The sequence below is a fragment of the Mytilus edulis genome, chromosome 5 (genome assembly GCF_963676685.1).
Source record: "Mytilus edulis chromosome 5, xbMytEdul2.2, whole genome shotgun sequence".
Classification (NCBI taxonomy): Eukaryota; Metazoa; Mollusca; class Bivalvia; order Mytilida; family Mytilidae; genus Mytilus; species Mytilus edulis.
The window spans coordinates 74,052,609-74,124,697 of NC_092348.1; the positions used below are offsets into that span (position 1 = coordinate 74,052,609).

The window sequence follows — 72,089 nt, forward strand, 5'->3', positions numbered from 1 at the left end:
TTCTTGAATGATAATTATGTAAAATAATTTCAGAATTTAATGATTTTAAAAAAGACTGACAGAACATAAATCTGCCACACATTTAAGAAAGACTGACAATACTTAACTCTGTCACATTACATTTGCTTGTCTTTATTGAGGAACCTCTACATGTTGCATTTTGTTCAATATCTTGATTATTGTTAATAAAGGAATATGGTTATAGAAATTTGGTAAATGAGGAAGATTAAGAATTTGCTTTGTAATTTGAATAAGGTAATATGTAGACAACAAGACAAGGGTATATTTAAAATTTTGTAGTTCCTGCAAAATTCCAGCAAAATTTCCAAAGCAAGACTAATTTGCAAAAACAAACTTCCGCACCACACACTCATTTGCATTATTTAGAATTATTCGTGGACCTTTCTGCAAGCTTGCTGCACATGTACCTAAAATGGTAACTGTAAATCTTCTGCTACAATATTTGATGGATATTGATTGGGTTTTATTAGCTTCATTCAGACAATGATCCGCATCCAGTGATTATGTAACATACTTAGTTTCTACTGGTGCTGTATTAATGAAGTCAATGTATACCTATGATTTATACGGCATATACAAACTTACAGATCATATAAGTTTACAGATCAAAGAATGAATTGAGGTAACTTGTTAGCAAAAGAAAGATAGATGCAATGTTATTCTAATCCAATTCAGTATAAATTGTTTCATTTGATATATATCCAGTGAAAGTTAATACCTATTTTACGAAATCATGGACGATTAAAATTCTAATACACCAAGTTATCAAGTAAGGAAGATGATGATGTTATAGAGCCAGCCTTTGGTTTCAGTGGTTTGTTTGTTTTTTTCTTATAATTCGTACATAGCCACTGCTAATCGTGAAGAGGTCTTACATGGGACAAGGTACTTGGAGTCCGTATGAATCTCATGCTCTCACGACACGATACATATTACCAGTGTATGTACTTATGTAAAAGTTTTACAGACCGGCTGCCGGCAGGAAACCATAAAATAACTAGGAAAAACACAACAAGAGGGGCGAAAAATACCAGAGGGACAGTCTATTCATAGATCGAGATTACATTGATGTGGAACCTGTCGTGTTGCTCAAACGAACCCCCATAAGACATCCTAGCTAAATATCTGAATATTTATTAACTCTTGAACATAAATATGTGTAGAATTTACTGAAGTTTATCAGTGTAATTTGGTGGCTATGGTATAGCTTAAATAGTCATACCACAGCCCTTAAGACAAGGTCTTGTCATGATTGTATAAAGTACACATATGTTGTAAAATGTTTATTCGTTTGGTATGGCGTTTTTGACTGAGTGACAGTCCTCTCTTTAATTCCAGTCTCATTCATATGATTCGAGTTACAATACTTCCTTTAAGTTCAGTTGCATACATATTAAACTGATAAATAATTTTTACACTATTTTACTTCAAATTTTTACTTAATATCTTATTTCCACACAATCACAACCAAATTTGTTTTGCGATTTTCATATACTCTATAATTTCCATATAGTGACAAACCAGAAACATTGGTAGTTTTCTTTAGGCATTTTTTGCTTATCTTTAAACACTCATAAAGTGTTCTAAAATCTTTTTGTTGCGGTTTTAACGTTTTTTGATAAAGGAAAGATAAATTCTCATGAAAATATTTCTGAGCTTAACTGCAGTGGCGGAAACCCACTTTTTTGACGCTCAATACCGTAGAATGGGGACATCAGCTGGTTTGTCCCCTTTTTGAAAATGGCTGGATCCTTTCCTGGACATTCAAGCTCTGGGTTCCTTCTTAATTTTATCGTCTGGCTTAAGTCTTCACATTAAGGACTCAAAGCTAGCTCCACTCAACAATAGATGGTAGTTATGGGCTCATCAATGGAAGTACCGAGGCCAAGAGGTAGCCTGATCTGGATAAATAACAAATCCACGTCAAACTATAGCGTGAAAAGAGCAGACAACTTGAAATTTGTCTAAGTTAAAAATCAACAATTTAACTAACATCCTGTGACAAAAAAAAAGTGTACTGATTATATGTGACTAGCCATTAGAGTTCAAGGATATTAGTTACCTTGTCTTAAATATTTACATGGTCATAATTATCTGACGAATCGAAACACGCTGTCAGAATATTGTGACATATTACATGTAGCAATGAAACTTATGAATATCCCTTAAGTTCGCTATTTGTGATGATTTTTTTGTATTGCATAATGAGACTGAATTCAATGACGAATTTTTATTGACGAACGCACTAATTTATAAAGTACAATATTATTGTATTTAATTTTTCGAGTTTTACTGGTACCTTTGATAACTATTTACTCCCAAACATCGTATACGAATACAAATTGCAAATGTATTTTACTTACTACAATACACAACGTTTTTATTCCTTTTCAGAAAACGTTATTTTAACTTGACGTTAAGGAGTTCGTCTATCATTTGTCGCAGTGAAAGCCAATAGATTTTTTAATTTGGCTTCTAATTTAGATCCATGTACTACATGTCTTTATACCGCAAAGCTTTAGTTTTGAGTTTGATGCTATTTATGAAAATCTATAAAGCAGACCAATTTTGATTTTTTTTATACATTTACATGGTCATTTTTATAAATTTCCTGTTTACAAAATTATGAAATATTCGAAATACTAATGATTTTCCTATCCAAGACATAGATTACCTTAGCCGTATTTGGCATAATATTTTGGAATTTTGGGTCCTCAATGATCATCAACTTTGTATTTTATACCTATTTTGATGTCAGCGTCACCGTTTCAAAGTAATTCAAGACAAAATAGAGCATGTTTCTTCCCTGGTTTTAATTTGATCTGAGCGTCACTCATGAGTCTTATGTACATGAAACGCGTGTCTGGCGTATTAAATTATGATCCTGGTACCTTTGATAACTGTTTGCACCCCTGGGTTGATGCCACTGCTGGTGGACGTTTTGTCCAAGAGGGTACTATCACCAGCCCAGTAGTATGCATTTCGGTGTTGACATGAATATCAATTATATGGTCATTTTTATAAATTTCCTGTTGACAAAACTATTAATTTTTCGAAAAACTAAGAATTTCTTATCCAAGGAATAGATTACCTTAGCCGTATTTGGCACAACCTTTTGGAATTTTGGGTCCTCAATGGTCTTCAACTTTGTACTTGTTTGGCTTCAAGTTTGAAGTGCGTCGAAATACAGAGGTATACGCTTGGTGAACGCTATAACCAAAGGAAATTTTTATGCAGCATAAAAAAATTCATATAGCTGTAGCGTTTGTCAAGTGTATACCTGTTCGCTACACGCACATACTATATATACGTTACAAGTGCGTTGCAAATGGCTACAGATACGTTTGAGACACGTTAAGGGCACGCTGTATACGCACCAGATCGTTCATGGACGTTTACATGGACGTATGCATGGCGGGTTTGTTCCATACGTCTGACTTAATTTAGCGCTTCGTGAACGTATAAAACGCACCCGTGGCGTATCGAAAACGTATTCTGGTGTATTACCACATTTGATTTCCCCCTAATAGGCCGTGTTCACATTGACCTAAATTCGGTGTTGTGTTTGTGTAACTCACACGTAAACTAAACACAATTGCGTTCCCATTGATAAAACGCAATGTTTACATGTAGTTTAAATCATGTTTTACCTACACACAGTCGATAGTCAATGTAGGCCATGTGTAGGTTAAGTGTACACAAAACTGCATTTAGGACATTAGTTTTATCGTGTAAATATTTAAGGAGGAAACTATTTTTGAGTAAAATTGATATTTTTGATAATTATTAGTTGTCTAAATTTTACAGATTTTTTTTTGGTTAAAAAAAATTAACGTACTTTATTAACCCCTAATCAAGACTCAAAGCAGCATCATTGCCGAACCCATAAGGCAGCAACCAATTGATTTTCGGGGGGGGGGAGCTATTCTAGTCGAGTATAAAACATAAAGGCAAGGGGGTGGGTGTGGTGAGCTATGGATTTTGTTTTGGAAACAAAAAATGTTTCCAGTTTTTGGCCCTGAAAAAAAATGTTTGTTTCACCCTCAGCTGCCACTATATATAATGCTAAAATTGATTTCGACTTGTCACCAAAATTTGTCCTAAAAAAAAATCAAAAGCTCACGCCCCCCTCCCCCTCCACAAAAATTTAAGTAAATAGTTGCTGCCTAATTGATTTGAAAAGGTCTTCCCGAATCGACTTGACGTACACAGAAATATTCGCCACTGGTCTTTACTCAAAAAACAATTCACGCATAAATGCATGACTAAAAAAATGTGAGGTAAATGATCTGTTTGTCTAGTATCTCAGTTCCGTTAAATAACACGTAAAATAAATTTTTCGATGCTGGTGATCAAACACTTTTTTTTTCAATATTTAACACTATAATGTATGGGGAAACTCTTGATTCAGAATAATTTTTTTTATTATCTGTATGACCTTTTTTTTTTTTTTTTTTTTTTATCAAATTGGGGATCGGAATATTTCCATTCCCATCCCCCACCCCTCTTTTGAAGTCAAATAGTTGTTCTCTTACCGCTAGAAAAAATTTTCAAAAATTTTGAATTCAGTTCTACGTAATGAACATTTAAATGACATATAGTTTACAAGTGGGAACAAATCTTATGTACAGGTAGCTAAACAAGGTGTATAGATGTGAACAAATGTAATGTGAAACCAGTGTACACTACACTAAACTAATTGTAAACATGTTTACTCTACACGGCGTTTGGTGTGAACACGGCCTTAGTCTTTGTTAAATTTGCATATTTTAAAAAAAATCGTGCAGAAATTATCTTTGTTTCAAATAAAGAAATACTTAGCATGAGTAAAGTTTTATTCTGTCCAGTACTACAGAAAAATTCACCTAACATTTCATTGCATATAAGAAAATAACCATTACTGGAAGTTAACCAGTCAAATGTTCACCTCTTTTTTTATCTGTGTACAAGCTTTTGTAACCATGTTACCTCGAGTTTCAAAAATATTCTATAGAAACCACATTAAAAAAAAGTAAGGGTGCTTTGAAATACTCAAGATCTATGTTTATGACCAAGAAATGTGTTACTGCAGTGAAATGTAGCATTACTTACCTACAACTATCAAATTCAAGGGAATAATTTTTCGACCTATTTTCGTACCTGTGACGTACTATGATTTGGTGGTATTACACCTGAAGACATTTAACGAAAATTGCTCTGACATTAATTTATAGTTGCATATGTGTGTGAATTTACAAGAATACGTGTATCCAGAAGTCGTTCAAACAACCTATAATTACACGTCCCAAACACGCCGAAAGCATGGATAATCGTCCCTGGTGCGACCGGCATGCTCCTCAAAACTATTCAAGGCACATTATCCCTTGGTGGTGTGCTTTTCATCTGCGTTCGAAAAACACCAGCCATACGCCAATATATGTTACTACAACTCCCGATAAACGCTAATGTGCGCTTATCGTACGCCTTAAACACATTGTGCACACGATACAGATATGATTGACAAGTTGCAATAGCGGCTAACGCGCGTCTTGCGTATTACATTATAATCTTGGTACCTTTGATAACTATTTTAAGTTTATCGGAAGTCACATTCAGCTACAACGACATCACGATCGTTACGTGTGGGCCATGATATAGATCGCAAGCCAAAAGACTTGAAAGGGACAGGCAAACCGTGTCTGATGAAGTTAAAACCCTCAATCTGTTAGAAGATCAAAAAGGTATATATACGTTTCCTACTTTCAGCTCAATATCAATGCTCTACATATAGGACCCTACAGCATTAACATGCGTTGTAAACAGGTACATGTATGCTTGATTATAACTTAACTATTTATAGAAGCCTGATCCTAATAATCACCTATATAATGATAACATATTGACTCCATTTTGTTAGTATTATAGGTATAATCGATTTTTGACTTTCTACTAAACACAAATGTTAATCTGAAAACTACCGAAATTTATCTTTTCAATTTTACAGCTGAATTAGTGATTTTCAGTCACAATCTGTCTTGAAATGGAAAGAGGTCCAAACCAAAAGGTACACGATTTTGAATATCTAAAGAGTACACCCTGAAAATCGGATCGTTTAAGATTATATGATCTTATATCCCTGGGGTAAGAAGGGAAAGAAATTAAGAACTGGAGTGTGAAAGACTGAACGAGGAACTGGACACAGAGCTGAAAAGGGAGATGTCGCACAGATTTGAAATCGTTGAGATTCCACTAAAGTCAAAATATAGGACAGTTCATAAACATCTAAACTTTGCCTGTATCTTTCAACCTGTAATGAATAAAGTCTTAAACTATTGAAACATATTCTCATTTAAACATACTTAACATATACACACTGTGTAAATTGTAAATAAACTTAAAATTGTTATGCTGTGGCCAAACCGGTTCTTGGGGGTGATCACTAAATGTTCAAAAACATCGGGATGCCTGCGACATGTATTCGTTCATACCAATTTTAAACATATTAAGTCGTCTCGCAGGCCTCCAGATTTTTTGGAAAATTTAGTGTTCACCCCAGAAACTTGTTTGGCCACATCAGAATAGTTTCAAGTTTATTTACAATTAACACAGTGTACAATTTTTAATGAAAATGGGGAATGTGTCAAAGAGACAACAGTTCGATCAGACAACAGACAACAGCCGAAGGCCACCAATGTGTTTTATATGTATATGTATATGTTAAGTATGTTTAAATGAACATATGGTCCCATAGTTTAGGACTTTATTTGTAATAGGTTGATAAATGCAGGCAAGGTTTAGATGTTTATGAAGTGTCCTATATTTTGACTTTAGTGCAACCTTAACTATGGTAGGAAGGTATCAATGAAGACTGGGTGTAATTACCATATCTCTGAAGTGTTCGTCTAAGGAATTTCGAATAACCATCTTTTATTTCAAAGATTATAACCATTGAAAAACTGATAGATAGTTTTTGGAGGTGAGGTACTTTGTATTGACAAAATGTTAAAATTTGGTTGTGGGGAATATAAGGCCTTCCCTAAACGTTACTGAAGGTTGTCACAGTTGTTGTTTCTTGTCGTGGTTAAATTTAGGCATTTAACAGCTCCGGGAAATTCTGTCTTGACGATGGCATCATCTTCCAATTCCTTACTGGTTCATCTTAGATGTAACATCTGTAGGAAATACTAAAAGTTAAGTGTACGATATTTTCATGTTTTTCCAATTTTATTCTATATACTAGTATAGCTCCGTTAACACCATACCCAGGTAAAGTAGAGCACAGTCAACGAACTAACAGGTATGCATGCGATTGTACTTATCCCAGTTGCATTTGTGCTGGGTGTACCGGTTGTGCAAATGACGTTAAGAACAAAACAGATTCGTTATGCAATAAAGCACATAGTTTAATCTTTTGTGTGTTTTGGGAGCCCTTGCGTATATATGCATCTCTACCTCTATTTCTCTTTCGGTGGATTTGATATAAGCTTCTCGATATGATTGTCTTACTAACTAGACGATCTTTTATCTAAAAGTATTTAATGTATTAATTTATTAGACTTTGATTGATTAGCGTCTATGATTTACTAAATGTTACAAATGCATCATGCGCCTTTGCTAAAAGAACTATTCTTGTACATATTTATCTGTTCAGTATAATTTATGTCTTTTTTTATGAAGAAACATGACAAAATGTATATTTATTCCTTTAAACCAGCTTTTCTTCTGTTAAGTATATAGTTACATTTCAGATATGATACATAAAGTTTTTTTTATCATTGTTGGAAAATAGATCACAATATATAAGTAGTGTAAAAAAACCACCAGGAAGTCATACTTTCATTGATATGTATCGTATATAGATTAGGCAGTTTCTATTTGTCCGGCTAGCCGGACGAATAGTACCAGGACTATTTGTCCGGCCAATACAATGCGCATGTCACTATAATATTTGTGTGTGCGTGTAATATTATCTTCAGCATCACCAGGGGGTAGCACATGTTTGAAATCTTTAGTGTTAGGGCCTAATCTTGTTACTGGTAATTGAAATTGTTGTTTTCTTCATACTAGTATATAGTCCAATGTGGATAACGAATAATTAGAATAAAATCATATATATCCCATATTTTTTTATATAAGAAGAGAGAAGAATTTACTTGTAAAACAAACTTGGGTAGTGTTTGACTCGAGCAGTTTAAGTTAACGTAAAGGATTTCGTCTAGCTGAAAAAGGTACAAAATTATTATGTCTGTAGCTGTAAAAGAGAATTGACATAAAGTTATCCATATTTTGAGTGAAAGGTGAGAGATTATTCTATATTGCCCCCCCCCCCCCCCCAGAAGAGTAAACAACACTGTTTTTTATTTTATTTACGTGAGGGGATCGGGTGTCACAATGTGCTCCTTTTCCCAAATTTCTCTTTTCTTTTCTTGTCTTGCAAGACTCATTTTTGGATTATAACTAAGCTAAATTTCATTCAGTTAGACCTGCAATTGTAAAGGCCTTTTTCAACTACACTTGCTTTGAACATCTTTTCCACCTGTACACAGCTGTAGCGAATCGAATAATTTTGTAAAACTAATTCTCCGATCAATTATATATAATTATCTTTTATTTCCCATTTTCCATGTGATTTCAATTTTTTAGAGTCCCTTTCATAAGATTATATCATTCTTGGAAGTTCATATAATATCGTGTTCCATTGTCAAATTCCGAAAACTGCAAAATTTATCACAAATATTTCAGCCATGATCTTAAAATTGAAAATCAGATTACACGCGCCCCCTTGGTGCTCCTGAAGATAATGTTACACGCACTTCCGAACGCACATTATATGACATGCGCATTACAATGGCCGGACAAATAGCCCTGGCACTATTCGTCCGGCTAGCCGGACAAATAGCCACTCCGTATAGATTATCGTTGATCATCTCAATGAGATTGATTTTCTCGCTTGAGCTGGTACAGCGAAAGTGAGAAAAGCAATCGAGTTGAGATGACCAATGATAATCTGTTTATCGCTATTTTACCTATGACGACGTTGTCAATTTCTTGTCAATTTCGTTAGCAACGCCACGTGGCCTCCTTAGTTTTTAGCGATAATTTGTCCATCTCAAGCGAGAAGCATGATATGAAAATTATCACAAAAAAAGATCAAAAGAAAAATGCACAAAATAGCGATAAATTTATTTATCGAGTAAAACAACATTTTCAGATTAGAATATATGAAACTTTATTACTTCAGCATGTTTTTAGTAAAATAATAGGGTAAGATTTTGTTCCCCCTCCCAGATCAGATGTTAAAGTAACACTGGATTCACTTTAACTCTAATTACAGGTAAAATCATTTATCCTTGTTACATAATTATCATGTTTCACTTAACAGAAATAATTGACTAGTTATTGAATACAAAAAAATCTCAATTGTTTGAGAAACGTGAACACACCCTACTATACTGTGCAAAATAATAACAGAAAACCATTTCAACAGATATTTTAGTACAGATTTGATATCAAACAACGTGTATAATTATGTTAAGTAGAAAATCATATATCACGTACATCTACGACAAATTTAAATTAAGTCGTAATAAGACTTCTATAGATTGTAAATTTAACTTGCAATAAAATTCATTTATATTTGCAATAAAATTGTTTATATAAAACCATTTTATTGGGAAAAAAACATCTTGTTATAAATTTATACAATTGTTGTCTATTCATAACATTAAAGAGTTTAACAATCTAGGCAAATACCTTTATTTAGCTGATGAGATTCGTTATTTATAATATAATGCTGATATTTCATTATTTATATTATTTGTTGGTCCTGGTACCTTTGATAACGTTTGACATTCTCCGCCTGTGATGCAAACTGTTTGTGATCATAAAACATGTATGTAATTATTCACTGATGCTATTATATTTGCATATGTAAATTCTAAATAAAAAATAAGTTGTACTGTTTCTGAATAAAAGACTATTATCATGGTCTTGTACATGCACCTGTACTTCATAAATTTTCTTTAAATAGAATGCACAAGGTCGTCCACTTGAAAATATTGGTGAAAATTTAAGTAAACAAAATTCAAGTAAAAGTTTATAAATATAGCGGTTATGGTTACAGTTGGGAATGATTTTAACTTCCGCGATGCATGATATAGATATTTAAAGGAATTTAATCGGATTTCTTTCTATACGGAACAGAAATCATAATTGGATAATTATATTTGGATGAAAATGAATCAGCTAAGACGAATGTTCCTTTTATTTATCATGTTAACAATAGTAAACGGGAACCATGCAATGCCGTGTACGTACAGTAGGAATAGAAAACATGAGCTGATTGCTCATTGTGAAAATCAAGGATTTACTTCTGTGCCAATGAATCTTAGTCGATATATCAGTGAGTTGATACTTTCAAATAACTCGATACGCATGCTCCCAAACGATTCATTCGTCCATTATACGAAATTGGAAATTTTGATTTTGAACAAGAATCGTATATCTGAAATCAAGGAGGATGCCTTTGTTGGATTACATTTGCTTAAAGTTTTGAAGGTAAATGATAATTTGATTAACATTAGAACCCTTCCAAGGGGAGTTTTCAGACATCTTAGTGATCTAATTGATCTAGATATAAGTCTCAATAAGAAGTCATTGGATGAAAACACTGCGTTTGTTTACCCTGATGGTGCATTTTCTGCATTGAGATCCTTGCAAAATCTTTCAATAGATTTATTCATGTTCCCTGAATTTGGAGCAGGATTTAGTTCCCTTAAAAACCTTACTGCTTTGAAATTTTCCCAATGTTATTTGAGAAATAGTAGTCAATTTCGGTTATCTAATTCAACATTCGAACATTTTTCGTCAAACCTAAAAGAACTCTATATCAGCGGCTGTCGTAATTTTTTTCTACTGGAATATGGACTATTGGAATACTTTCCTCACTTAAAGATTTTAGATCTTTCCGAATCATACGTGCACCTATATCAAGCATTGCGTATTCTACATCCGTTTCAGAATAAGAACATGTCTGTTATAAACTTTCACCACATAAGCGATAATTCAATCAATGAAGACGATTTTCCATACTCTGTTGTATTAACGGCAGAATTAATGACATATTTAAGAACTATCTGCATTGAAGCATTAGACCTGTCAAAAACAGGAATCGTAGATTACCAGCATAATTCTTTGTTATCGTTTGAACATCCAGAATGTTTCAAAACTTTCATCATATCGGCTAACAGATTACCTGCAACAACTGCAAAGCATTCATTACAACTTTATTCTTTTTTAATGAAAGCAATTAACATTAAAGTTTATGATTTGTCATACCTGACTATAGATTATGCTCATCCTGTCTTTATCAATGTATACAACACCGAATCTTTTTATCATTTACCAAAAAGTTCGAAATATTTTCAAATGTCTCCGCATTGGAACATAAACTACTCGCTTCCATCATCTATAGAGTTTCTTAGATTCACTCATATACAAAGCACCCCTTCTTCAGCATCTATAACTTGCAAAAACACATCTCTTAAATATCTAGATGTATCATATGGTGTTTACAAACGTTATCCAAAATTTTCAGAAGACTGTTTAAAGCAACTGGAATATTTGGACATTTCCGGAATTTCAGTAGCAATCATCACTTTTCCATCAATGCTCTTACCTAAACTCGTTGTGCTGAAATTGACAAATGCACGAATAGACCAAATTGTACGTAAAGGTAGAGAATGGATGTCTTTTAGAGCCCCTGCGTTGAGAGAAGTAGACATCTCATTTAATTATATTTGGACTTTGGAGGAAACAACTTTCTTCAAACAGCCACATATAACGCATTTAAATATGTCAAATAATTTATTCAGGACCATTCCTAATTTTGTAACCAAGCTTCAAAAGTTGCAATCGTTGGATCTTTCCAATAATTTGATTACATCTATTGACGACGACATAAGGATTTGGTTGAATAGAATGACCCGTTCACATCCTATCTTATATTTGGATAACAATGCTTTTATGTGCTCGTGTGATACTCTGGATTTTCTTCTGTGGTTTGAAAAAACAGACGTAACATTTTATAACGGAGATAATTATACCTGCACTATGCCAAACAATAAGCAAATCCTATTAAAGGAGGTAGCAAAGAATACCAACAAATACTTCTCAGACTGCAAAGCAACTTTATGGCTTCATGTTGGTATAATATTAGTTGCTAGTGCCTTCGGTGTTTTTGTACCTCTTTCTCTTCTCTATAACTATAGATGGAATATTATTCTCTACATGTATAGGAAAGTCCGACGAGTTGTTGAGAAAAATTTGCATGAAAATTATTTATATGACGCATATGTTTCTTATGAAGAAAGAAGCGTATTGTGGATACAGAAGTGTCTCCTTCCTAAAATTGAAGAAGAATGGGGACTTAAAGTGTGCTTACATGATCGAGATCTTCTTCCTGGAGATATTACGGCAGATGCAAAAGCAGAATCAATTCAGCAGAGTAGACATGTCGTGTTCATCATTACTGAACATTTTACCGAGGGAAAGTGGGGAAGATTCGAAATAGATAGAGCAAAATATGAAAAATATACTACAAACCTTAGAAAAATAATTATCATTTTACAAAATATTCGAATCGAAGATATTCCAGACGAAATTGTGAATATTTCAAATGACGTATGCTTCATTGAAATGGCTTTGGACGAAAACGAAATTATCAACAGTACAGATAATCAACGGGATTGGCTTAAGTTAAAGGCTTTGCTGTATCTAAATTAGAAAACATGAATGTTTGGAGAAGAAACATTTTAAAATCATAAATTGTATAAAAAAATAATAAAAGATATATTTCGGTAATGAAAGTCACATTTTGATAAAACGTCTTACTCAAAACGACAAAACAACAACGAAGATAAAACTCATTAAAACGGATAAGTAAATTTGAACAACACGAATCCAAAAAACACTGGAAGTGATGACAGGTGATTCGAAAGTTTAAGTAGTGTCTGCTATACGTTGCACTTGGATGGAGAGTTGTCTCATTGGTATTCATACCACATCTTCTTATATCTAAAGGTACATTATTTGAATGTGGTCATTAAATAACATCGTAGTGAAATTTTGTTTTTTTTATAGACGGACCAACGTATATTATATTTGATAACGAGGACTATCAAATGACTTTTTATTGTAATGACGTGTTCTGTATTTTTCGTAATATCTATGTTTCAAGTATATTTTACGAGCCGAATCGGTTTTGGTTCATTTTGTTATTATAGTTTTGTTTTGTGGCATAGAGTTAAAAAATTAAATTTATAGTTGAACAAGAAAGTAAACTGCTGCATATTTTCAACTCAAAACACATTTTAACCTATACACCTTTCTTTTTAAGTATATTTTTAGGAGTCAAGTGTGTGTGATTTTGTCATGGTAAGTAGAGTCCTCATATGTCAAATGAAAAGACAAGACGTAAATAACACTTAAGATACGACATAAATTTATTACGCCATAAAAATGATAACTAGAAATGTCATACATGTTACTTTGATCAATAACCTTATAGAAAAATTCCGGGTTGCGGAGAGTCTATTTTTCAATATAAATGTACTAATGTGGTACCAAGATGTCACATATCCCATGTAAATAAACTCATCATAGATACCAGGACTAAATTCGATGTAGGGTCGAGATTAACGATTTAAGATATGTCTTCCATGGGATTGAATGTTTCAAAACTTCGTCATTCAAAACTTGTACATAAAGTGATTAGCAGAGACCAACGAAGTTTACCGATATTCAGATCTCGTTAATTGATATTGAATGTTCAAACAAATTACAACAAAACAATTTAAAATAGCATGCACTTAAAAGTGAGGGAAAACTGGTTCGTTGTTTGCGTATGCATACCTTGCTATGCATGGATAAAACCGTCAGTTTTAGAATTTTGGATTCTCACTGCTCTTCAACTTTGTTCTTGTTTGGCTTGATAAATATTTTGATATGAGCGTCACTGATGAGTCCTATGTAGACGAAACGTGTGTCAGGCGTACTAAATTATAATTCTTGTACCTTTGATAACTATTTGTATGTCGTTGAAAAGGTTTTGAATCAATTCTGTTTAATTTGGATACAAAACAAGTCTGCAATAAAGTGAACATCAGTTGTACCATGTAATATCGCCGGTTGGTAAATATATCATGGAAAATTTCCGTTATTCGAAAACACATCTTAATAGGTGCATTTAAAAAAAATATCGAATGGTCAACAATAATACATCGCTCAAGGTGAATAATTATCTATTTTAACATAACAACTAATTTCAACAATAAAAACAAATAACAAAACATTGACCTTGAAACAGAAGTGTACGAGTAGTCCTACGCTTCAGACTCGACATTCACTAAACATGCATGCTAAAATTGACATGGTTGTTTTTGTTACACAATTATACACATGCAAGTTTTGAAATCGATAGTTTTCATCGTAGAAATAGTTATCAAAGGTACCAGGATTATAATTTAGTTCGCCAGACGTACGTTTCGTCTACATAAGTCTCATCAGTGACGCTCATATCAAAATATTTATAAAGCCAAACAAGAACAATGTTGAAGAGCATTGGGGATCCAAAATTCCAAATAGTTGTACCAAATACGGCTAAGGTAATCTATGCCTGGGATTCGAAAATCCTTAGTTTTACGAAAAATTCAAAGTTTTGTAAACCTGAAATCTATAAAAATGACCACATTATTGATATTAATGTCAACACCGAAGTGTTGACTACTGGTCTGGTCAATAGTTGTTCCAAATACGGCTAAGGTTATCTATGCCTGGGATAAAAAAATCCTTAGTTGTTCGAAAAATTCAAAGTATTGTAAACATGAAATTTATAAAAATGACCACATTATTGATATTCATGTCACTACCGAAGTGTTGGCTACTGGGCTGGTGATACCCTCGGGGACGAAACGTCCACCAGCAGTTGCATCGACCCAATGGTGTAAATAGTTATTAAAGGTACTAGGATTATAAGTTAGTACGCCAGACGCGCGTTTCGTTTACATAAGACTCATCAGAGACGTTCATATAAAAATATAAATAAAGCCAAACAAGAACAAAGTTGAAGAGTATTGATCTGTGAGGATCCAAAATTCCAAATAGTTGTGCCAAATAAGGCTACAGTAATCTATGCCTGGGATAAGAAAATCCTTAGTTTTCGAAAAATGCAAAGTTTTGTAAACATGAAATTTATACAAATGACCACATTATTGATATTCATGTCAACACCGAAGTGTTGACTACTTGGCTGGTGATACCCTCGGGACGAAACGTCCACAAGCAGTGGCATCGACCCAGTGGTGTAAATAGTTATCACAGGTACCAGGATTATAATTTAGTACGCCAGACGCGCGTTTCATCTACATAAGACTCATCAGTGACGCTCATATCAAAGTATTTATAAAGCCAAACAAGAACAAAGTTGAAGAGTATTGAGGATCCAAAATTCCAAATAGTTGTGCCAAATACGGCAAAGGTAATATATGCCTGGGATAAGAAAATCCTTAGTTTTTCGAAAAATTCAAAGTTTTGTAAATATGAAATTTATACAAATGACCACATTATTGATATTCATGTCAACACCGAAGTGTTGACTACTGGACTGGTGATACCCTCGGGGACGAATCGTCCCCCAGCAGTGACATCGGCCCAGTGGTTTAAATAGTTATCAAAGGTACCAGGATTATAATTTAGTACGCCAGACGCGGGTTTCGTCTACATAAGACTCATCAGTGACGCTCATATCAATATATTTATAAAGCCATGCAAACAAGAACAAAGATGAAGAGTATTGAGGATCCAAAATTCCAAAGTTGTGCCAAATACGGCTACGGTAATCTATGCCTGGGATTAGAAAATCCTTAGTTTTTCGAAAAACGCAAAGTTTTGTAAACATGAAAGGAGTAGGTTCAGTAAGACCCCTTTTTGGCCCCAAAATATAGCAGTTTAAAAAAATTGGGAAAATGTAATCTTTTAGCTATTTATCGAAAAGAAGAATGCCTCTGCTACATAAATATGGGCTGTTTGTGACAATACAATGCACATATATCGGGTACTAGCATCATTAAGTCATGCTAAATTACCGTAATCTTGATTATTTTAGCATTTATGTTAAATTTTAGACGGTTTCCGTCTTAAATGAAAGTGGCCGCATTCGTGTTCATTCATAATATTAAAATGTAAGTTGTATTTGATGATAATACATAACATATATAAAGGTTGAGGATGAACACGGATGCGGCCACTTTCATTTTTGACAAAAACTATTGGAAAAGTGACTTTTTTTGGCATATTTGTTAGATTTATCATATTTAAGCTTACATCGGGACGTTTTCAATTACTAAATCAGTTGAAATCATTCCCATAAATTAATCGAATCAATTGTAATAGACACTTAAGTGTTTAAAGTGTCAAAAATCTTTCGTTAGATGAACCTGAAAGGAGTATGTTCAGTAAGGTCCTAAAATGGCCCCCTTTTTAAGCGTAAATTTCAAATTCGGATGCATTGACCAATATCACAATAAATTAAAGCTAATATAGTGACTAGATAGGAAATAAGTTACCGGACCTACTCCATAAAAATGACCCAGTATTGATATTTATGTCAACCCTTCGTCGACCAGCAGTGGCCTGCTGTTCATGTGTGTCTGTTATCAGAAAATTGGTGTGATTCTTATTGCTCTGAGGAAATGTTTGAAAACAAACAGAATGGATAAAAGTAATCGTTAATTCGCAATTGATACGTCATTGGAATGCGTCTGCAATGCACATTCTGAGGTCACGCAGGTTCATACAATACTGAGTCCGGTTGTGGCGGAGCTTTAAAGCGATATCTGTATAGTGCACAGATACAGAATAGCGATATCTGTAGGGCTGTATCTGTATAATAGAACACCCAATTGCAGGATAAATAAATATATTCCACAAGTATATGTTTGCATAGCTGTGCTGGTTCTTTATATATATATATATATATACATATATTTGTTATCATATCATCCTGACTAAAAAAATAACCTTGACCAAACACTTAAACCTTAAGCGGGACAGACGGACAAACGAACGAACAGACGATCGGAAGCACGGACCAGAAAACATAATGTCTATAAATGGGGCATACAAATGAGGAGATATATTGTATGATTGCCGATGAGACAACTATCCACAGAAATTCAAATGAAGTGGATGTAAGCGATTATAGTCAACCGAACGGCCTTCAAAAATGAAGTAAACTCGTACAGTATGATCGTATTAGTACTTTGACCTCGTATTATGCTTATATATATATATATAATTTCAAGGACCACATAAGTATTTTAAGTATGCCATATCTTATGTTGTTGTTATTTGACCGAAATACAATATTGATAAGATCTTTTATTTGTTGTTCCTTTTTATAGACTGGTTTACTTTTATAAATTGTGACTTGGACGGAGAGTTGTCTCATTGGCACTCATACCACATCTCCTTAAATTTACTTGTACGATTAAGAGCTTTGCTTATCGTGAAGACACTTGTACATGTCTAAGACTTTTAGTTGATCTCTGGAGGTTTTGTTTTTGTTATTTTTGTCGTTTGGTTGCTGTCTTGTTGACGAACACCATATTACTTATATTATTCATTGCGATTGTTTTAAAAAAAATTAAGAAAGACATTCGTGAGTTGTAACTATGATGGTATATCTTAAATTTACGGTCCTGGTTGTCAATCTAGCAAGATCTTATTTTTTGGTGTTTTAACGCCACTTTTAAGCACCGCATTTAGGCGGCCAGTTTGTATTTGTGGATGAAGCCAGAGTGCCCGGAGAAAACCATCGACCTTCGATAGGAAAACTGACAATCCTAGTCAATTAAGATTGGAGTCGAGTGCACCTGCACGAGCGGTGTGAACTCACAACCTCAGTGTTGACTGGCTAGTGATTACAGTAGTAACTACTTAGACCACTCGGCCACCTTCAATCTAGCAATCTAACAGTTAACTCTTCCTTCAAAAATAAAAAGCTAATTCATAAACAAACATGTATGAATACATGTTCTATCAAATTGATACCTGACAGGATCGGTTTTTAAAAGATATTTGCTGTTTAAGTTTTCGTATATTGATAAATAATCTGAATAACCTTTATACCCTTGATAGTCATATCTAGAAGGAAATAAGACAACACATTAATTTCATGATATGTTTTATGTTTTAATCTCACATGTACATTTGAAAGCACTTTGGTATCCTACTACATATTAAACACAAATAGCACTACACATGAATTATGAGGTATAAGTCCGAGACACTTCCGTAGGAAGTACATATTCTACAGCCTGTTCATGACGTAATGTCTGATTTCCCATGTCCATGTAAATTTCTTCGTTTGGATTATAAATAGTCTTATCTAAGTCTGATGGTTCTGTTACGAAATCCGATTGAATAAAAGAGTTGTCTGTAGATAAACCAAAACTTGAGCTTATTACTCCAATGTGAAATATATCGAATGGATCCGATGCATTAAGTTCCGGTATACAAGGAAGAGTTTCTGAATTTTCATCCTCAGGCGGTATAGCGTTTGTAAAATCTGCTATTCTTGGAAATGGATTCCAAACGTCACCACTTTCAGCAGCATTCATATCTTTTTGATCTTCTGGTACACTGATTTCAGTAGCAAAGTCAATAAAATCCGGCTCCTCAGGCTGCGATATTGAAACGGGAGTCAGTATATCAGAGTGTTTTGGAACTAACTCGTCGTTTAAATCTCCTGTCAAAAGATCGACAGCTCTTTGTGATAAACGACGCCTGTCTTGTACCATTAAATCAATAGAACTATTACTTCTCCTAAAAGAGCGACATTTTGATATTGAATTAGTATCCGTTCCAGATTCGTCTTTATTTACTTGGCTATAAATCGGATCATACACTGAGTTCAAGCCCATATTAGAAGCAGCCGCCATCGGCCAATTCTTTACTGAAACAATACTATCGTTAAAAAGTTCAGGCTTTGTTGTAGGTCTGTCTTCATACGAACGTGCTCTAGGTCTAACGGAAGAGAATACTCCTGTGTCTGGAACAGATGTATACAGTTCATTATTGCCGGAAACAGCGGTGCTTGGTAGCGGCCATTTTGGTCTGTTGCTTATTGAAGTGGTATTCAATTTATCTTCGTCACCTTCTGATGTGTTTGATGACGTAGATGATATGGAACTTGTTCGACCTCGTGTTACAGTTCTGAACATTTCTTGTATTGCTGTTGTTTTCTTATCTTTTGTTTTCGTGCTTTTAGACCGTATTTTTCGCCTCACTGGCAACGTAGAAGGTCTGTCGGGTAGTGATGGGGGTACTTCAGAAGGATTTATTTTTGGATCATAACCGAGATGTTTACTTAGGTTTTTCCTATATTTGTCTAAATCCTCATATAAATTTTCTTTCTTTTCCGGTTCGCTCGAAACATGTATTGTATCAACTTCAGCATCCCAATAAATACTTGCATAATTGCTATTATTACTGATCTTTCGGGTTACAGGTTTTGTATCGTCTTTTACTGATGCTTCTTCGATAACTTTTGAATACGGCACGAAGGTGTTCTTAGACGATTGTGAATTGTTTTCCGTCACTACAAATATACCCCCTATTGATGCTGAAATTTCTGGTTTTATAATCGACGTTGATATTCCACTATCAAATGAATTGTTACTAATATGCGTTCGCCGTTTGTTTTCATCTACGCATGTTGAGTCTGTGACGGACTGAGCAAAACCAGAATCACAAGAGCAGACAGATGTCGATCTGTGAAAGTCGTCGCCATTTTCTACACAACCTGACGCGGATCGGGCTTTGACATCAATGTTTGTTTGCTCGCTTTCATTTTGAATTGTTTCTACATGACTGTATCCTGACTGATCGATTTTCACTTCAATGTTTCTTCCATTTTCTTTACTCACTGTTAGCGTTGATACGATCTTTGTTTCATTTGCACGACTGTTTGTAATATTTAAAGAATTGTATTCACCCGCAGAGGTAGAACTATTTTCGCTACTGCTCCTGCTTCTTGTGGGAATAGTGTCGACTGTTGAGACACTCATAGTGCTGCTATTCTGTGTATCATTACTCCTGATAAGGAGACTTTGGAAACTTTTATCATTTGAAGAGGTGGATGAGTTGCCTTGTACAATAGCATACGATGATTCAGAATTAGAATTAGGATTTCGTTTTCTTTGCGTCCTCAACTGTATCGCTTTTTGAATGTTCTGTTTGATGACAGCTAATATATCGGGTACACAAGTTGATCTAAACCGGAAATTTGCTTCTCCAAATTCAGAAATCCTGAAATAGAATCAAATAAAATTTTGAATGTTACCAAAGGTGAAATTGTTTGAAATTAGTACATGCATACTAACAAGACTTCATGTTTTATATCAATGTGTTCTTGCTTGATATGAACCCTGTTTTTCTGTCAGCAGTCAATGTGCTTGTTTGTGGGGTACCGTTGATTAGGAATACTTTTCCAGACACACTAAATCTTCCTTCTAGCTTATTAGTTAAATGGTAAGTTGAAGAGTTGCAATTACCAATTTTCAAGTTTAAACTGACAAGAACGACAATTGAAGAAAAAAATGTATCTTCTCGCTCGACACCACTGTCCCACTCAAAAGAGGCCATTGTATACATTAAATGAGGCAAATTTCAAATTCACACTAAACCAACTGTTACAAATATATTTTCGCCTTGAAATGTCATCTGCGCATGTAGAAACGGACACAAAACCAGCATCTTAAAATATTTCAGTCATTGGTTAATAGCTGTCCTATTGGCCGCTGTTCATTGTAAACTTTTACTCATATCATAAAATCGTTATAAATTAACGAATAATAAATTAAATATAAAACTTACGATCCTGTTTCTATTATTAGAATATTGACATCAATTTTGTCCATGAAGAATCTTTTTATAAAATTTAAGTTCCACTCGTGTATAGAATTGTCTTCAATAGATTTGATGGTGATAATTTCTGGAGTGACAGTCAACCAGTAATCTCCGGACAGTGACCAAGTCTTTGCATCATCGTTCTGTTCAGCAGTCACATGAAATGTATCTGAAAATAGATCTTATCTGTTAAAACATTGTAAAATTAAAAAAAAAAGCGAGGAAACAAAAATTAACCCAAAAGTCTAGTCGTATTTTTTAAAACAGAAAATGCTTAAAGACTAATTGTGTTGTTAATACGCATGCCAGATATTTCATGTTAGTAAGTATTGGGTGTTTACTGATTATTGACTCTTGCGACTTTCTTCAATCTTTAATCGTTTGTTTATTACAAAATTGTTATAAGTGTCAAATGTTGTTATACTAATAATGGGCGTCTCATTTTTCACTTTAGTTCAAAACAATTAATTTAAAAAGCATTGAAAATGAATCATTTTGTTATATTCAGAACATTTATTTTGTCGCTGAACTTGAAATTGTATGTGTAAAAATATTGAATACTAAAGATTAACGTCAGTGAGATCACAGTGGCGGATCCAGGGATGAGGAGTCCCGAGGGTGAACCCCCTTTTTTTAAAGTTCATAAAATAGACAACCGAAAACCACAATTCAACTTAAAACAAAATAAGCAATGTATGCAAGAAAAAGTTACATACCACCAGGTGGCTTATTTTCATCTGGCCAGAAAAGTTCTTTCAAAGACGTCATCCAGTCGTTTGTTTCTGTTTCCGTCATTGCTGACAACATCAAAGCAGGCGCTTCCTGTACAATTTGGAACGCCAGAGGGCGTGTCTTTGACTTGGCTGTCTCAACTGATGTGACATGGTCAAAGATGTATGCTTGTTTGTCACTTGTTGTTAGTTTTGAATCATCTTCGTCGTTATAGAGCAAGAACTTTGCTGCAAAGGTTCCAGCAGCCAAGTCTGTCATCTTATGAACTACAACAAACTTTTTCTTCCATGTCTGAAATAAAAAAGCGAAGTTATGTTTATAATGAAAAGTGTTATTTCAGGACCTGAGAATTTCGACAAAAAGATTTGAGTCAATTTGCAGAAATACGGATTGTTTCGTTTTTGATTGATTGATTGATTGATTGATTGATTTAACATCAATTTGTTTTTAGTCTATTTAATTGTACTTTATAGTCATTTTTATTGCTATTTATAAATTTATTTTTTTCTTTTACCAATATTTTATGCACTATAATTTTTATCTCGACTTAATGTAAGATAATTATCCAGATGTTTAGACGATTACGGGTTCATAATTACATAAACCGTTATTTTTTCAGAACTATTTCACGTGGTTTTCTATGGAGGGTTACTTTTGAAGTCAAATGGTATTAAGATGGTTTTATTATAATTTAAGTAGTATCACTGGTACCCCACACTGGTGATGATCGTTTCATGTTAATATAGTTTTAACAAGGAACACTCGCGGAGAGCAAAGAGGTTGGAAAATCTCTTTTCTTGTAAGATTAAAAAGTGCAGTTTCTTGTATATTGCATAAAGATTATTAAGTGGTTTGCATGCTCAAAATTTTTACTGTCTTTGGGAGTCGAGTATTTAATTTCCTATGTAATTAGTTATTGTCATTGGTTAAGTCTTCCTGTGAACCACTTAAGACATATGAGTCACATATACTTCACAAGCGAGAAAAAATAACAATATTCCAAGCAGAATTCTCCTAAAACGTTATATGTTTTGATAAAACATCTTATGGTACTTCATGCCATGTACAGCCCTTGTAATAATTTTGATGTTTACTTTAATCTATTATAGAATATCTAATACCTGTACAAGTTCAAAGCTTAAACTGTTTTCTTTTAAACTGATTGATTGATGTATGTTTCCATAACGCATATAATCAAATATTTCATGCATATTCAGGACAAGATCAAATTATACAAAAAAAAAATCAATTCGGTGCACGGCGCCTAGAAAAGTATGTGAACATAAAGGCACATTTGTTTGGTATGTTGAAATACGCCTTGACCATCTCCAGACCAATCTGACGAAAAGCCTGCAAAGTTCATGTACGGGGAATAAGAGTTTTTCCCTTCTAAAGAAACTATTGTATTCAATCTAAAATAAATTTTAGTGTCAGATGCTGCATACATTTTATACTAATTTCAAGTTATGAATTAAATTTACATTTTTAAGTAATAATAAAAAATCTTACCTTTAATTTTCGTCCTTTAATATTTGACGGCTGTTTGACCTCGAGATACCCAGATTTCGATAATCCAACCATAATTAATGAATTTATTCGTGAACTGTCCACAACATTAACCTGTTTCACATATAAATCTGTATTGTATATTTCTGAAAATAAAGATAAAATTGTCATGTGATCTGTATAGGTACGATCTAACCGTGCTGGCCTACTACTGGTAACATCGCCGATTATCTACATTATCAAATAATTATTTTATTTTTATCAACTTAGCAAATATGAAGATGCAGGTTAATTGTTTACGCAAAGAACTGTAATAAGATGTGAATGGACCTTAAAATGAGCGTGTTTACAATTACTAGTGACAAACATTGCTCTCAGAAAGTATTTGTTGTGAAAATTAGTGAAATACACGATCGAAGTCTAAATTAAACCACAAACGAAATAATCGCATTCTTGACCACAAATTTCAATAAATAGTTTAGATTAATGGACTTTAGAAAAGGTGAAGTGGACAAACTACAGAAATGCATAGTCATGTAAACAATTCAGTTTACATTCACATAAACGATAGAACAGAATCCAGAATTATTAAGAGATGTTGGGTATACGTAAATATGACAGCAACCCAACAAAACATAAACAATAATTGAAGATATCATTTTGTTTTACAATTTTCTACTGTGTCGAAATTTTGCGTACTAGAAAAAGATACTTAGCTATATTTTCATTAATCTTCAAGTATATTCCTTTTTTTTTATTTCAGGAGAAATTCATTCTTAAAAGAAATATTAACTTACCTCCCATAATGCAAATACTATATTATCAAATTTATAAATTATTAAGATTTTAAATAATCATACAAAGACGTCAACAACTTATTCTAAAAATAATCGACAATACTAAATCGGAAATATTTTATATACTTTTAAATTGAAATGTTCAACTCATATCCTGTCAGTAGTTCATGTGAACTGTATCCGTTAGTGTCATTGCCTACGTTTAAAAGTATATGTAATATAGACGTCATATATAGATCTGTTCAGTGTGTCAGCGTCCGTGTTCTGTCATGCTGAACTGTACGCGATGCTAGCGCGTGCATTGTTGTCAGTCAGCCGGTGCGCGCGCTTTTTAATGATGTAAGTCAGCTTGGGTATAGTCATATCATGCATAATGGTTTTAACCGATTAAGAGGATTAATTTGTAAATTTATTAATTCTTATTTTTTTCTGCCCACATGTATAAATCGAGTACGCATAATAACTTTTTTGATATAAATAACAATTACAAATGTAATAATCTTTTCTGTGCAGTTTTTATATACTCTGATATGATTTACGCTTGCACTCTATTCGGTGACAGTTTTTAGATAATATAAAAGGTCACAAAATGGCCATGAAGTTAATATTTTAACTATGGTGTTTAGGCAAGGATCGAGATATAATGTATTTGATATAAAAAATGTCTCGTATATGGGTTCCACTTGGACAAAAATGGGCGTCAGGTTGGGTTCCTCACTAATATTGTCTTATTTAACGCGATTTTGAAGATATTTTAGAAAGGGGTTCTTACACTACAAATCTCCCCTTTGCATACACTGACAATATTTATCCAAATTCGAGTATTTACTCTCATACTATTGAAAAACACTTTGTAACCAAAACCTTAGACCTATTTCTATACAGAAGTATTTGTTTGTGAATTTTTGAATTATATTTTTCTAATTACATTTTATTGAGATAAGGAAATTACATTTTAATTTGTCACTTTACATTTGATTTGCTATTTTTTTATGATTGAAAATGTAAAATCAGGACTGTTTTTTTCTGAAGTTTTAACTTCAAAATCTGCATAGTAGATGTATATTTATTTGTTTATTTAGATACTATACACTGTCCAAAGGTAAACAAAAGATAAATATTCACGGCATGGTACAAAATGATAAAAATATAGGTCGTACACCGTACTAAAAGATACAGCCATAGACTGGGTTCATGACCAATGAATTGTGTGTGAAACTCTGAACCCGTGTGAGGTAAGACTTCTTGTTTATGTAAGAGACTTTTGGTTAATCATAATCATTTATGATCGTTTTAAGATTTACAGACACAGAGAAAAAAAACAAGAAAACGAATAGTTTTTTTAGTGAATTGAAAAATATATAATTTAAATTGCTTTAACAGAGATCTCAAGGTTAAAACAAAAATGCGGCCATTTTCAGTTCTTTTCCTTTCAAGCTATTTTGATAGTTTTGATATTTCTTGTCTGAAAACTTAATATGCTCATCTTTAGAAAACTACAATTATTGTTTATATATTCTCATGTATTTGGAATTTTGAACCACATGCATCTCCTTCATTTATGTTCATTTTATCTTCTGTTGCATTTCTAGTTTGTTTCATGTTTAAACAATAGTATAATACTTCTCAATATATAAAAAATGAAATATAAGTGATATTCCCATGATAGATGGGCGTATTCTTTACATAAATTCTAGAGTTATTTCCCTTTACTTCTGTCGGTTAAAAAAAAACTTGACAGAGCTTCGGTTACTTTTAGTAATCGAATTATGTTTACAGACTTTAAATACATGTTTGTTATCTATGTCTTTCAGTTATGACTAAAAATTGTCCCAATAGTTACGAATAGTCAGACAAAAAAAAAACAATGTCACATGCTTCTGAACATACTTATCACAAATGTATATATGTATATTTACCTACGATCTTCTTATATGATATACTTCTGTACATTGTGAAGTTAAATGGAATTGTCAAGTTTTATATGTAAAACAAAAGTAAATAGTGCATAATTATTTCCTGTGCAGTGTATTAGCAAATTCAGCCAAAGGGACATGCAAACACCCTTCAATAATTAATTGATTGTAATTACGCCTGCCTGTAACTATTTTGTTTGTTTATAGACAGTATAGGTAAGTTAATTAAGCAATCATTTACCTTCACGTCCGTTGTATTTACATGTGTTAATTTGTAATTAATTGATTTTTATATAAAGAAAATTTGTTAATACTTGATTCTCACTAATTAATAATGATCTCATTATAATAATATACTTCCTTTCGTTTTGGATTACCTTAATATTAGTAAGATTTTCTGACAACCGATTTTATTAACTTTTCTATATTAAGTAAATGCTGTTAAATTTCAATTCGACCAGGTACATATAGATATACTGTTTCCATATTCGGCACAATATACTACATCATATTAATTTATTTTTATTTCAAATATGAACTTTTCTTATGGCATAAAAAAACTAGACTTATATTATAGTAGACTATCATTGGGAGTCAGTAATGTATCAGTTAAATGATTGATGAGGACAGAAATAGTTTTTTCTAGAACTCTTTAATTGTGTGAAATAGTACACCAAACCATGCAGGATGGATGTTTTTATCAGTTTTGAAAGTGTACCATAAACAAAGTGGGGGAAAAAAGAAAAGGACCCGTCCATATGAGCCCCACAACGATTTTACATATATTTCTTTGGATGGCGTCTGTATAATAAACAAACACTTATCTTAACCCAAGTCAATTAAAGTTTAACATACTAGTATATAAATTATATTTAAAGAATATTTTCTTTATTGTATAAAACCGCATTGATGTTTTAAGTTTGTTTGTGTCATTAGTTGTAGTGGTCACATTAATGTATATACATCCCACATCCTTTAAGTAACATGTATTAATGCAAAAAATACACACAAACACTGTCCCAGTGACAGTTTTAAACTATTTACACGAATACAAGCTGTTTTAGTTTTAATAAATGTTCAGAAATTTAATATAATGTTGTCATAAACATAAAGTTGTGGTACTTTGAACCTATATAAAGACTGTATAAAGATTTATAAACTCGATGAACATGAGACCGCTCGTAAAACAATTAACAAATAAAGCAAAATAATTGTTTAGTTTAATCATTTTCATATTGTAAAACTTCTCTGCATTTGGAAAGAATCAAGGAAATCAAATACATATTGTTTCTACTGTTCCGGACGCGGGAAAATTTAAGAGCTTGACATCTCAGCTTAACATGTGGTATAATATAAACATGTCTTAGGGAGCTACCATTTGATTTTTATGGGGGGCTATGATTTAAATTAGTTTATCCTGACTTTTTTTTACCTAAAATGTCGTCCTGACTTTTTTTTTTGCAAGTGTCTCATCCTGCCTTTTTTTTTTACTCAAAACTCCTGTCCTGCCAATTGGTTTTCAAATTTCATCCTAGCCCCCCCCCCCCCCCTAAAAATCAAATGGTAGCTCCCTTATATTGAAGCTCCTGTGTGTCATTTCTGGTTCATTGCTGTCTCATTGACATGGACTACATCAGTCTACCATACAGACATATACAACAGACATAATCAGTGCTAAAAAAATACATTTTTTTCAGCCATGGAAAATGAACCACCCTCGTATGAGGAAACAACCCAGAATGCTACACAAAACGAAGCAAGTGGAGATGAGAAGATCAAAGTGTGGAAATTTGACCTTAGTTTGACCTTTATAAAGAGTATAGGAGGAATATTTAATGTTGTTTTAATAGTACGTATATACATTGTAAATTGTAAATTACATACGTAGTAGTAAAACAGAGAAAACATATCGCAACAAAACACCGGTCGTGGAAGACAAAAACTTGACTAAGGCGGCCTAGTAAGGATAAAAGTGCAGATTTCTTAATTAGTTGAAGACCAACGGCAAAATAAAAATGTGATCATCTCAACCCTCACTAAAACAACATCTGCTGTTACTACAAAGATTTTCGAATATATTTGTGAAGCAATAATCAGAACTTTTATTATGATTACCAATGATTTTCCTTTATGTATAAAGTTCATGTGCCATTTCTCTGATATTAAAACACACTTTATTCTTCTTTGTATATCAGTATCCCAAATAGGGCTCACTTGTATAAAGAAAGCCATATCTACAACATGTCATTTTCAACGACAATTAACATTTATACAATAAAAATTGTCAAGACCTTTGCAGTGAAAATCTCCAATTTTCAAAAGCATTTCAAAAGGGTATGTAGACCTTTTCAAATGAAAAAATCTCACCATGTCAACATTTCCGTAATTTTTCCTCGCGATTAATAAGCTTTTCGGAATTTATTTATCCATAAAATCGCCTGGGATATAACGTTATGACCTCTCTTATTCTGCCGTAAAACCTATGGTACAGATCAAGAGTGGTAGGTGTCTGGTTGGCTATTAGAGTTGTACATCTATACTATTAAACGAGAAGACCTTATTTTGTGTGTCGCTTCTCTTCCTTCCACAATAAATTAATCATCATGCCTCTGTGTCCTATAGGTACATGTACCATGTATTGTCGCATTTGTCATCCATTCTTATGATTATTCAGTTTGGGTTATTTTGGGAGAAAAACGATAAAAAAAACTGCGTCCGGATTGTTCATAGTATACAGAAAAACAGAAAGAATAAAAATCGGTATTTGGATAAAAGGGGGAGGGCAAAAAAAAATAAAATTGCCCAGTCCCCAAGTACCTTTGACTTTTGATACATCTCCTGGAATTATCCACTTATAATTCATTTTACAGTTTACGTACGCTCTATTTCCCCGCGATTTCGATGGTGTGTTCTAGTATGTATAAATACACAGCTATACATGTACGTCTTGCTGAAATTCGGAAATGGATTGAAATCCGAAGTGTCGTGTATGTTGAGTCACTGGATACCGACCGTTAAAATAACCATTACAACATATGTGAGGCTTTTCACGTATCTGTATGTACATTAATATTTCAAACGAACCATATATATCCTGGCCCCTCTAATTTTCTACCCTTTAATTAATACGACCCATTTAACAAAATGTATCGATTGGATTTTTTATTTGTCTTTGTTGTGAATTCCATGCATTATTTGTCACAAAACGCTAAGCTATCAACACTAAATCAACATTTTGTAAATTTTCAAATTGTCTGGTTTGTATTGATTGGTAGCATCATATCTGGTTTTCATTTATTGTTTTGCACTTAACTCTTGACGTTATATAGTTTTCTCGTTTGAATGGTCTTTCATATGTCATTTTTAAGGGCCTTTTACAGCTTGTTATGATAATGGATTTTGGTCATCGTTGAAGGTAATATGTTGATTTATAGTTGCCAACTTCTTAGTTATTTTTGTTCTGGTGCAGAGTTGTCTATTGGCAACCATAAAACGACTTTTTATTTTTATATTGATTATGCTTTTAGTGTTTGGTTTTCCCCTTTAATGAAGAGCAATCGACTATTATTTACTAGTATATGCAAATATTTCTATTTACAGTTTTTTTCGTTGCTTTGTTGTATAATATTAGGAGCAGCAAAAAGAGTTGACTGTTACGCAGCGTATACATCTGCCTATGGTTTCTACAATTTTGCCTTTGGGTCTTGCATCCTGACATATATACTTCGATACATCATTTATATATTCAGTCTAAATACACGTCTGCTGTGGGTATTCCCGTGGCTTATATGGGTAAGTAATTATCTTCTTTTCCACAACATATGACATGCAGTTTGAATTCCCTTCTCATTTTATCTAATTTTACTCAATTCTTGTCCATTGAAAACTGACTGGTCACTTGGTATTGGTAAATTTTCGATGTTCATGATTGTTTTATGTTTTGACTTCCCAAACTTGTGGTCACTCATGATCTGATTCATGCTGTTCCATAGACACTGTGACGTAAAATAAAAAAAAGAAGATGTGTTATGATCGCCAATTTGACAACTCTCTACCTCTTCACAAGGGACCAAATGACACTTAAATTAACAACTATAGGTCACCATACGGCCTTCAACAATGAGCAAAGCCCATACCGCAAAGTCAATTATAAAAGGTCCCGAAATGACATATGTAAAACATTTTAAACAAGAAAAACTAACGGACTAATTTGTAAGTACATTTTTTAACAAAAAACAAATTATGTAACACAGCGACGACAACCACTGAATTACAGGCTTCTGACTTGGGCACATACATATAGAATGTGGTTGGGGTTAAACATGTTATTGGAATCGTTCGTTATTATAGAAATATAGATGTGCATTTGAAGAATATGAACGAATTATTATTGCATTATTGTCACACAAAAGTTTGTAATAAATTGCATTAGTTATATGTGTTTTTTAAAATTCATTTGATAATCAAACGTATTTTGAATTACAATTGTTTCCCTAATTGATTCTTTAGACTATCAGCAATGTTGTAAAACATACTATACCGTGTTTAAATTTCACTTTTGATTTCAGAACCCAGCAGTAAGCCTCTTTTTCGCAGTTACATTCTTTATCTCATCTATAGCAGTTGTTGCTAATGAGTGTGGTAAATATTACGGAGGATACAAAGCCGCAGCGGTAAGTATACTGAGTATAAAAAGTATTACACGGCAATTTAAGCATGCGACGGGATTGTATCCCTAAGAACATGTGGTAAATACTTAGCCAACCGTAAACGATTGAGTTACAGAAGTACTTCTTTGGATCAGTCTCCTAACGCGCTGCCTTGTAATACAGAGTTACCGGGTTCGAGTCCTGGATGAGACAAAATTATTTTGAAGAAGAATAATGTTCTCCGGTTACAAACAAAATATTATGTCTAAATGAATAAAAAAATTCAATGAACATGGCATTTATGTACATAAAATAAGGCGCTTGGTTTGATTGTCATTGAGACAATTTAGCAAATCCCGTAAGCGTGGAAGTAAGCATCTATCACGACGAGAAGATCCATGTAGGAACATGATATCTTCAGTTTTTAAAATTTATCGTAGCACCGGTGTGCATATAATGGTTTTTTTTTGTTGTTTTTTTTTATTATCGAAATGTAACAATATGAAAATAGGGAGGATGGCAGGATCGCTAATGAAACAAACTATCCAGCAGCGAACAAATAATGCGGATGTTAGCAAGCATCGTTCTACGTACGACTTTCAACAATGAGAAAGACATAATCTGTATGGTCAGTTTTAAAAGTACCCGACGTATTATCATGTGACACAATATTTTTCTTTTGTATTATTTAACTACAATATTGCACGTGCTGTTAACACTACTCCAGTGAGTCCACTGACACAGCTACCTCAATGAAGGTCGCCGTTTTATAAAAACTAGAAGTCCAGGTAATCTTCTTGTAGATAGACTGTATATTGATAATCGTTTACAAAAATAACATGTGTTATGTGTAACAATGTTTCTGAAATTATTCATTGTACTTTATTTCATTTACAGGCTTTTGGATTCATAACATTTTTCATAATGGGAGCTGAGTTAGCGTATAATATATATCTCTTGAGAAGAGACCATCCTCCAACTGAAAACACGGTCTTGCTTTTCGTTGGTGTAGAACGGAAACCCCCTGGAAATGCTCCTGTCTACGACCAAGACAATACCACATCAGACTCTCCTGAAGAATCCAAATACTGAATATAGATAATTAATTATGTATATGTGCAATTCTATGTGTTATGTTGTGAGATTATTGCGATGCTTTACAAAATACTTATAAAAATACAGTTCATTTGTTCTGCAGGCAGAATTATTCGTAGTATTCAATACAGATGCTCTTTTTTTTATACATTTGTCTTGTCTTTTTGTTATTTGAAAGACCAGTTGACACCAGATTTACGAGATAGACGAGCTGAACTAAGCACTTAACAAGTTTTATGGCATATTTAAACCAAAATTATGAGGGAAACCATGTTTTCATATCTCAACTCACGTCAGACATTTTATCTGATTTTGAAGTTTCAAGACGGGAAGTACATACCTAGCAGGAGACTCTTGCTCTATCGTCGTGCCCGGTCTTGTTTCGTTTTAGAGTTACTGTTTTTCGACTAATATATTTTTTAAAATTTTGATTCATATTTTAAACGGATGTACGTAGTTATGAATTTTTAGAGTCTAGTTTACCACCTTTGCAATACATGCAGCTGTTTGATGTATTCATAATTTAATAAAATGAACAATTAAAATTTAAGACGTACTAGACTATAAAGTGAAGCAATACTGCTTCTTCTTCCTTATCAAAACCAACTTAATCGTCTTGAATAATAGAAACAATTACTAATCCAAAAGGTTATTAGATGGGGGAAAATAAAAAGGGAGCAATCAAAATTCATAATTCGAAGAAAAATAGACAACAATATGGCCAAATGAAAACCAGTCGAACTGACAAACAACAGTCCAAACAAATGGAAACATGATCGGACAAAAGTATGGACTCGGAGCACCACACACAAAGCTTTAAACAATAAAACTCTCTCTAAAAAGGAGAGTAATATTAGATGCTCTCCGTACAGTTTGTAGGTAAGCCTATTCAACTTCTCGTAAAACACCTTTCAAATTTGTCACTGTTATATTAAATTTTAAAAATCATTTGAAAAAAGCCAATGATTTGAGAAATACGAATAGAAAAAAAAAATTGTTGGGTATACGTCAATGAGCAACAATCCAATTATGAAACGACCAATAAACATCTAGAAGACAACTGTGGTCTCAAATATGTTGATGAAAATTTCGACACACTCAACTGATTAAAAGCGACCATTTTATCATAGCGTTAAGATAAGTTCAGCCTGGATAAAATTCAGACTCAGTGACAAGTGTTAGCGACTGTACTCCCTCTATTAGAGGCGAGCTGCCGTGGTTCATGTATGCCCATGCCATATACAGGCATAAAGGACAGTTGTTATCAAATTTTATGTCAAAACACACCTTCGTGTTTCGTGTGTTTCGGCCAAAAGCAATTATCTTAGATCCTTTTCTTTTGTAAGAATCCCAATTCCACTACACAAAAAGAGACTGCCGATTGATTTATTGTTGTCTGCCATAAGTCCATTGGCAAATGTATTCATTATGAGACCAAGCTTTTACGGAAGTAATGTTCCTGATATCATTTGTATGAAAGTATGTTAATATACTAGCCACAGTCAATGGCATATCACTGGCAGCAGCAAGGTGTTATAGTTTTCTTTCCATCTGTGCTGTTAGTGTGGTGATTTGCACTGACTGAAACAGATTCATTGGTGTTGCTCTATGTTTCTCAGAATTATTTTTTTTAGACTTTTTCGTTCGGCATGGTAATTATAATAACCGGTTGAATTGTCTCGATTCCGTCAGAGAAAACATATCTGTAAAAATGTACATACGGTTTCATATGCTTTATGATATAAGTAAAGAAGTTTATGTTTCACTTTAGAAACTCAAAACAGATATATCATACGGTCTTTTTTACGAGACATATTTTACAAATAAGCGAACGAATAAATTAAATACACAAAAAACAATATGATATTTCAATCAATACCTACATAGACAATAAGTTGTTGGTACAAAATGCGTTTAAATTAGTATCTCATATTTCAGAATCATCTACTTGGCAAGAACCTTTGCGGCCTAATGTTTAAAGTTATTGTCCAGGTGTTTTAAGTTTTACCCCTTTTTATTGTAATTTCGGGGATAGTACATTTCTCCTGTATACTTTTAATCAAAATATAGATCTCTGATTTCGTTAGACTACGTTATACTATATATGAAATATAATAGAGCACTACGATATACTACATATGAGCTCAGAGATCTATGTTTTAATTAGATTGGTAAACTTGCATGACAATACGAACATAGTGGTATTGAAATTTGTTGTTATAAATCTTAGAAAATCATTTGATATCAATGTATTTTATTTCCTTCACGCATTGCTCAGATTCCTTGTCCTTTACTTTTTGGTTTTTACTTAGGGTCGTATGTACACTGAACATTCGCTTTTTGTACAGGATATTGAATATTCAAATATTTTGATGCCGAGCATCACGAAAAAGGCATTTATTGTCGAAAGGTGTGACAGTGTGCAGTAGATTTGAAACCGTAAAATCTTGTAAAACATACATTTCAATAGCTCAAGTTTATAAAGAATTTTTCTATTATTCAGAGGCCTTTTTATAGCTATTTAGCATGGGTTTTGCTCAATGTTAAAGGCCGTACGAGGATCTGTATTTGTTCACACCCTTAACTGTTCACTGGGGATTAGTTGGACAGTTGTCTTATTGGCAATCATTCCACATTACCTTTTCTGTATACCCGTGTATTTAAATGAACCATGCGTTTTCTTAAAAAAAACCAGACGGAGATGTCAATCATGTTTTTTTAAATTACTGAACTGATCCGCCGAAATAATAACTATGTCAGTGTTGTTTAAGTTGAAATATTGATTGGTTAGTTATTTGTTCTTATTTATTTCACCTTCTAAACGCACTTTTAATGTGATGGTAAGTTAAATGTTAATATAAATGCAATATTATTTCCGTGAAATATTATTATATATTTGCATCCTTTAATTACATACACACGCATTACTATAATATTGCATCTGAAGTGGGTTTTTAAAAAAAATCAAACGGACAACAAAAAAGTAAAATGTTCTTGCTTTTATTCCCAATTCGCATGTCTATAGATATTTAGTATAAATAATATCTAACCTATATTGTAAACAATCCAATCGCTTATTGGTTGAGTATTTCCTTTATCCCGGTGCTCAAAGGTGGTTAAGTATCAAAAATGTATTTTTTTTGGAATTCAATGTCAGGCTGAGAGAATCGTGCAGTGTGCAACATCCGTCTTTATAATTTGCAGGTTACAGTAAATTTGTCATATCCGGTTGGTAATAATGGCAATGCGTTCAATACCTCGTGTTTGAACTTTTTTCACTTTAAAGAATAAGTGATAAAACTAAATGAGAAATAAATAGGCGACCCGTTATAAGGCTGTAATTTCTTTTCTTGCTTAACACTGAGTTATTATTATTATTTTTCTAGTTCTCAAGATGCTTTAAAGACTCTACTTAACTTTTTTTTAGGAACCGACCATTCTAGTGGTGCGTCGTCTATAGTCACAGTGGCAGATATTTCAGATATATACGAAAAAACCAACATTTTGATAAATAATAAAGACCAACCCACAGAAAAAAGGTTTTATGGGTGTCAACATAAAAAATAATTGAATACATAAAAGTCATCTTTCATAAAAGTTATTTGTATCGTTTGTTAAGTTTCGGATTCTGATGTTTTTACGGGCAGTGGTTGTGGCACACATCAACCAATAGCCGCGAGATGTTATAGTCCTCGGTCCATCTATGAATTTGGATTGACTGAATGCGCTTTTGCAATGGTGCTGCGGTAATTTTTTTTCTCTCAGCAATTCTGTTTTGAGACTTTGTTGTTTTATTTGGCAATAACAGTTTGAATTGTCTCGCTTTCATCAGAGAAAACAAAATAGCTGTTAAAATGAACTAACTGTATATGGTATTATATATGTCATATTGATATGAATGAAGAAGTGTTAGGGTGTCACCGACGTTGATTTTTCATGCTTAGAAACTCTAAATTAAAAAAAAAGATGTATTCATAAGTCTTTGTACGATGCACGCCAAAACAAGTCAACTTTAGACAAAACTAGATCAGCTACAAATAAAGACAAAAATAACAAACTTAATTTGTAATTTACATTTTAATAAATGCATAAATGAACTTACAGTCCCTAAATTTCATAGTCTTTAATAAATTACATTTTATTGATTGATTGGTTAATTGTGTCAAACTTCACTTTTGAAACTCACTTCAATTATGCTGGGGAATTAGTTGTTGATATTAACTCGTCATATTTCTGTGAATTACAATTATATAGTTGCATCTTTTAATTAAATGTAAACGCATAACTGTATTACCACCTGTTTTTATGAAATCAAACTGATGAAAACAAACAACTAATTTTTGTCTTATTCCCATGTCGCATGTCTATAAACATTTAGTATTATAAATGATAACTCGTTATGGGTCTAATTAACATTTTTACCTAAATGCAATAATTTAAAAAAAAAATGTTTATTGGTTGAGTATTTCCTTGGTATCCTGGTGCATAAAGGTGAACTCGACTGTCTTGTAATTCCATGTCCGGCTAAGAGAATCGTGCGGTGAAGAACATCCGTTTCTATAATTTGTATGTTATAGTAAGCAATGACATGTCCGTTCGGAAATAATGACAATAAGTTCAACACATCGAGACCTGTTTGCACTGTAGATGATAGTTGATTCAACTCAATGAGAGGTTTCTAGGTGACATTTTTATATTATTTGTTATCCTACTCCATATAGAACTTTTCTAGTCTTTAATGTGCCTTGATTATCACCTATTAAACGTTAGGCTAGCATCAATCAATATATCATTCTAGTTGATTTCAAATATATATACAATATACTCATCATAGATACCAGGATTACATTTTGTTTTTACGCCAGACGCTCGTTTCGTCTACAATAGACTCATCAGTGACGCTCGAATCCAAAAAAAAATGTTTAAAAGGCCAAACAAAGAACTAAGTCGAAGAGCATTGAGGACCAAAATTCCTAAAAGTTTTGCCAAATACAGCCAAGGTAACCTATTCCTGAGGTAGAAAAGCCTAAGTATTTAAAAACCTCAAAAGTTTTGTAAACAGTTTATTTATACATATGACCATATCAGTGATAATTCATGTTAGACAACATTTTGATAAATTGGATGTCACAAGAATATGGATGCATGTATGTCATCATCATGAAAAAGTTCGTATCGTTTGTAAGCACTGATTTTTTTCATACATATAAATACTAGATAAGGATTTAAACATTATTTCACGATCTCAATGTCTTGACATTGAAATGTCGAAGAGAAATCTACGATACCCTTTGTGATTTGTTTACACCGGTTCATTTAAAACTCTAATTTTCTAAGAAACTGATAATTGCATTACACCATCTTGACAGACAGCTTTGTTTTTTTTTCAAAATTTGTCCTGACAAGATTATTTATTAACCGTTTGCGTGTCTTCCCGGTTAGATTTCCCTCAAGGTCACCAGAACATTCTCGATCCTGTCGCAATAAAAGTCTAAAATGTATCAGATGTTCTTTTCAAATTAACTGGGCGCAAATGAAAAATTTATAATTTGCGCAATTGAAAATTTGCGTTTGCACAAATGAAAAAATGTAATTTACAAATATGGCGCAAATGTTATACGCCCATTTGACTTGTATTACGAGCATTTCGCCCGATAAACCGAACGACAGTCGCGATATCGATGCGAGAACCAATTTAAATATATTTTACAATAAGTATTGTTTTTAAAATCAGACAAAAAGTCCAAGTATTTAAGTCACTCATAAATCATGAAAACAATCATGTTCGTTTATATTTTTCTTGTCCTTTAAATGTTGCAGAGCAATTCACAATTCGTGGTAGTTCACTCTAATATTTGTCGAAACTGATCATTATATTAACCCATTTTTACAGACAGCTGGTTTTTTTTTTTAAATTGACATGACAATTTAATAAATTAGATTATCCATTGACCTTGCACTTGTATTGTCGGTAAGCTTTCACGCTCACGTATCAGAACTTTCTTGATCCTGTCGTAATGCTTGACCACCTTTTCTTATCCTTTTACAATCATTTTCTTTGGAAAAGTGAATAACAGTAACGATATCGCGACGAAAAATGTTTCTGATATTTTTTATAATGGTATTGTTTATAAAACTAGACAAAAGGGCCTTCAACATATTAGATAATTAGTATCATAAAAACCGAAATACTCATGTACTAATAATATTCGACACTAAGACTGCGTACATTGTAATATGATAATTAGAAATAACTTTAATCGGAAACATCATGTTTATATCTAGGAAGTTATTCCAATTTCTTTAAAACTTAAATAAACTTTTGATTTTTTTTGTTTCACTTCAATGTTTCTGTTGTTTCGTTATTTTCCTTTATAGTTTAGGTGTCAGACCACCAATTACTCCCTCAGATTTAGAACGTATGTAAAAGTAGTCCTACTTTGACACAAAATAGTGCTTTTGATGTCATTGTTTACTTAAACTAACCAACAAATTTGCAGAAATGAAACTTTTGGTGAAAGGGAAATATATTTAGACCATTTTGAGCCAAAATTCACTTGTCTTTGAGTTTGCATTAAAAATTCAGGATTAATGCGCTACATAGTACACTAATTTAAGATTTCTAGAAAACCGGGAGTTATTTTGGTAGTACCTGTCTTTTCAAAATCAGAAATTTGTTACAAGACTTTAAACATTGGTTGAAAATTGGCATGTAGGAAGGTGATACATGTACAATTCAGGATATACCTGGTTTCCTTGAAGTTAAACTAAAGGTAAAATATTTAGAAAGCTGTGAAAATTGCAAAATTTGGTTGAACAGATAAGGATTTTTAATTGGTGATCTGACACCTTTATGCGTTTCCCTTGGTTTTAGTTTGTAACCCGCATTTGTTTTCTCTAAATCGCTTTATGAATTTTGAACAGCGGTATACTGCTGTTGCCTTTATTTATATCTGAAATGCAATAAATGCTCAATACAAAACCGAGCTTCCTCTATCAGACAATTTTCAAAGTAACAATTAAAAACATATGTGCCTTGACAATACAGAAAATGTGACCACTACCAATGTAGAAGAGAACACTATTACGAGACCACTGACGCAATGTCAATTATAAGGCACCTATTATCCATCTTCTGTGTAAAAACACACGATTTTTCAAATTATTAATAAAAAGATAAATTTTGTATTAATGCATATCTTGGATATATAATGAAAATGAGTAAATATTAATAAAAACATAAGTGACTATACTAAGAATTCCTGTCTCCTGTATATGTTTACTACAAAAAGCGTTTGTGTTACATATCTCAGTTGGAAAACAAATGTCGAACAAACGCCCCCAATAACATGAAAATGAGTGGTTGGCGACTAAAGTAATGCGACAAGGTATATTAAAAAGTTTGTTTAAGAGTCATTAAACATACAATTTACACGAATAAATGAAAGATTTCATGTGACAGTCGATAAAAAATCATTCATAAATTTTGCGATTTATAGCCAAATTAGATGTGACTATTGTATTTTAGGCACAGTACTTTTCGTACAATAATTCTGACAATAAAAACAATTATGATTATTTATGTTCATCGCGAGATATGGGTCTTATCTAATGCCATATATCTCACTTCATATATATGTCGCATCTTAGTGAATTACAAACTATTCATAAAATGTCAAATTTGTATATTTATCGGTTAATAGAACGCAAGGGACAAGACTGACTAAGAAGATAATCCGATTATATTACTTTATTTCTCTTTGATTTTTCTGTAACATTTCCCCGGATAGCGAGATACCTAGAATAAGCCATTTTTCTACAATTTCTTTCAAATGAGCAGTCAAGTTATGTATATGTAATTTGAAAAAAAACTTATATTTATTTACGTTTGATCATTTTTTCATAGCGTTATGTATTATGATAAGGATTGATCTTTTGATGTATAAAGGCAACAATAGTATACCGCTGTTCAAACTCATAAATCCATGGACAAAAAACAAAATCGGGATAACAAACTAAAACTGAGGGAAACGCATTAAATATAAGAGGAGAACAACGACACAACACTACAATGTAACACACACAGAAACGGACCAATCATCAGACAAAATTCACGAGAATAACAAATATAGCATCAAAACCAAATACATGAATTTGGGATAGACAAGTACCGTGACACGTCTTATCAGAATGTGAATTTACACTCTGTATGAATTGTTTTTATGAAGTTTTTATCCACTCAATATTATATTTATGAGACGAGGGTCTCACAGATCTTATGAAACGTTTAGTCCGCTGCAGTTGATGTTATCTATAAACGAGAACAGAAGAATGTTGAGGGATTCTCTCTGTTTCCTTCCTTCACTTTGTATATCGTTGCAATTGCAAGGCATACACATTATAGCGTACAGTAAAAGGTTGAGAGATTTCCTTTTTTTTTCTTTTTCTCACTATCTTATTGCTAATGTTTGGCGTAAACATGGTAGCGTACATATCCTTATTTTAATTTTTATACCTGTGTGTCGAAATGGTATTTTATAAGGTAGGTTATTGATTGGTTCAATTTTGTCAAACGTCACTTCTGAAATGCACTTTAGATATGGTGTTAAATTTATTCTTGGTATTGATGCGTCATATTTCTGTGAATTACAATTATACATTTACATCTTTTAATTACATATAAACTCATAACTGGAATTCATCTGTAGTGTTTCATGAAATCAAACAGACGAACACAGAAATATTAAGTTCTTTTATTTCTGATTCCCATTTCGCATGTCTATGAACATTTAGTGTAAATAATATCTCATTATAAGTTTAATTTTCATTTTTACACGAATTTGTTTATTGGTTGAGTATTTCCTTGATGCCCCAAAAGTGGTTAGGTATCAGAAATATCATTTCTTGGAATTCCAAGTCCGGCTGAAGTTATCGTGCGGTGAGGAACATCCGTTTTTATAATTTGCATATCAACAAAGTCATGTTCTGTCGGAAATACGCTAAACCTCGTGTTTGAACTTAGAACTTTGAATAATAGTTAACGCAACTCAATGAAAAGTTTTTAATTGACATGAAAGTTAATTTCTTATCCTACTATCTTATTGGATTTTTACCTGACTGTCTTTAATGTCCTTTACATATCAACTAATTGACGTTAGGCAAACAATAACCAATCGACCATTCTATTTGGTTTACGTACAATGGCAAATATTTCATAGATATAGGAAGATGTGGTGTGAGTGCCAATGAGACAACTCTCCATACAAATAACAATTTAAAAAGTAAACCATTATAGGTTAAAGTACGGCCTTCAACACGGAGCCTTGGCTCACACCGAACAACAAGCTATAAAGGGCCCCAAAATTACTAGTGTAAAACCATTCAAACGGGAAAACCAACGGTCTAATCTATATAAACAAAACGAGAAACGAGAAACACGTATATATTACATAAACAAACGACAACTACTGTACATCAGATTCCTGACTTAGGACAGGTGCAAACATTTGCAGCGGGATTAAACGTTTTTATGGATCCAAACCTTCTCCCTTTTTCTGAAACAATAGCATAACATCACAACAAAGAAAAACATACGATAAAATATAAATTGGCAGACTTAACTCATTCATGTTTATATACAGGAAAACATTTTGATAAATTTGATAACATTGCGATTGATGTATGGATGTCGTCATATTGAACAACTTTGGATGTAGTTTTTTCTACTCGATATTTTATTTATTTATGAGAAATCGTTTAATCCCGCTGCAGTTGATGTTATCTACCAAAGTGTACCGTATACATTTAGGTGATTGTCTTTTGTTGTCTTTTCTAAGTATCTCATTGCCATTATTTTGCATAAAAATTGTAGCGTACAGTAAAATGTTGTAGAATTGTTTTTGTTTCCTCCCTTGTGTATCTCATTGTCATTGTTGTTGTCATTGTTCGGTGTACACATTGTAGAGTTCAGTAAAAGTTTGAGTTAATGTCTTTTGTTTGCTTCTCTGTATGTTCCAAAATTGCTATTGTTTGGCGTAAACATTATAGCTTACAGTAAAATATTCAGTGATCGTCCTTTGTTTTCTTCTCTGTGTATAAAAAACAAGGCAGTTTTTGGCAATCTCATGTATACAAAATATAGCAAAATTTCTCTGTCTTTAGGTGTCATACCACCAAATCGTAGTACGTCACATGCGGTTGTATACGAAAATAGGCGAACAAAAATATTCCCTGGAATATGACAGTTCTAGGTAATTAATCCTACATTTTATTGCAGTAAAAGATTTCTGTGTCATAAACATATGTCTTGGGTATTTCAAAGCACCATTTTTTTTACTTGGGATTTCTATAGAATATTTTGTAATCTTAAGATTACATGGTGACTAAACCTTATACAAAGATAAAATAAGGGAAGAAATTTGATTGGTTAACTTCCAGTGATGGTTATTTTCTTATATGCAATGAAATGTTATGTGAATTTTTTTCTATAGTACTGGACAGGATAAAACTTTACTCATGCCAAGTGTTTCTGTATTTGAAAGAAAGATAAAAGAAAATTTAACAAAGACTAAGAGGGGAAATCAATGGTGGTATTACACCCAAAGGCACCTAGTCGATTTGAAGGGTATTTGTTCACTAATAGTGCAATATAAGTACAGTAAATAATAAAGAAACAAAATACCATCAATCTATATATTTTGCCAGTGGTCAAAGTTTCTTGTTCATCATTCCTTTACATATAATCTAATATATCATCTACTAATTATTACAGGTCCAAAACTGTATTTAAATTTCTATTGAATTTCATTCAAAGAAAGACAAATACCGCAAATATTTTATATAATTAATAATAATGTAGGGGAGCATTTATCTATAAACCATTGACATAAATCTCAATTTACTTTAAAAACAAATAAAGTATCCACTATTCATTTTATATCAATATCTATAAAAAAAGGGTACAAAAAAGTAGAATCTAATAAGTCTGTGTGCCAGAATAAAATAAAAACTAGGTCAATGGCACATAACATAATATGTATAAGACAACCTATAACAGTCTAGTACACATACAATCCGAATGAACATTTTATGGGTAAATTGTATGTATAACATCTTTAATGACGATAGTCTTTTAAAAGTAAAAGCAGCAATATAATCTGCCGAGTTGATTCTTCATTTTTATGATCCTTGAAGCTGAGCTAAGGAATCGATTTCTTTTTATAGACCGTGGGATTATTTTTCGTCAAATTCCATTTCTTTAGCAGACACTAGATCTTATAGTTCTAGCAGATAGTCTACAATAATTAAAAGACATAATCAAATGATCCCATAAACATACAAAAGTTTGTCATCTTTTCAGTTTAAGTACCATTAAGTTGAATGCTGACATTTCATTAATTTCTTTTCGTACAATTTTCTTACATTATATAACGGCTATGCCGACAGACTACAAAATTGAAATGTAATAATTGATGACACAATTGATTTGATGCTTAATGAATTTGTATTTCTCTTCTATTGAAAACGGAGAATATTAATACTGAACAATTATAATGGTACTTTCTGTCGTACCTTCAAGACTTATATGATAAATATGAATTACAGAAATATATTTGCACTGGTGAGACGAACACATTAGCCTCTGCGCACTGTATGCGTATCGACTTAGATATAAAGATAATATGTTTCAGTAAATAGTCATCGCTTTGATAAAAGGAGCTTCGTTTTGACAATTGTTTCGTTGCCATTCATACATTATCTTCCTTGTTTATCTTAAAATCATTTGGACCTATTCGGAGTTTTTCGTCGGGCTTTGCGTGTCATTGGGTCACCTCAGAAACATGGAGTATGAAAAGATACAAAGAGACAATCAAATATCTTATAGGTACCAGTCTTGTTTTACAACTCCAGTTTCCGGTGCATGTCAAAACATGGAGGGAAACAAAATAGTCTATTTTTTCTGAATTTTTTTCTGGACTTATTTTTTTCTGTTTGATTATAGGTTTATGCTGAATTGAAACATATATATATATAGATTTTAAAAAAATCTTGCATTTGATGTTATCTATAAACGAGAACAGAAGAATGATGAGGGATTCTCTCTGTTTCCTTCCTTCACTTTGTATATCGTTGCAATTGCAAGGCATACACATTATAGCGTACAGTAAAAGGTTGAAAGATTTCCTTTTGTTTCTTTTTCTCACTATCTTATTGCTAATGTTTGGCGTAAACATGGTAGCGTACATATCCTTATTTTAATTTTTATACCTGTATGTCTAAATAGTATTTTATAAGGTAGGTTATTGATTGGTTCAATTTTGTCAAACGTCACTTCTGAAATGCACTTTAGATATGGTGTTAAATTTATTCTTGGTATTGATGCGTCATATTTCTGTGAATTACAATTATACATTTACATCTTTTAATTACATATAAATTCATAACTGGAATTCATCTGTAGTGTTTCATGAAATCAAACAGACGAAAACAGAAATATTAAGTTCTTTTATTTCTGATTCCAATTTCGCATGTCTATGAACATTTAGTGTAAATAATATCTCGTTATAAGTTTAATTTTCATTTTTAAACGAATTTGTTTATTGGTAGAGTATTTCCTAAGTGGTTAGGTATCAGAAATATCATTTCTTGGAATTCCAAGTCCGGCTGTAGTTATCGTGCGGTGAGGAACATCCGTTTTTATAATTTGCATATCAACAAAGTCATGTTCTGTCGGAAATACGCTAAACATCGTGTTTGAACTTAGCACTTTGAATAATAGTTAACCTCATTGGTTGATATCTTTGGCGGAAGAACATGTGATACATCCTCATTCTTTCAATATACAAGCTGTGGGAAGGTCGTGCTCCACGTGTTGTCGGCAAAGTAACTATATTCTTTAACTTTTACTTACATATAGCCTTAGTGGCTTTAAGACCTTGGTGGTCATTTATATATGCCTTGGTGGCAATAGACCTAGGTGGTCATTTATATATGCCTTGGTGGCAATAGACCTAGGTGGTAATTTTTTATATGCCTTGGTGGCAATAGACCTAGGTGGTCATTTTTATGATTTTTAAAAAATACTAGCCTTGGGGCGACAAGACCTTGGTGGTCATTTATATTCGCCTTGGCGGCTTCTTGATAGAACTAGATGGTAATGTTTGACCTAAGTGGCAAAATGTTTTGGGATTTAGACCATGAGTAGTTATTATCAACCCAGGTGGTCAGATATTTGTTATGCCGTGCGCCGGTTAAACGCAGGGCAAAGTGCTATCGCTATACAAAATATATGTGGAAGTGGGGGCTCTGGCCATTTTGGAAAACTAGTTGAAAGGAGAATAATAAATTGTTTATAGGGTAAATACTTTCTTTTGTTACTTTTGAGTGTTGTGGACTCTCCATTTATTATTACATCGTACATACTGATAGAAATGCTCTTTAAGGACTTTGTTAGAAAAGAATAGAACTATTGAGAAAGTGGAATAATTTAGTGTGACATATCACTTGATATTCATGTTTTTTATCGGAGTGATGTGTATTGAATGATAAGGTGTCTTCGTCGAGGTCCGCGTTCAGCGGTCTGTTTGATGGTACATAGAATTGAATAGAATGTTTATGTTTTCAGATGGTGTTACCTACAGCTTTGACAGTCTGACGAATGAAGGAGAAGTAATATGACATTGCACGATGATTCATGTCAATGAGTTCGAACAACATTTTTAATAGGAAAGGATTTTTTCTAATCAGAATACGGTGAGAACAAATTGTAATTGAAGTAATGTTTTGGTTTCTGAAAATAGGAAAATAATGAATGGGGAAAATATTGATACTACACTAAATTATGTATGTCTGTGTTGAGAAAGGCAGAAGATGCCAATATGGCACGGTACTAAAAAAAGAAAAAAATCTGTGTTGGAAGCAGCTTTATGTTCAAATGAACCTATTCAAAAGTAATGCTTATAATTTTCCCGTAATCTCATGATGTTTTCTTTTGGATGTGTATTTAATTTCATTGATGTGTTGAAATATGTCACAAAAATCTTTTTGTCATGGGAGATTAAATAATGGTTGCAATATTTTTGTTTTGTTTTGTTTTATCTAATAAATATAATGTTGAATGATTTTGTATACTAGTACAAATGTATACTTAAATTTTATGTATGGTTAAATTTTTTAATTTAAATTTCTTTGTCTACAGTTCGAGGGACACTGATTCCCTAGTGGTTTTCGACGTGGATGGTAGGCAAAGGGATTTTTCCTTTTCAAACTGTGACTTATGCTGTCTTTAGTACAAATAAACAATTTGTTATTGGTTAATATAATATTTTCAGCAGACATGTGAAGATTCGAGTGGAAATACAATTGTCAATGTTCCTGATTATGAAGTAAAGAGTGTGTTTGATTCAACAACAGTAAAGAAAGAGACAATCCAGCATAGTTTACACTTGGAGGTTAAGTCCCTTTGCTTACAAGCTTTCCACATGCTGAAGATGTTATTAAAATGATGACAATGTTCATTTTGATATGGGTTCATTGCCTTATCTCAACTTTTAAAAGTCCGTATGTGGTCAAATTCATGAGAATTTATTGAATTATGAACTATTTATAAAGAACTGTGTACATGTATCTTTAAATGTTTAGAAGTGTCTTAAAGTAATTTTAAAAGGAATAATATTTAATAAAAGTGTTGAATTTGTTTTGAGTATTGGGAATACTATTCCTTAAGGGAAAGCCTTGCTAGCGGTGTAATTTGAGATTGGCCTGCAAATATGCTGTATAAACTATAGAGTTTTCTATGCCAATAACATAACATGAACTGGATGCAAGATTATATCAATCACTGAGGATATGTGTATAACCTCATTGGTTGATAACTTTGGCGGAAGTACATGTGATACATCCTCATTCTTTCAATATCCAAGTGGTGGTTGGTTTAAGGGCTATGTTTGGTCAGGCAATACATATTGCCTGTTTGGGTTGATGAGGTTCTTGATAAGTTCCCCCCTCTCCCACCCATTAGTACCAAAATGTGGATATGTTTTTATATTTATATTTTAATATTTGTATTACATGTATGCATTTTGGGTTGATGAGCACGAGACAACATTAAAAAAACATAAGCATTACCATGGGATCATGTTGACAAAACAAACCTTCGCTTTGTCGATTTTCAAGGGAAAGGTCAATTAGGGCAAGTGTATTGGTATGTTTGTGTTTGCTTTTTCATTACAATGGTAAAAATAAGATTATATATATCTCGGGTGACAATAATGTTGATTATAATGCTTCATTTTATGAGCTTCAGAGTAGTTTGATAACTGAAAAACAACTTCGCACTATATCCAGTGAGCCCTTCTGCATTGCATTGTGCATAGTAGTCCACATGTTGGTTTCTGAAACGTTAAGATATTATCTTGTATTCGGTTCTTTCATCTAGAGTTTTCTATGCCCATAACTTAACATGAACTGGATGCAAGATTATATCAATCACTGAGGATATGTGTATAACGCAACTCAATGAAAAGTTTTTAATTGACATGAAAGTTAATTTCTTATCCTACTATCTTATTGGATTTTTACCTGACTGTCTTTAATGTCCTTTACATATCAACTAATTGACGTTAGGCAAACAACAACAAATCGACCATTCTATTTGGTTTACGTACAATGGCAAATATTTCATGTATATACAGGACAACATTTTGATAAATTTGATAACATTGCGATTGATGTATGGATGTCGTCATTTTGAACAAGTTTTGGATGTAGTTTTTTCTACTCGATATTTTATTTATTTATGAGAAATCGTTTAATCCCGCTGCAGTTGATGTTATCTACCAAAGTGTACCGTATACATTTGGGTGATTGTCTTTTGTTGTCTTCTCTAAGTATCTCATTGCCATTATTTTGCATAAAAATTGTAGCGTACAGTAAAATGTTGTAGAATTGGTTTTGTTTCCTTCCTTATGTATCCCATTGTCTTTGTTGTTGTCATTGTTCGGTGTACACATTGTAGAGTTCAGTAAAAGTTTGAGTTAATGTCTTTTGTTTGCTTCTCTGTATGTTCCAAATTGCTATTGTTTGGCGTAAACATTATAGCTTACAGTAAAATATTCAGTGATCGTCCTTTGTTTTCTTCTCTGTGTATAAAAAACGAAGCAGTTTTTGGCAATCTCATGTATAAAAAATGTAGCAAAATTTCTCTGTCTTTAGGTGTAATACCACCAAATCATAGTACGTCGCATCCGGTTGTATACGAGAATAGGTCGAAAAAAATATTCCCTGGAATATGACAGTTGTAGGTAATTAATCCTACATTTTATTGCAGTAAAAGATTTCTGTGTCGATCATAAACATATGTCTTGGGTATTTCAAAGCACCATTTTTTTTACTTGGGATTTCTATAGAATATTTTGTAATCTTAAGACATGGTGACTAAACCTTATACACAGATAAAATAAGGGAAGAAATTTGATTGGTTAACTTCCAGTGATGGTTATTTTCTTATATGCAATGAAATGTTATGTGCATTTTTTTCTATAGTACTGGACAGGATAAAACTTTACTCATGCCAAGTGTTTCTGTATTTGAAAGAAAGATAAAAGAAAATTTAACAAAGACTAATAGGGGAAATCAATGGTGGTATTACACCTAAAGGCTCCTAGTCGATTTGAAGGGTATTTGTTCACTAATAGTGCAATATAAGTACAGTAGATAATAAAGAAACAAAATACCATCAATCTATATATTTTGCCAGTGGTCAAAGTTTCTTGTTCATCATTCCTTTACATATAATCTAATATATCATCTACTAATTATTACAGGTCCCAAAATGTATTTAAATGTCTATTGATACATTCAAAGAAAGACAAATCCCGCAAATATTTCATATAATTAATCATAATGTAGGGGAGCATTTATCTATAAACCATTGACATAAATCTCAAGATACTTTAAAAACAAATAAAGTATCCACTATTCATTTTATATCAATCTATAAAAAAAGGGTACAAAAAAGTAGAATCTAATAAGTCTGTGTGCCAGAATAAAATAAAAACTAGGTCAATGGCACATAACATAATATGTATAAGACAACCTATAACAGTCTAATACACATAAAACCCGAATGAACATTTTATGGGTAAATTGTATGTATAACATCTTTAATGACGGTCGTCTTTTAAAAGTAAAAGCAGCAATGTAAGCTGCCGAGTTGATTCATCATTTTTATGATCCTTGAAGCTGAGCTAAGGAATCGATTTCTTTTTATAGACCGTGGGATTATTTTTCATCAAATTCCATTTCTTTAGCAGACACTAGATTTTATAGTTCTAGCAGATAGTCTACAATAATTAAAAAACATAATCAAATGATCCCATAAACATACAAAAGTTTGTCATCTTTTCAGTTTAAGTACCTTTAAGTTGAATGCTGACATTTCATTAATTTCTTTTCGTACAATTTTCTTACATTATATAACGGCTATGCCGACAGACTACAAAATTGAACTGTAATAATTGATGACACAATTGATTTGATGCTTAATGAATTTGTATTTCTCTTCTTTTGAACACGGAGAATAATACTGAACAATTATAATGGTACTTTCTGTCGTACCTTCAAGACTTATATGATAAATATGAATTACAGAAATATATTTGCACTGGTGAGACGAACACATTAGCCTCTGCGCACTGTATGCGTATCGACTCAGATATAAAGATAATATGTTTCAGTAAATAATCATCGCTTTGCAAAAAGGAGCATCGTTTTGACAATTGTTTCGTTGCCATTCATACATTATCTTCCTTGTTTATCTTAAAACCATTTGGACCTATTCGGAGTTTTTCGTCGGGCTTTGCGTGTCATTGGGTCACCTCAGAAACATGGAGTATAACAAGATACAAAGAGACAATCAAATATCTTATAGGTACCAGTCTTGTATCACAACTCCAGTTTCCGGTGCATGTCAAAACATGGAGGGAAACAAAATAGTCTATTTTTTCTGAATTTTTTTCTGGACTTATTTTTTTCTGTTTGATTATAGGTTTATGCTGAATTGAGACATATATATAGATTTAAAAAAAAATCTTGCATCTTTTGGGGAATATTAATCCAGGAAAGTGGGATATATCGTGTTTACTGGAGGTGGTGCGGCCTAGTAAAAGCAGCAAACAGAAAGTAGAAAAAAAATGTTTTGACTTCAGGATTACGTAACTTTTTATTCCTCGTGGATCAGCTGTTTTGCATGTTAGCCTATAGACCAGTCAATTACAAGACTGCAACCTTATGAACACACACTCAAAGAAATAAACGAGAATAACGAAATAACTCAGTTCATCAAACATTTCACAGCAAATTAAACTGAATACCAATCAGTTCTGTTAGTCAAAACATGTAAATAGTTATCAAAAGTACCAGGATTATAATTTAGTACGCCAGACGCGCGTTTCGTCTACATAAGACTCATCAGTGAGGTATACCAGTTCACTAGTACGAGCCGACATGTCTCTCAGAGAAGCAGAGAATACAAATTTTAGAGTCGTTGGTTTGTCCAGTCGAGGGTTCGATCACACAACCTCCCGCACTCGAGGTGAACAAGCTTTCACGAAACCATGGAGACGGTATGTCAAGTAAGATGATGACCGTGAAATATTTTTAAGTGATAAATCATCTTTACCAAGAAGAACCATTGTTAGTATCAACCATCTCCTTTTTATAATAAAAAGAGGAAAGTGTTTCAGTTGAAGATTTACTCAATGGTGGGGCAATTATTTACTTTTAAATTTCGTCTACAAAGAAAGGAATTTTGTTACATCATTTGAAACAGTTTTAGTAGTAAAAAGTTTGCATGTTCGATTCGACATTCAAATTGGTATTAAGTTACAGACTGAACAGTATGACATAATTCTGTAATTGAGTTATAAACCAAATAAACCGCTAGAGTATTATAATTCATATTCAGAAATAATCAATGATTTTTCAGGAGAGTCAAGGATATTATTTTGTTTTTATTGCTGATGTAGCAAAATGTTATATCACATTCACCAAAAATAATTTTAAATGTGACACTTGGAATAGAAGTTCTATCTAATGAAAAAATTGATAGTCGTCTCATCAACATACCAGTCACACTTCTAATGCTTTTCCTTTCAAAGATATTATAAATGCTTGTGTTAATTGATTTAGTAGTATTGGAGCACGCGTGTTCTGGTTTAACGTGCTTAGTTATATACAATGACAATAGCTGTAGCTTTTGCTGCTGAAGTTGATAGAGCATTATATACATAAATAAAGGCAACAGTAGTATACCGCTGTTCAAAATTCATAAATCGATTGAGAAAAAACAAATCCGGGTTACAAACTAAAACTGAGGAAACGTATCAAATATAAGAGAACTACGACACAACAGCGAAATGTAACACACACATAAACCAACTTTAATGTAACAATGGCCATTTTCCAGACTTGGTACAAGGCATTTTATGAAAAAAATGGGGGTTGAACCTGATTTTGTGGCATGCCAAACCTCCCGCTTTAAATGCAGTGTTAATTGTAACATTAAAATGATAACATAACACGACAGGGTTACAATAAATAAACAGATAAATGAGAGAAAATATAGGACAGAGAATTATAGCCGTAAAAAAGTATCAGGTTAAAAAACATATAAAAAATAACATAGAAATAATGCGCTCTTAGTCCAAGTTAGTGGGCATGCTGTTGGTATCTGCTCAGAAGTTTCTTTCATTGTGTGCTGTACCTTATAGATTATTGAGGAAAAAAGTTAAAAGAGGTTGTTTTGCATAAGTAAAACTGGTTTAACCCCATCATACGTACCTGTACCAATGCATGCTACATGTATATGGGACATGTGACGTTCACTGTTTTTTGTAGGTTTGTACGCCTAATGTCTCGGTAGAGTTGATAGTTAATGAGATCAATCGAATATTTTGATGATTCATGTTATCCTTTTTAAGTATAATCATAATTAATTCTAGATCATATTTTACCACCAATTATTTTTATGTTTATTTTCGCTGCAATAACGAAAGAGCATACTCATGGTTATTTGTGACATATATTTGTTAATGCATTTCAAAGGCACACTGGCCTATCCGAAATAAAATTGAGAATGAAAATGGGGAATGTGTCAAAGAGACAACAACCCGACCATAAAACAGACAATAGCAGAAGGTCACCAACAGTTCTTCAATGCAGCGAGAAATTCCCGCACCCGGAGGCGTCCATCAGCTGGCCCCTAAACAAATATATATATATATACTAGTTCAGTGAAAATGAACGCCATACTAAACTCCTAATTGTACACAGGTAACTAAAATTAGAAATAATACCAGACTAACAAAGGCCAGAGGCTCCTGCCTTGGGACAGGCGCAAAAATGCAGCGGGGTTAAACATGTTTATGATATCTCAACCCTCCCCATTTACCTCTAGTCAATGTAGAAAAGTAAACGCATATTGCTACGCTCAATGTTCAGTTCAAGAGAAGTCCGAGTCTGATGTCAGAAGATCTGATGTCGAAAGTCTCTTATCAAATCGCAAAATCGAAAGCTCAAGCACATTAAACGAATGTGTTACACAAAATAAAAATAGAGAATGAGGAATGTGTCAAAGAGACAACAATCCGACCAAAAAGTTAAAGAAAAAAACATCAGCCGAAGGCCAGCAATGGGTCTTCAACACAGCGAGAAAATCCTGCACACGGAGGCGAACTTCAGCTGACCCCTAATAAAAAATGTGTACTAGCTCAGTGCAATTGGACGGCTTACTAAACTGATAAACATATAGTATGGTGTTCATTATCACTGAACTAGTATATATTTGTTATGGGGCCAGCTGAAGGACGCCTCCGGGTGCGAGAATTTTTCGTTGCATTGAAGACCTGTTGGTGACCTTCTTGTTGTCTCTTTGGCACATTACCCATTTCCATTCTCAATTTTAAATGAACTAAAATTAAAAAAACAACATGCAAAATCAACAGCACAGCATACAAGTAAAGCAATCGATTAAAAAGATTTGATTGTTTAATTAAAAATTATTGAAATATGATAAGGTTCTTTAAAATCATTGGTACTTGGTTTAAAACATTGAAAAGAAAAGCAAGGAACTTGGTTACATCGTTTTGACAGTTAAAGAAGTCTAGAGTATGCATGTTCGATACGGCATTTAAGTCTGTATTAAGTTACAGACTGAACAGAATGACACACTACTCTGGAGATATTAACAAAACAAATCGCCAGAGTATAATAATTCAAAATCTTTTTAATAGTAAAACAAAATTATTTCAGGAGAGTCGAGAAAATTATATTCTATAGTCATTGCTGATGAAGCAAGATATTATGTAACAAACAATTATCTAATGTAACACTCGGGAGATTAAATGATATCGAATGAAACAATCAATATTCGTCTAAAAAAGGTAATATTCTTGTTTTTCATTTTAAAAGTATAATGAAGCGCGTGAAAATTGATCGAGTTGAATTGGTGTGCGAGTGTTATTTTCACGTGCCTGGTTATATAAGATGATGACAGATATAGTTTTTGTAGTTTAAAGAAAATTATCTATAGGCAATTCAAGAATTGACATAACAATCAGGATCTTGTTAATTTGTATTGTTAAGGCAACACTTCCGTGTTGACAGGAATTATCATCGAAAAGGAAAGGTCTTAATTATAAATATACTGTTACAAAACTATGAGTTTCCGAAATTCTAAAGATTAATTCCCCAAGAATACATAACCAACGAAAATGATTTTGTACATTAACAAGCCCGTAACATGTTTTCTCGTTTTAATTGTTTTACAGACATTGGTCTTTAGTGGCCTTATATAGAAGAGGGACGAAAGATACCAAAGGGACAGTCAAACTCATAAATCTAAAACAAACTGACAACGCCATGGCTAAAAATGAAAAATACAAACAGAAAAACAATAGTTCACACGACACAACATAGAAAACTAAAGAATAAACAACACGAACCCCACCAAAAAACTAGGGGTGATATCAGGTGCTCCGGAAGGGTGAGCAGATCCTGCTCCACATGTGGCACCCGTCGTGTTGCTTATGTGATTACAAATCCGGTAAATAGTCTAATTCGGTAGGTCATATTCATGAAAGGGAAGGGGATTGTAGTTACGACGTAAGGAACATATCCAATATCATTTGTGAAACGGTTATTCCATAACGGTCAACCAACTCGTGATGGCGTCCGTAAAATTTACGAAGGGATGATTTCAACTTTACCATTTGGAACTCTTGGTTTAATAGCTTCCTTGTGAGCAGTAAACCTCTATCAAGAAAATCATAATAGGAAATGCAAGCACGGGAATATCGTATCAATTGGGAGATATATACCCCGTATGCAGGTGCTGCTGGAATGTTGCTACTTAGAAATGGAAAGTTCACAATTGGAAAGCTGAAATAGCTAACTATGCGGTACTGGTATTATTCATCGTTGAAGGCCCTAAAGTGACCTATATTTCTTAAATTCCGTATCATTAGGGTATCTTGTGGAGAGTTGACTCAGTGGCAAACATACCATACATTTTTATTTTTATATTGATTGTATTTGGCAACCAATTGCGGAATTTTGGTCATAAATTATGTTCAAATTCGTATTCTATTTGGCCACTTTAAAATTCTAGGTTCTAGCGTAACTAATGATTCATAAATTATGTAGACAAAAATAAGCGTCCGGCGTTCAAAATCTTTATCCAAGTATCTTTGATAAATTTATTCACTGATTTTTGTATCATTAAAGCAACAGAAGTTTACCGATATTTGTACACGTAAAACACGAAGCTGAAAACTTACAATCAGTATACCAAAGCATAGAATGAACGTCTCTGAGTAACTTACATGGTGAGACAAGCTAGTTAGATAGCTGAAACATCGCAAAGAAAACTTAACGATAATACATGTACCATACTGAGATATTGCAAATATTAAAAAAAGCAACTCTGAAATTAAGTTACAACAATGAGATGAATGAAAAATGGAAGTTATTTTAGATAGACAGAAAGGGTAAAATTTTCGCGATGCTTCCCGTACAGCAACAATCAAAATGACAGCCTATCATAAAAGTGATTAAAGCTTGTGATAAGTTTATGTTCATCCTACTACTTTTTAAAGGAGTAAACTCTAGTACCAGATAAGTAAGCATATTGCTGTACCTCAAGTCTTTATTTAAAGGAAATTATTATTTAAAGTTCAAACAACTGGATGTAGTGATCATATAACTTCTATGCATCTGATTATCGTAGAACAAATGATACTTTAGCATATACTGAAGTACTAACTTGATCCCGCCTTTTTATTTGAGGGGTTCGTGTTACTCTTTCCTTAGTTTGCAATGTAGAGTTTAGTCAACCGTTAGTCTTTGTCATTTGTCATGTGTTTTGCTTTGCCATTGTCGGACTCTCTTTGACTTAAATTCCGATTCTTCAATTTTTCTATATCAATGATTCTATTAGTTCTAAAACAGAGCTATTCAGATATATTCCATGACAGCTAAATTTTATTTAAACTTTTCTTTTTAAAGTATTGTAAAAGAGGGACGAAAGATATCAGAGGTACAGTCAAACCCATAGATTGAAAATAAACTAACAACGCCATGGCTAAAATAAAAAGACGAACAGACAAATAATAGTACAGAAGACACAACACAGAAAAATAAAGACTAAGCAACACAAACCCCGACAAAACTAGGATGATCTCAGGTGCTCCGGAAGGCTAATCAGATCCTGCTTCACATTTGGCAACCGTCATGTTAATTATGTTAAAACAAATCCAGTAAATACTAGTAGTGTACTTCAGTAGGTCGCATTCGTGAAAAGGGAAGGGTATTGTAGTTACAATATAAGAAACATATCCGACATCATATGTGTAACGGTTATTCCATAACGGTAAACTAACTCGTGATGGCGTCCGTAAAATGTACGAAGAGATAATTTCAACTTCACCATTTGGAACTCTAAGTCTAATAGCTTCCTTGTGAGCATTAATCCTTATCAAGGAAATCATAATAGGATACACAAGCCCGGGAATATCGTATCAATTTGGAGATATATACTTCATATGCAGGCGCTGCTGAAATGTTGCTACATAAAAATGGAAAGTTCACAATTCGGAAGCTGAAATTATCTTTTTTGTCGTAAAGTTTTTATTTCAACCGACCCTCATTGTCAATTTCTAGATGTAAGTCAAGATATGAGGCGGACTTAACTGTATCTGTAGTATCCTTTATCTCTAGTACGATGGGATAGATTCGTTCACCATGGTCACCAAATTTGTATTATTGAGTGAGAGAACATCATCTATGTAACGGAACGTAAAGTTAAAGGGCACTGCTAACTTCTTATTATTTTTCCTGAGAAGTTCCTGTATGAAGTCAGCCTCATAATAGTCAAGAATCAATGCGGCAAGACGAGGGAAACAATTGGTTCCCATTAGGGGCACAATTGGTGCACAATTCATGACGCTAACATTTTGTGACGGAGATCTCAAGTGGAATATACTAGGAAATTACGTCCGTAATGAGCAAAGGGAAATGACAATCATGTAACAACGTTACCAGGAATTATTAGTTGACGAAAACACATTAAATTGTTTTGACAAAACAAATAGGTCTTCTGTGGGGATTTAGATTGATAGATGTAAACTGTTCCGTCACTGCTATGAATCAGTCTCTATACGTTTACAACTATAACATCAAACCAATAAATATGTCAATACACGTTGAAAACAATAACCTTACTCATGGGTGCATATTGAAAGAATATTTCAAATATTAAAATAATAAAATTACCAATTTCGTTCTAAGTTATATTTTGTAGAAATGAAGAAAAAGGCAAATGAATACTCAATTGATATACCATCTTTTAAAATTTGTTAAAGGTAAAAGTCTGGAAGAAAATTCCTATTATAGGTTGTTTTAGGTCAATGTATGAATGCTAATGGATTTCGTGTTTTGTTTTCAATTTACACTGCACTATACAGTTATTAAGAACTGCATATAATATCGAAAAACGAATCATCTTCTTTTCATGATTCAATTTTAAAGAAATAAAGACAAACAATCCCTGCACAAATCTTGACGCTAACGTTTTGTGATGGAGATCCCTAGGGGAATATACTTGGAAATTACGTCAATAATGAGCAAAGGGAATTGATAATCATGTAACAACGTTACCAGGAATTATTTAACGAAAACACATTAAAATGTTCTGAGAAAACAAATAGGTCTTCTGTTGGGATTTAGATTGATACTATGTATTCGACTGTTGATTTTAGCAAAACATTTTTTTTAGACATTATTGAATTAAAGTTTAAAAAACGCCAATGTTAACTGGTCTAATGTTTCGTCAAAGTTGATTAACATTTACATTGAGTCGCATTAATATTCACTTGTTATCAAAGTATTAAACTCTTATTCGTTTATTGTAATTAGTTGGAAACATCCACCCTTATTCCACTGAAGTCAATCGTCTTGTCTTTTTGCGTATATAAACCCCTTAAAAAGTGTTTAAATTTTTAGCATACGATAAAGCCTACTATTAATTATTTTTTCACGTAATTAGCTGTTATAGTGTTTAAGGTTCATGTGGACCCTATGGCTAAAATGGCCGTATTTTCACCTCAAAATTTACTCTGAGTACAGGCAAACCTGTGCATCTGGAAAAGTTTTAAGGCATAGCATGCCCTAGATAAATAGAATTCAAATGCATTGTATGATTTAGAAAAGTCATAACTTAACTGGATTTTGCCGTACACTTTTTTTCGTCCCTGCAGAAGATGCATTCACATATTCACCAAAGTCTTAGAACACTGCATGAAATGATACGTTTACAAAGTTTATTCATAAATTAAATTTCTAGTTTTGAATTTAAGGTCTGATTTATGAAGAATTATTTTAGTATTTCAATAAATCGTTGTCAAAGCCTATCCCAGCACCCCAACTCCATAGATCATAAGGTGTTTCGAACATCTATTTAGACCAATTAGAATTAACTAATTGACCATGGCCATGTCCATCGTCAGGAGCCCAAGCCATTGCATAGTGACACTTATTATAAAAATACTGTAATTTTTATTAGGGGCTCGACACCTCATGATCTGTTTTATATTTTTCTATACTCTTTATCTACTTAACTTTGTTTATCAATTTAACGAACAAAGTTTAGAAACTATTTTCATAATCTGCAACATATCAATTACCCAGAGTTGCTGATGTTACTGTGTCTTTCAAGTTTTTATGCATACGGAAAGCAAACAGCTAGAGGTCTTTTATCAAATAAAATAAAATGTTTGCCTCTTCGTCATCCTTCAATGTATCCCATTGATTTAAGATATTGTTCTTTACGTGTGATTTCTGTCTTGAAAACACTGTTGAGAATACCAAGGGAGGCCACTGTAATAAAGATTTGGGCTTTACCATTAATGTGTCTTTTCTTTGTTTTGCAGTCACTTCCTGCATAACCGGTTCATATCCAGATTTTGTTAAAAAAGGGATGACGTTTAAAAATTTCACCCTTGTCAAAATGATATTTACATCTTAGTTTTCTTGCAAATTCATTGAAATCTGATGCAATACTAGATTTTGCAAATTTGGTCGAGGGAGACGGTAGATATTTTAATCCTATACTGAGTAACAAAATCTCATCGTCTTTTATTTTTTCAGTGGTGAATATTTTAACATATTCACGTGCTTTTTCAATTGATTTTTTTCCTCTTGAGAGAGCGAATCTATATCTTTCTATTTTCTGATAGAAGGCCTTTTTCATGATAGCCTTTTTTTTTTTTTTTTTTTTTTTTTTTTTTTCGCTCTCTTAAAGTGTCTGTTAGCCATGCTTACAGATCGGAGGAAATCGCCAGAAGGCAGTGTGCAATTCATTTCTTGATGTAATATTGATTCTTTATCAAGCCTGTATGAACTCACCAACCAATCAGATATCAGTTACTCATTAGGAAACTAAATAAGGGGAAGAGGAGAACATCCCTCCTAGACATTGCAACCAATCACCATTCATTGCTTTATAAACTAACACGTTTACCAGATGCATTTTGACAATTTGACTTTTTAATTTATCAGACAATCAAAAAGCATACATTTTTGTTTTGCAAATCTCAGCACTTTCTTATCAACTTATTCCTCTCACTAAAAATCTCTGACGTATTGGTTTTTACATTTACTTTCCTTGTATTATCATGTATGTATTACAACTTTAACATGACATTGACATAATTAATCAACCCTTAAACCTTTCAGTATGGATATTTTTCCAATTTAATATCTATTTTGACAGAAATGAAAAACACATTATCAATGCACTATTGCTATTGCCGATAATAACCGTTGCATTTAATTATAACGTATTAATTATGACCACTTATCGTAAACAAATATCAAAAATTATCTTTGACGGTTTTATTTCTCAACTTTAAATAAAGATATATTTGTAAACATTTGTTTATCATCATAATTACATTGGGTTCATTGATAAACTAACCGTCTTTGTTCTGCTCTATCAATTATCTATAAATTAAGCGTAACTCAAGAACTGATAAGATATTACACTTTTATTTACACACTTTACAGCTGTTTGTCAAAAAACATCACTAACGAAGTGTATAGGCACACGTTACATGTTTTATCTTCTTCCAATGACTTATCTGATGTTACACAGTTCAGTTAAATCATATCCATCGCTAGTTGCATTTATGTAATTCAAGTTTGTTTATAAAACTGTATAAAATATAAAGCCATAACAGATCACTTGTGGGACTGCCCTTAAAGTGTCAGATTGCAATTTGAGACGATGTGGGTAAAACCCCAATTTTTTAGCATTGCTGATGATAGATATTTCCTCCAGTGAATAAGCAAATACAGGAAATTGCAGCAGTGTTCAAAATGCACCAAATAACCACTTTATTGTGGAACGAGGAGATCATAAAGTCAACAAGATGTCAACTAAACAATTCTCAGGCTGACAGCGTGATAATAGCTCAAATATTTCAATAAATCGTTGTCAAAGCCTATCCCAGCACCCCAACTCCATAGATCATAAGGTGTTTCGAACATTTCAATAAATCGTTGTCAAAGCCTATCCCAGCACCCCAACTCCATAGATCATAAGGTGTTTCGAACATCTATTTAGACCAATTAGAATTAACTAATTGATCATGGCCATGTCCATCGTCAGGAGCCCAAGCCATTGCATAGTGACACTTATTATAAAAATACTGTACTTTTTATTAGGGGCTCGACACCTCATGATCTGTCTGACTTATATTTTTCTATACTCTTTATCTACTTAACCTTGTTTATCAATTTAATGAACAAAGTATAGAATCTATTTTCATAGTGTGCAACATATTAATTATTCAGAGTTGCTGATATTACTATGTCTTTCAAGTTTTTATGCCTACGGAAAGCAAACAGAGGTCTTTTATCAAATAACAGTTTTGCCTCTTCGTCATCCTTTAATTTATCCCAGTGTTTTAAGATATTGTTCTTAATGTGTGATTTCTGTCTTGAAAACACTGTGGAGAATACCAAGGGAGGCGACTGTAATACAGATTTGGGCTTTACCATTAATGTGTCTATTCTTTGTTTTGCAGTCACTTCCTGCATAACAGTTTTAATTTCATTTTTTGGATATCCCCTTTTGATGAGGCGCTCAGAAAATAACGCATATTGTGTTTGCAAATCTACTGGATCGTTCGTACACCTCTTAAAGCGAAGCATTTCTCCTTTAATTATGCCTCTGAAAGTAGAGGATGGGTGGCATGAGGATCTCTCTAAATACTGATAATTTTCAGTCTTTTTTCGGAATGTCGTGAGGTCTAAGATTCCTGTTTCTCTAAATCTTAGACCTTTGAATACCAGCACATCTAAAAACTGCATTTTAGTTTGTGATTTCTCGTGTGTAAATTTTAGAAGTGCATGTTGTCTATTAGCATGTTCAAAAAATTGTGATATTTCATCATCTGTACCTTCATTGTAAATAAAAAAGCCATCGTCCCTAAACCTGTAGAGACTTGATATTTTTTGTTTATGTTGAAAAGTCCTTAAAATACTATTTAAGACTTCATAAACTCTCAGATCCGTAATTTCAGGTGATAAACTATTTCCCATTGGAACTCCAGTTGAAGTTTTATAAAATTTACCATTGAACATAAATTCATTATTTTCAAGAACTATCTTCAGAAGTTCCAATATATATCGCAACGGAGGCAAAAGTATCGCATGTTTACATTTAATTATCGTAGGCCAAGCATGCTTGACTGCGTCAATCATTTCTACATGGGACATATTGTTGTACATTTCTTTTATGTCAAAACTGACTAAGTAGGCGTCAGGTTTTACCTGCAATTTCTCAATAATATTTATAAATTCTAATGAGTCCCTTAAATGTGTTTCTTGTTTTAATACTGCTGGAAGCATGAATTTATCCAAATACTGCCCTATTCTCTCTAAAACAGTACCCGATAATGAAACAATAGGCCTTCCTTGAATTCTGACATTTTTATAAAGCGTAGGATTCTGTTGAACGCTTTCTATTAGTTCAGGATCAAGTTTGTGCAATTTAGGCAGAAGATACAACCTTCCTGGTTTAAGATCTCTCTTAGCAGAAATATATTTAAAGGTGATTTCATCCATGACCCCTTTTCTATGCATTTCAAAGATAATAGTATTGATTTTTTGGTTAGTCTCTATTATGTTTAATTTTGCAATTTCCATGAAGTGAGTAGCACTACTTAATTGCCTCAGACCTTCATTTATATATTCTGTTTTATCCCAGATCACTGTGGTGTTATTTTTATCTGCTTTTCGAATAACTATTTTTTCGTTTCGTTTGAGGGAAGAAATTGCCTTTCTTTCCAGCGTAGTGAGATTATCGTGTGCTTTATTAATTGCTATATTATCTATCTCAACCTTTGTTTTGAATATATATGTCTCAATGGCATTATTTGCAAGTTATATTTCAATAAATCGTTGTCAAAGCCTATCCCAGCACCCCAACTCCATAGATCATAAGGTGTTTCGAACATCTATTTAGACCAATTAGAATTAACTAATTGACCATGGCCATGTCCATCGTCAGGAGCCCAAGCCATTGCATAGTGACACTTATTATAAAAATACTCCATAGATCATAAGGTGTTTCGAACATCTATTTAGACCAATTAGAATTAACTAATTGACCATGGCCATGTCCATCGTCAGGAGCCCAAGCCATTGCATAGTGACACTTATTATAAAAATACAAGTTATTCAATATAGCAATTAATAAAGCACACGATAATCTCACTACGCTGGAAAGAAAGGCAATTTCTTCCCTCAAACGAAACGAAAAAATAGTTATTCGAAAAGCAGATAAAAATAACACCACAGTGATCTGGGATAAAACAGAATATATAAATGAAGGTCTGAGGCAATTAAGTAGTGCTACTCACTTCATGGAAATTGCAAAATTAAACATAATAGAGACTAACCAAAAAATCAATACTATTATCTTTGAAATGCATAGAAAAGGGGTCATGGATGAAATCACCTTTAAATATATTTCTGCTAAGAGAGATCTTAAACCAGGAAGGTTGTATCTTCTGCCTAAATTGCACAAACTTGATCCTGAACTAATAGAAAGCGTTCAACAGAATCCTACGCTTTATAAAAATGTCAGAATTCAAGGAAGGCCTATTGTTTCATTATCGGGTACTGTTTTAGAGAGAATAGGGCAGTATTTGGATAAATTCATGCTTCCAGCAGTATTAAAACAAGAAACACATTTAAGGGACTCATTAGAATTTATAAATATTATTGAGAAATTGCAGGTAAAACCTGACGCCTACTTAGTCAGTTTTGACATAAAAGAAATGTACAACAATATGTCCCATGTAGAAATGATTGACGCAGTCAAGCATGCTTGGCCTACGATAATTAAATGTAAACATGCGATACTTTTGCCTCCGTTGCGATATATATTGGAACTTCTGAAGATAGTTCTTGAAAATAATGAATTTATGTTCAATGGTAAATTTTATAAAACTTCAACTGGAGTTCCAATGGGAAATAGTTTATCACCTGAAATTACGGATCTGAGAGTTTATGAAGTCTTAAATAGTATTTTAAGGACTTTTCAACATAAACAAAAAATATCAAGTCTCTACAGGTTTAGGGACGATGGCTTTTTTATTTACAATGAAGGTACAGATGATGAAATATCACAATTTTTTGAACATGCTAATAGACAACATGCACTTCTAAAATTTACACACGAGAAATCACAAACTAAAATGCAGTTTTTAGATGTGCTGGTATTCAAAGGTCTAAGATTTAGAGAAACAGGAATCTTAGACCTCACGACATTCCGAAAAAAGACTGAAAATTATCAGTATTTAGAGAGATCCTCATGCCACCCATCCTCTACTTTCAGAGGCATAATTAAAGGAGAAATGCTTCGCTTTAAGAGGTGTACGAACGATCCAGTAGATTTGCAAACACAATATGCGTTATTTTCTGAGCGCCTCATCAAAAGGGGATATCCAAAAAATGAAATTAAAACTGTTATGCAGGAAGTGACTGCAAAACAAAGAATAGACACATTAATGGTAAAGCCCAAATCTGTATTACAGTCGCCTCCCTTGGTATTCTCCACAGTGTTTTCAAGACAGAAATCACACATTAAGAACAATATCTTAAAACACTGGGATAAATTAAAGGATGACGAAGAGGCAAAACTGTTATTTGATAAAAGACCTCTGTTTGCTTTCCGTAGGCATAAAAACTTGAAAGACATAGTAATATCAGCAACTCTGAATAATTAATATGTTGCACACTATGAAAATAGATTCTATACTTTGTTCATTAAATTGATAAACAAGGTTAAGTAGATAAAGAGTATAGAAAAATATAAGTCAGACAGATCATGAGGTGTCGAGCCCCTAATAAAAAGTACAGTATTTTTATAATAAGTGTCACTATGCAATGGCTTGGGCTCCTGACGATGGACATGGCCATGATCAATTAGTTAATTCTAATTGGTCTAAATAGATGTTCGAAACACCTTATGATCTATGGAGTTGGGGTGCTGGGATAGGCTTTGACAACGATTTATTGAAATATTGGAGCCCCTAATAAAAATTACAGTATTTTTATAATAAGTGTCACTATGCAATGGCTTGGGCTCCTGACGATGGACATGGCCATGGTCAATTAGTTAATTCTAATTGGTCTAAATAGATGTTCGAAACACCTTATGATCTATGGAGTTGGGGTGCTGGGATAGGCTTTGACAACGATTTATTGAAATATTTGAGCTATTATCACGCTGTCAGCCTGAGAATTGTTTAGTTGACATCTTGTTGACTTTATGATCTCCTCGTTCCACAATAAAGTGGTTATTTGGTGCATTTTGAACACTGCTGCAATTTCCTGTATTTGCTTATTCACTGGAGGAAATATCTATCATCAGCAATGCTAAAAAATTGGGGTTTTACCCACATCGTCTCAAATTGCAATCTGACACTTTAAGGGCAGTCCCACAAGTGATCTGTTATGGCTTTATATTTTATACAGTTTTATAAACAAACTTGAATTACATAAATGCAACTAGCGATGGATATGATTTAACTGAACTGTGTAACATCAGATAAGTCATTGGAAGAAGATAAAACATGTAACGTGTGCCTATACACTTCGTTAGTGATGTTTTTTGACAAACAGCTGTAAAGTGTGTAAATAAAAGTGTAATATCTTATCAGTTCTTGAGTTACGCTTAATTTATAGATAATTGATAGAGCAGAACAAAGACGGTTAGTTTATCAATGAACCCAATGTAATTATGATGATAAACAAATGTTTACAAATATATCTTTATTTAAAGTTGAGAAATAAAACCGTCAAAGATAATTTTTGATATTTGTTTACGATAAGTGGTCATAATTAATACGTTATAATTAAATGCAACGGTTATTATCGGCAATAGCAATAGTGCATTGATAATGTGTTTTTCATTTCTGTCAAAATAGATATTAAATTGGAAAAATATCCATACTGAAAGGTTTAAGGGTTGATTAATTATGTCAATGTCATGTTAAAGTTGTAATACATACATGATAATACAAGGAAAGTAAATGTAAAAACCAATACGTCAGAGATTTTTAGTGAGAGGAATAAGTTGATAAGAAAGTGCTGAGATTTGCAAAACAAAAATGTATGCTTTTTGATTGTCTGATAAATTAAAAAGTCAAATTGTCAAAATGCATCTGGTAAACGTGTTAGTTTATAAAGCAATGAATGGTGATTGGTTGCAATGTCTAGGAGGGATGTTCTCCTCTTCCCCTTATTTAGTTTCCTAATGAGTAACTGATATCTGATTGGTTGGTGAGTTCATACAGGCTTGATAAAGAATCAATATTACATCAAGAAATGAATTGCACACTGCCTTCTGGCGATTTCCTCCGATCTGTAAGCATGGCTAACAGACACTTTAAGAGAGCGAAAAAAACAAAAAAAAAAAAAAAAAAAAAAAGGCTATCATGAAAAAGGCCTTCTATCAGAAAATAGAAAGATATAGATTCGCTCTCTCAAGAGGAAAAAAATCAATTGAAAAAGCACGTGAATATGTTAAAATATTCACCACTGAAAAAATAAAAGACGATGAGATTTTGTTACTCAGTATAGGATTAAAATATCTACCGTCTCCCTCGACCAAATTTGCAAAATCTAGTATTGCATCAGATTTCAATGAATTTGCAAGAAAACTAAGATGTAAATATCATTTTGACAAGGGTGAAATTTTTAAACGTCATCCCTTTTTTAACAAAATCTGGATATGAACCGGTTATGCAGGAAGTGACTGCAAAACAAAGAAAAGACACATTAATGGTAAAGCCCAAATCTTTATTACAGTGGCCTCCCTTGGTATTCTCAACAGTGTTTTCAAGACAGAAATCACACGTAAAGAACAATATCTTAAATCAATGGGATACATTGAAGGATGACGAAGAGGCAAACATTTTATTTTATTTGATAAAAGACCTCTAGCTGTTTGCTTTCCGTATGCATAAAAACTTGAAAGACACAGTAACATCAGCAACTCTGGGTAATTGATATGTTGCAGATTATGAAAATAGTTTCTAAACTTTGTTCGTTAAATTGATAAACAAAGTTAAGTAGATAAAGAGTATAGAAAAATATAAAACAGATCATGAGGTGTCGAGCCCCTAATAAAAATTACAGTATTTTTATAATAAGTGTCACTATGCAATGGCTTGGGCTCCTGACGATGGACATGGCCATGGTCAATTAGTTAATTCTAATTGGTCTAAATAGATGTTCGAAACACCTTATGATCTATGGAGTTGGGGTGCTGGGATAGGCTTTGACAACGATTTATTGAAATATTTGAGCTATTATCACGCTGTCAGCCTGAGAATTGTTTAGTTGACATCTTGTTGACTTTATGATCTCCTCGTTCCACAATAAAGTGGTTATTTGGTGCATTTTGAACACTGCTGCAATTTCCTGTATTTGCTTATTCACTGGAGGAAATATCTATCATCAGCAATGCTAAAAAATTGGGGTTTTACCCACATCGTCTCAAATTGCAATCTGACACTTTAAGGGCAGTCCCACAAGTGATCTGTTATGGCTTTATATTTTATACAGTTTTATAAACAAACTTGAATTACATAAATGCAACTAGCGATGGATATGATTTAACTGAACTGTGTAACATCAGATAAGTCATTGGAAGAAGATAAAACATGTAACGTGTGCCTATACACTTCGTTAGTGATGTTTTTTGACAAACAGCTGTAAAGTGTGTAAATAAAAGTGTAATATCTTATCAGTTCTTGAGTTACGCTTAATTTATAGATAATTGATAGAGCAGAACAAAGACGGTTAGTTTATCAATGAACCCAATGTAATTATGATGATAAACAAATGTTTACAAATATATCTTTATTTAAAGTTGAGAAATAAAACCGTCAAAGATAATTTTTGATATTTGTTTACGATAAGTGGTCATAATTAATACGTTATAATTAAATGCAACGGTTATTATCGGCAATAGCAATAGTGCATTGATAATGTGTTTTTCATTTCTGTCAAAATAGATATTAAATTGGAAAAATATCCATACTGAAAGGTTTAAGGGTTGATTAATTATGTCAATGTCATGTTAAAGTTGTAATACATACATGATAATACAAGGAAAGTAAATGTAAAAACCAATACGTCAGAGATTTTTAGTGAGAGGAATAAGTTGATAAGAAAGTGCTGAGATTTGCAAAACAAAAATGTATGCTTTTTGATTGTCTGATAAATTAAAAAGTCAAATTGTCAAAATGCATCTGGTAAACGTGTTAGTTTATAAAGCAATGAATGGTGATTGGTTGCAATGTCTAGGAGGGATGTTCTCCTCTTCCCCTTATTTAGTTTCCTAATGAGTAACTGATATCTGATTGGTTGGTGAGTTCATACAGGCTTGATAAAGAATCAATATTACATCAAGAAATGAATTGCACACTGCCTTCTGGCGATTTCCTCCGATCTGTAAGCATGGCTAACAGACACTTTAAGAGAGCGAAAAAAACAAAAAAAAAAAAAAAAAAAGGCTATCATGAAAAAGGCCTTCTATCAGAAAATAGAAAGATATAGATTCGCTCTCTCAAGAGGAAAAAAATCAATTGAAAAAGCACGTGAATATGTTAAAATATTCACCACTGAAAAAATAAAAGACGATGAGATTTTGTTACTCAGTATAGGATTAAAATATCTACCGTCTCCCTCGACCAAATTTGCAAAATCTAGTATTGCATCAGATTTCAATGAATTTGCAAGAAAACTAAGATGTAAATATCATTTTGACAAGGGTGAAATTTTTAAACGTCATCCCTTTTTTAACAAAATCTGGATATGAACCGGTTATGCAGGAAGTGACTGCAAAACAAAGAAAAGACACATTAATGGTAAAGCCCAAATCTTTATTACAGTGGCCTCCCTTGGTATTCTCAACAGTGTTTTCAAGACAGAAATCACACGTAAAGAACAATATCTTAAATCAATGGGATACATTGAAGGATGACGAAGAGGCAAACATTTTATTTTATTTGATAAAAGACCTCTAGCTGTTTGCTTTCCGTATGCATAAAAACTTGAAAGACACAGTAACATCAGCAACTCTGGGTAATTGATATGTTGCAGATTATGAAAATAGTTTCTAAACTTTGTTCGTTAAATTGATAAACAAAGTTAAGTAGATAAAGAGTATAGAAAAATATAAAACAGATCATGAGGTGTCGAGCCCCTAATAAAAATTACAGTATTTTTATAATAAGTGTCACTATGCAATGGCTTGGGCTCCTGACGATGGACATGGCCATGGTCAATTAGTTAATTCTAATTGGTCTAAATAGATGTTCGAAACACCTTATGATCTATGGAGTTGGGGTGCTGGGATAGGCTTTGACAACGATTTATTGAAACATTTCATAAGAGATTTAAAACAAAAATAATTACAACAAGAATGTGTCCAAAGTACACGGATGCCCCACTCGCCCTATAATTTTCCATGTTCAATGGACCGTGAAATTGGGTAAAAAGTCTAATGTGGCATTAAAATTAGAAAGATCATACCATAGGGAACATGTGTACTAAGTTTCAAGTTGATTGGACTTCAGCATCATCAAAAACTACCCTGACCAAAAACTTTAACCTGAAACTAACACTTTCGTTTTCTATGTTCAGTGGACCGTGAAATTTGGGTCAAAAGTCTAATTGGCTTTAAAATTAGACAGATCATATCAAAAGGAACATGTGTACTAAGTTTCAAGTTGATTGGACTTCAGCTTCATCAAAAACTACCTTGACCAAAAACTTTAACCTGAAGCGGGACAGACGGACGAACGAACGGACAGACAGACATACGAACGAACGGACGCACATACCAGAAAACATAATGCCCCTCTACTATCGTAGATAACAAATCCTTGAAAACATGCATGTATCAATAGTACACCAGCATGTACACGTTTCATTTTAATGTTTTGCGATTTATATCTAAATTCCAAAGCCAGTCGTATAAAATGAATTAAAAAATGTCCATTTCCATACAAAATATTTATTGGGAATGTTTTCCAATATATTTATATATATGTCATGTATGTGCGACCATATGACCATTTCCATAAAAAAAAATATTTGGAAAGTTTCTCCTATTCATACATGTATGTGCAGACCATATGACTATTTCATACAAAAATTATATATTGTGACTTTTTTTCCTGTGACTTTTTTTCGTGTGACCTTTTTTCCTGTGACTTTTCTTCCATGACTTTTTTTCCGTGACTTTTTTTCCTGTGACTTTTTTTCCTACATTCGAAAAATTATATTTATTATCTGGTCATGTCCCGCGGTTTTTTTTTTGTATTGTTGTTATAATAACAGTGTAAGTTAAGACCAAAAAGTAGACCAGGAAAATACTTTATTATCTTTAATAGTTAATTTCTGGAGATCATGTGTCTGTCATTTATTCTGTTATTCACATCTTTTAAACAATTATATTATATACGCATCATATCAAGGATACATTATTTTATTTGGCTTAATAACATATTATTGGTATTTAGTGCGACCGTGCACCTTTCGGTAGTCTCGAGTGTTTTCTATTATAGCAATGTTTAAGTCGTCATGTTGCGGGATTTTCAAATCCCAAAAGAAGAACACACTTCAAATTCAACATGATTTTCGATTTGGTAACCGCATTACTTTAATATAGATCATTATATATTACATAACCTTACACAATCAATTTACTTTTTATGATTAATCTGATAGATGCATGCCCAATATATTTTATTCCCAAAACCTTATTTAAAAAGGAGGGGACATGGTCAAAGTGTCGTGCAAACCAAATTATTGTTTATTGTCACGGAATAATTACAAACTGTGCTATAGTTTTTAAGATTATTGGATAATTGACTTGTTCTATAGGTACATGTACCTTACTTACCCTGGTGACATATCAGTTGTACCCTTGATATTGGTATCAATTCAAATCACAGGCACTTGTTTCTATCCATTTGAAGACCCACTATTAACGTATATATATACCAGAAATAATGGTTTTAAGCGGAGAGGTGAAAAAATTACTTGGGTACCTTCTCGAAAATATACGTTGATAGTGGGTCTTCCAATGGATAGAAACAAGTGCCTGTTATTCAAATGCTTAATGATATATTAAAAGAAGATGTGGTATGATTGCCAATGAGACAGCTGTCCACAAGAGACCAAAATGACACAGACATTAACAACTATAGGTCACTGTACAGCCTTCAACAATGAGCATAGCCCATACCACAAAGGCCCCGATATGACAATGTAAAACAATTCAAACGAGAAAACTAAGATACATGTATATGTACATTGTACATGTTGTATATGAAGATTAATTAGATTAAAGTAAACAATGTGGTATGTTTCCAAAATAAATGCTATCCGCTAAAGACCAACTGATGTTGATCCAATTACTATAGCCAAACAAATGATACATACATGTAGGTTACCATACTTCCTTCATTTATATTATGATTAGTGAGTATTTTTTTGGAAACATTTCAAACCTTTACATACTGTTTATATATATGTTACAGTAAATAGGTGAAATTAGGAATTACATGTAATTACTAAAATTTAGGAATTACAGGTAATTCCTGATGCACTTAGTTAATACAAGTAATTCCTTAAACGGCCCAGTTATTACCAGTAATTACTAAATTTAAAATGAATATTTACACCTATTTACTGACTGCTAAAACAACCATAACTTTTGATCACCTGACCATAATACAACATTGTTTTAGCTGTGTAATACTAACTAGAAGATCAGTTAGTACTCTTAAAATTTTGAATGGTTGATATGTATAAAAAATATCTTAAATAAATATGGACTTTCAAATATTTGGTTAAATCAGAGTAACTTTAGTTTTAATCCAAAATAGTTTAAGTTGAGCATTATAATACAGATAATTTTTGACCAACTTCAAGTGTTTAGTAATTACATGTAATTCCTAATTTCACCTACATGTATTTACTGTAACATATACATGTTACTACAGTTCAGCGACTCAAGTTTAAAAGGCATTTATATAAAAGAATTTAAACTTAATATCATTTTGTATGAACATCATGTTGAATATTTACATTTTCTCAAAAAGTTTTTATTTTACTTAGCTAATAAAGAAGATGATGGATTCCCAAACAGAAATCTTGATGACAGTGAAAAAATTGAAGAATTGCACCAATTGTTACAGAGAATCGATTTCAAGCAGAAACAGATGCTCAAAGATAAGGGAATACAACAGCCATCCATGTTCCTTCACATATAAAGGTATATATTGTATATATATATTTTGTCTACATTTTCTGAATTTATGATTTTAAAAATCTTTCAAAAGATATAAATGTACATTGTAAGTCATGTAATTCAAATAGAGACGTGCCATTGTCTTTGATAAAAGATAGAGTTACATGTATGCCTTTTTAGTATTATCAGCTTATATACTTACTTAGCCTTGTTAAAATCTATAAATATACCTTATGTATATTACATGTATGTTGAAATGTCTGTCAGAATATATACATATATGCATGTGATCATAATGTTTCAAATAGCCAAACATTGTAATATATATATATATATATACAACTCGTCTAAACATCAACCCAACAATGTTAGATCTGTAAATTTGCTTTCGCAAATTTTTGGTTCTTCCCTCGCCGAGATTCGAACCCATGCTACTGTGATATCGTGACACCAAATCGCCTGCACTGCAGCCGTCCCGCTAGACCACACGACCACCTGGGCTATATACATGTATATATATATATATACAACTCGTCTAAACATCAACCTAACAATGTTAGATCTGTACATGTAAATTTGCTTTCACAAATTTTTGGTTCTTCCCTCGCTGGTATTCGAACCCATGCTACTGTGATATTGTGACACCAAATCGCCTGCACTGCAGCCGTCCCGCTAGACATATATATATATATTGAGTATTGGAAATCCTGTACACCCTTTCCTTAGACCAAGTTTAACAAATATAATATGAATGTTTAAATTCAACTAATTATCTCCTGGCAATACACATTTATTTTAGGAACTTTTTATGTTTTATTTTGCAGTAAGCAGCTGTTTGTGATGCTTATAGGCATAAACAATCTAGTCTGGACATGTAAAACAGCAGCTGGTTCTATTTTGAAGTAAGCTATTTGGTGATTACATTAATTTGACATGACCAGACCAAGTCTTGGGATAAATTAATAGTACTCATTGTCATGATTGTACTAGCTTTTTATTGTTTTATATATTTTATGGAAAATACTGTTAG

The 72,089-nt window shown here is 32.8% G+C and overlaps 3 protein-coding genes and 2 long non-coding RNA genes across 8 annotated transcripts in view; 4 read left to right on the top strand and 1 right to left on the bottom strand.

The window, feature by feature from the left end:
- The first annotated feature begins 10,082 nt into the window (after positions 1–10,082).
- LOC139524452 (toll-like receptor 2) lies at positions 10,083–13,335 on the top strand. Its single transcript, XM_071319237.1, has one exon. The coding sequence runs from the start codon at positions 10,231–10,233 to the stop codon at positions 12,781–12,783; it is 2,553 nt and encodes an 850-aa protein (XP_071175338.1). The 5' UTR covers positions 10,083–10,230; the 3' UTR covers positions 12,784–13,335.
- A 4,893-nt stretch (positions 13,336–18,228) lies between these two features.
- LOC139524453 (serine-rich adhesin for platelets-like) lies at positions 18,229–26,043 on the bottom strand. 2 transcript variants are annotated; one of them, XM_071319238.1, is made up of 5 exons: positions 25,922–26,043; positions 23,209–23,351; positions 21,684–21,990; positions 20,935–21,136; positions 18,229–20,367 (listed from the first exon to the last, which is right to left on the bottom strand). In XM_071319238.1, the coding sequence occupies exons 1-5, from the start codon at positions 25,953–25,955 to the stop codon at positions 18,324–18,326; spliced, it is 2,730 nt and encodes a 909-aa protein (XP_071175339.1). In that variant the 5' UTR covers positions 25,956–26,043; the 3' UTR covers positions 18,229–18,323. The 2 variants fall into 2 exon arrangements, with proteins under 2 accessions (XP_071175339.1, XP_071175340.1); XM_071319239.1 differs by lacking the exon at positions 25,922–26,043 and adding an exon at positions 24,003–24,180.
- Positions 25,091–31,810, top strand: LOC139524454 (uncharacterized). Of its 3 annotated transcripts, none has more exons than XM_071319240.1 (5): positions 25,091–25,237; positions 27,616–27,767; positions 29,519–29,710; positions 30,487–30,591; positions 31,465–31,810. In XM_071319240.1, exons 2-5 carry the CDS (start codon positions 27,618–27,620, stop codon positions 31,657–31,659), a joined length of 642 nt encoding a protein of 213 aa, XP_071175341.1. In that variant the 5' UTR covers positions 25,091–25,237; positions 27,616–27,617; the 3' UTR covers positions 31,660–31,810. The 3 variants fall into 3 exon arrangements, with proteins under 3 accessions (XP_071175341.1, XP_071175343.1, XP_071175342.1); XM_071319242.1 differs by having other exon boundaries at positions 25,178–25,255; XM_071319241.1 differs by lacking the exon at positions 25,091–25,237 and adding an exon at positions 25,937–26,134.
- Positions 31,811–45,292: 13,482 nt separating this feature from the next.
- LOC139522518 (uncharacterized) lies at positions 45,293–46,358 on the top strand. Its single transcript, XR_011664458.1, has 2 exons — positions 45,293–45,414; positions 45,996–46,358. It is a non-coding gene; the product is annotated as an uncharacterized lncRNA (long non-coding RNA).
- Positions 46,359–69,358: 23,000 nt separating this feature from the next.
- LOC139524455 (uncharacterized) overlaps positions 69,359–72,089 on the top strand; it is a 6,728-nt gene continuing 3,997 nt past the window's right edge. Inside the window, exons 1-3 of the long non-coding RNA XR_011664798.1 lie at positions 69,359–69,449; positions 70,927–71,083; positions 71,884–71,961. This is a non-coding gene — a long non-coding RNA (uncharacterized lncRNA). The remainder of the gene's footprint in view (positions 69,450–70,926; positions 71,084–71,883; positions 71,962–72,089) is intronic.

What these genes read in the sequence shown, in the direction of transcription:
- LOC139524452 (XM_071319237.1), top strand. Translation starts at nt 10,231, where the DNA reads ATGAAAATGAATCAGCTAAGACGAATGTTCCTTTTATTTATCATGTTA.
- LOC139524453 (XM_071319238.1), bottom strand. Translation starts at nt 25,955, where the DNA reads ATGTACAGAAGTATATCATATAAGAAGATCGTAG. An exon ending in ATCATATAAGAAGATCGTAG is followed by an intron (nt 23,352 to 25,921) that starts GTAAATATACAT and finishes CTTTATTTTCAG; the next exon opens with AAATATACAATACAGATTTA. An exon ending in TGAAAATAAGCCACCTGGTG is followed by an intron (nt 21,137 to 21,683) that starts GTATGTAACTTT and finishes ATCTATTTTCAG; the next exon opens with ATACATTTCATGTGACTGCT.
- LOC139524454 (XM_071319240.1), top strand. Translation starts at nt 27,618, where the DNA reads ATGGAAAATGAACCACCCTCGTATGAGGAAACAACCCAGAATGCTACA. An exon ending in TATTTAATGTTGTTTTAATA is followed by an intron (nt 27,768 to 29,518) that starts GTACGTATATAC and finishes TTCTATTTACAG; the next exon opens with TTTTTTTCGTTGCTTTGTTG. An exon ending in GAGGATACAAAGCCGCAGCG is followed by an intron (nt 30,592 to 31,464) that starts GTAAGTATACTG and finishes TTTCATTTACAG; the next exon opens with GCTTTTGGATTCATAACATT.